Raw genomic sequence first — 70,251 nt, 5'->3', positions numbered from 1 at the left:
TTGTTTCCCTTCTCCCGGTTTTGGACAGAAGAGAGCTGAATCTTGTGATCCTTTTGGAGCATAGGTTCTTTACTCAAAAATGAGGTTCTTTACTCAAAGCTCTGGGCCTAACTCTGGAATATGTGAAAGCGGAAACATGGCTAGAGACACACTGTTCAGTGGGGGTGTGGGAAGAGATGGAATGAGGGAAAGAGAGGGAAAGAGGGTGTGAGGATTAAGAGAGAGAGAGATAAAGAAAGAGAGAGAGAGAGAGAGAGATAAAGAAAGAGAGAGAGAGAGAGAGAGAGAGAGAGAAAGGTAAGGAAGGAACAGAGTGAGAAAGAGGGAAGGGGGAGAGAGAAAGGGAGGGAGAGAGAGATGGAAAAAGGAAGAAACTGATGTGTTTTCTACTAGACCCAGATCTCCTTAATACACTCAGCAGAAGTATGCTGACAAAGGGGGAAAAATACATTTACGCAATTTAATGTCCCAGACTGTTTTCTGTTTTCACACCCCCCTCTTTCCACCAGAAAACATTCTGGATGGAGAGGGACTGTAGATTATTCACATTCATCTGTAATGCCATGTTTATGTCAAGATGAGATGATAAACTAACGAATCATACAAGCATAATTGCCAGCTCAGTGTCTGTGTTACAGAAGCGGTGTCGTTGAATGTTAATAGCGTGCTGAGTTTACTGTCTCTGTGCATGTCACAACTTTGTTAGCCTACGCAATAAATTGTAGATTCAGTAGAGCTAGCCTACGCTTTAAATGCCTTGTAGTTTCAGAAGAGCTAGCCTACACTACAAATGCCTTGTAGTTTCAGAAGAGCTAGCCTACACTACAAATGCCTTGTAGTTTAAGTAGAGAAGATTTAATTTAGTTATCATTTGGAGAAAAGCAATAATAGTCATGATTAAGAGAAAGAGGGATACCTCAACAGCTGTCCAACTGAATGTATTCAACTGAAATGTGTCTTCCGCATTTAACCCCTCTGATTCAGAGAGGTGCTGCCTTAGTTGACATCCACAGCGCCCAGGGAACAGTGGGTTAACTGCCTTTGTCAGGAGCAGAATGACAGATTTCTAATTCATCAGTTCATCTATTCAATCCAGCAACCTTCGGGTTACTGGCCCAACGCTCTAACCACTAGGCTACCTGCCACCCCCTTCAATGTCTGCTGACACTTCAAACCCCACATGTAGCTTAATTACGTTATTGCAGACTTATTTTAAACACTGCATAGCTACATCATAATAGACATAAGTGATTTAGAAAATGAAAGTAAAGTGTTGACAAATGTCTATCTGGGACGTCATGCAATCTGGTTGTAGTCAACCAACAATGGCTACAGAATGTCAAAATGTTTTTATTTAAGTGTGGTGCCATTGTAAAGGAGTTTTGGGCAATATTATACAATTATAAATCACGAAACGAGTAGATGGCACTGGAAATATATAAACACACATGGGATCCCAGTGCTACTTCCTTATGGTGATACACTGACCTCAGCATGGGGTGGTTAGTGTGTGTGTGTGTTTGTGTGTGTGTGTGTGTGTGTGTGTGTGTGTGTGTGTGTGTGTGTGTGTGTGTGTGTGTGTGTGTGTGTGCGTGTTTGTGTTTGTGTGTGTGTGTGTGTGTGTGTGTGTGTTTGTGTGTGTGTGTGTGTGTGTGTGTGTGTGTGTGTTTGTGTGTGTGTGTGTGTGTGTGTGGTTTAGGGAACGGCAGTTCCATTTCCAGTAAAGGTAAACTCATAAACTCTACAAAAAAAGAAACGTCCTCTCACTGTCAACTGAGTTTATTTTCAGAAAACTTAACATTAAATATTTGTATGAACATAACAAGATTCAACAACTGAGACATAAACTGAACAAGTTCCACAGACATTTAAAAAATTGTCCCTGAACAAAGAGGGCGGGTTCAAAATCAAAAGTAACAGTCAGAATCTTGTGTGGCCACCAGCTGCATTAAGTACTGCAATGCATTTCCTCCTCATGGACTGCACCAGATTTGCCAGTTCTTGTTGTGAGATGTTACCCCACTCTTCCACCAAGGCACCTGCAAGTTTCCAGACATTTCTGGGGAGAATGGCCCTACCCCTCACCCCCTAGCCCTCACCCTCCAACAGGTCCCAGACGTGCTCAATGGGATTGAGATCCGGGCTCTTCACTGGCCATGGCAGAACACTGACATTTCTGTCTTGCAGGAAATCACGCACAGAACGAGCAGTATGGCTGGTGGCATTGTCATGATGGAGGGTCATGTCAGGATGAGCCTCCAAGAAGGGTACCACATGCGGGAGGAGGATGTCTTCCCTGTAACGCACAGCGTTGAGATTGCCTGCAATGACACCAGCTCGGTATATGACGCTGTGACACACCGCCCCAGACCATGACGGACCCTCCACCTCCAAATCAATTCCTGCTCCAAAGTACAATCCTCGGTATAACGCTCATTCCTTCGACGATAAACGCAAATCCGAGCATCACCCCTGGTGAGACTAAACCGCGACTCATCAGTGAAGAGCACGTTTTGCCAGTCCTGTCTGGTCCAGTGACGGTGGGTTTGTGCCCATAGGCAACGTTGTTGCCGGTGATGTCTGGTGAGGACCTGTCTTACAACAGGCCTACAAGCCCTCAGTCCAGCCTCTCTCAGCCTATTGTGGACAGTCTGAGCACTGATGGAGGGATGGTGTGTACCTGGTGTAGAACCTTTTTCAACACCAAAGGTTTCTATCGGGGAACCAAAAATGGTTCTCCTATGGGGACAAAGCCTTTTTTTCTAGAAGTGTGACATTCTTTGTATCCCCTTAGGTTAGAGGCCTTGTGTATATCTTAACCTGTACTGCCCCCTCAATGTTGAAATACTCTGCTTTGTCCAATATGTCAGCCTACAAGTAGTACATGTCAAACAGTGGAGCTCACTCTAATACCGATAACTTATGGGGAGATATAAAACATGTTCTACACGCATTCTAGCCGCCAGAAACATTTATATTTTCAACTCCTTTCAAGTGTAACCTTACCCCAGTTTCATTTCTGCTTTGCATTGCAAAAATATTTGCATTTTTTTCCCTCACCCATAAATTTATTTCTTCCACTTTTTTTGCAGCAAAGGCTGAAATGGCTACCAGATGTGGATGCAATCTGTTCCTGTTACCATGGTAATGCAGGCTACTGAATAAGACATCCAGGTTATAGGGCTGTTAGCTTGGCTGACTCACTGCAGCTCTAGTTTTTAAGGCCTAGTTGCTGTTTCTATAGACCTGGTACAATAAACACTCTTAGAAAAGGTGCTATCTAGAACCTAAAACGGTTATTCGGCTGTCCCCATAGGATAACCCCTTTTGGTTCCAGGTAGAACTCTTTTGGTTCCATGTTTAACCCTTTTGGGTCCAGTTAGAACCGTTTCCACAGAATATTCTACATGGAATCAAAAAGGGCTCTAATCAGAACCAAAAAGTGTAATCCTATGATGACAGCTGAAGAACCCTTTTGGAATTCTTTTTTCTAAGAGTAATATGGGCCAAGATCCAAGTTCTGTTTAGACGGGCAGTCAACTTGTGGTTGTAGTTCCCACGTATTTTATTCGCCCCCAAACGTTTAAACTGCCAAACCTAGAAGATATTCTGCATGGTTCTTTTGTTTTTCTTAATGCTGTTGCTGACAATTTGCACAAGAAGCTTTGATCATCTGAATAAAGAGAGAACAAATATTTTCATATTTCTCTAAACAATGTTTCACTTTGGATGGAATCGCAACTCAGTCCAAAACCACAACAATTTAAACAGGAATGTTTCAGTACGTAGAAAAAAAGTCATTGTCTAATTTCAACTAAAGAATGGTATTTTAACTGGCTGAGTTACAAGAAAAGACGTAGAACACTATCTGCACACTTACTAGTACAAAAACATTGTGGTTGAAAGTTAGATTGCGCATGTCATTCTCAAAGCCACTGACAACATGCCAATATGCCTTCTCATTCCTTTCTGTCTCATAGGGCATGTTGAGGGAGAGCAACTGTGTGACAGATGTTGCAATTCTAGGCTGAGAACCTCCACCATCTGCAAGTTACACGACAGTAAGTTCTACTCAGGGCCATGTATTTACATGTAACTTCATGGCTCTGTTTCTACTGACAGTAAGTTCGATAGCATTCTAACATTCAGTAAGTTCTACAACATTCTAACATTCAGTAATTTCTATAGCATTCTAACATTCATTAAGTTCTACAACATTCTAACATTCAGTAAGTTCTATAGCATTCTAACATTCAGTAAGTTCTACAACATTCTAACATTCAGTCAGTTCTACAACATTTTAACATTCAGTCAGTTCTACAACATTCTAACATTCAGTCAGTTCTACAACATTCTAACATTCAGTAATTTCGACAACATTTTAACATTCATTAAGTTCTATAACATTTTAAAGTTCAGTAAGTTCTAGATTACATTTTATTCTGTCAATTCTATAAACATTCCAATGTTCTGTAAGTTGGTTTATAGAAGCAGGTACCCACGTGCCATCTCCTCATTGGTTATACCCACGTGGGTGATTGAAAGACGAACTGTTTTGCCGGTCGTTGTGGTAATACTATGAAAGTTTAGATGCCGATCACCTACATAAGTTCAAAGATGAAAAAGCCTGGAAGGAGGAGAGATGACTAGAAACGATTCGGTTGGCCGTTTTATGTGTGGATTAATTGTCGGAGTAAAGGACATTTGCATTTCAGGTAAAGTAACAACTCAATGTTTATATCCCAGGACAAATTAGCTAGCAAGTGCAAGCTAACTAGCTAAATTGCCATACATGTTTAATGCTTTTCGACCTGTCCCCAAATTAATGTAATTGGTTCAGAGTTTGTTTTGATAATTTAACCTGCGTGTTGTGATCGCGTTTGGTGTAGGGTGGCAAAATTAATTCATGCACGATGGCGCACGTGCGCAGACGGTTTGGGTTCTGTGTTACTGTCACACCCTGATCTGTTTCACATGTCTTGTGCTTGTCTCCACCCCCCACCAGGTGTCTCCCATTTGTTCCCATTATCCCATGTGTATTTATACCGGTGGTTTCTGTTTGTCTGTTGCCAGTTCGTCTTGTCAGGCCTACCAGCATGTTTTTCCATACTCCTGTTTGTCTAGTCCTCCCGGTTCCGACCTTTTCTGTCTGCCCTGAGCCCACTTGCCATACCATTTTGCCTGCCCTGACCTCGAGCCTGCCTGCTGTCCTGCACCCATCTGACTCTGACCTGGTTTACAAACTTCTGCCTGTCCTTGACCTGCCCCTTGTCTATTAATAAATATCAGAGACTCTAACCACCTGCCTCCTGTGTCTGCATTTGGGTCTTGTCCTGTGTTGATCTACTAATGTTCAGTAAGTTCTATAACATTCTAACACTAAGTTCTAGATAACATTCTACACTGTCAGTTCTATAACATTCTACTCGGTCAGTTCTATAACATTCTACACTGTCAGTTCTATAACATTCTACTCAGTCAGTTCTATAACATTCTACACTGTCAGTTCTATAACATTCTACTCGGTCAGTTCTATAACATTCTACACTGTCAGTTTTATAACATTCTACTCAGTCAGTTCTATAGCAGTCTACACTGTCAGTTCTATAACATTCTACTCAGTCAGTTCTATAACATTCTACTCTGTCAGTTCTATAACATCCTACTCGGTCAGTTCTATAACATCCTACTCGGTCAGTTCTATAACATTCTACTAGGTCAGTTCTATAACATTCTACTCAGTCAGTTCTATAACATTCTACACTGTCAGTTCTATAACATTCTACTAGGTCAGTTCTATAACATTCTACTAGGTCAGTTCTATAGCAGTCTACACTGTCAGTTCTATAACATTCTACTCAGTCAGTTCTATAACATTCTACTCTGTCAGTTCTATAACATCCTACTCGGTCAGTTCTATAACATTCTAACACTAAGTAAGTTCTAGATAACATTCTACTCGGTCAGTTCTATAACATTCTACTCGGTCAGTTCTATAACATTCTACTCTGTCAGTTCTATAACATCCTACTCGGTCAGTTCTATAACATTCTAACACTAAGTAAGTTCTAGATAACATTCTACTCGGTCAGTTCTATAACATTCTACTCGGTCAGTTCTATAACATTCTACTCGGTCAGTTCTATACCATTCTACTCGGTCAGTTCTATAACATTCTACTAGGTCAGTTCTATAACATTTTACACGGTCAGTTCTATAACATTCTCATCTCAGTTCTATAACATTCTACTCGGTCAGTTCTATAACATTCTACTCGGTCAGTTCTATAACATTCTACGCTGTGAGTTCAATAACATCCTACTCGGTCAGTTCTATAACGTTCCACTCTCAGTTCTATAACATTCTACTCGGTCAGTTCTATAACACACTACTCGGTCAGTTCTATAACATTCTACGCTGTGAGTTCAATAACATCCTACTCAGTCAGTTTGATAACATTCTTCTTTGTCAGTTCTATAATGTTCTACTCTATCAGTTCTGTAACGTTCTATTCTGTCAGTTCTGTAACACTCTACTGTGCCAGTTCTATAGCATTCTACACTGTCAGTTTAACATTCTACACTGCCAGTTCTACAACATTCGACTCGGTCAGTTCTATAACATTCTACTCGGTCAGTTCTATAACGTTCTACTCTCAGTTCTATAACATTCTACTCGGTCAGTTCTATAACATTCTACTCGGTCAGTTCTATAATGTTCTACTCTGTCAGTTCTGTAACATTCTATTCTGTCAGTTCTGTAACATTCTACTGTGCCAGTTCTATAGCAGTCTACACTGTCAGTTCTATAACATTATACACTGTCAGTTCTATAACATTCTCGTCTCAGTTCTTTAACATTCTACTCGGTCAGTTCTATAACATTCTACTCGGTCAGTTCTATAACATTCTACTCGGTCAGTTCTATAGCATTCTACTCGGTCAGTTCTATAACATTCTACTCTGTCAGTTCTATAACATTCTACTAGGTCAGTTCTATAACATTCTAAACTGTCAGTTCTATAACATTCTACTCGGTCAGTTCTATAACATTCTACTAGGTCAGTTCTATAGCATTCTACTCAGTAAGTTCTATAACAGTTTAGTCTCAGTTCTATAACGTTCTACTCCTTCAGTTCCATAAGTAAATACTTTAGTACTTTAGTTTTCTTGCCACATGGACAGGTACAGTGAAATGCCTTTCTTATAAGCTCTTTTCCCAACAGTGCAGTAATCAATGTCAACATATAGTACTCTAAAATAAAGTATAACAAAAACACACATCGAAATAAGAAAAACATGACCAAGTATGGCATCAATATACAGGGTCAATTCCAATAACATATTTACAATGTGCAGGGATACTGGAGTTGTAGGGGTAGATATGTATAGAGTTAACGTGACTAGGCATGAGGAGTAGCATCGGGAGTAGTAGTATATACACTACAAGTATGTGGACACATGCTTGATCATTCCAAAATCATGGGCATTAATATAGAGTTGGTCCCCCCTTTGCTGCTTTAACAGCCTCCACTCTTCTACGAAGGCTTTCAACTAGATGTTGGAACATTGCTGCGGGGACATGCTTCCATTCAGCTATAAGAGAATTAGTGAGATTGGGTATGCTTAGGGTCCTTGTCCTGCTGGAAGATGAAGCTCCGTTCAGTCTCAAGTCTCTGGAAGACAAACAGGTTTCCCTCAAGAATTTCCCTGTATTTAGTGCCATCCACCATTCCTTCAATTCTGACCAGTTTCCCAAACATCCCTACAACGTGATGCTGCCACTACCATGCTTCACTGTGGGGATGGTGTACTTGGGGTGATGAGAGGTGTTGGGTTTGTGTCAGACATAGAGTTTTCCTTGATGGCCAAAAAGCTCAATTTTAGTCTCATCTGACCAGAGTACCTTCTTCCATATGTTTGGGAGTCTCCCACATGCCTTTTGGTGAACACCAAATGTGTTTGCTTATTGGTTTCTTTAAGCAATGGCTTTTTTTCCGGACACTCTTCCGTAAAGCCCAGCTCTGTGAAGTGTATGGCTTAAAGTGGTCCTATGGACAGATACTCCAATCTCTGCTGTGGAGCTTTGCATTTCCTTCAGGGTTATCCTTGGTCTCTTTGTTGCCTCTCTGATTAATGCCCTTTATGCCCTCCTTGCTTGGTCTGTGAGTTTTGGTGGGCGGCCCTCTCTTGGCAGGTTTGTTGTGGTGCCCTATTTTTTCCATTTTATTAATAATGAATTTAATTGTGCTCCGTGGGATGTTGAAAGTTTCAGTTTTTTTTTATAACTCAACCCTGATCGTTACTTCTCCACAACTTTATCCCTGAGCTGTTTGGAGAGCTCCTTGGTCTTCATTGTGCTGCTTGCTTGGTGGTGCCCCTTGCTTAGAGGTGTTGCAGACTCTGGGGCCTTTCAGAACAAGTATATATATATATATATATACTGAGATATACACTGCTCAAAAAAATAAAAGGGAACACTTAAACAACACAATGTAACTCCAAGTCAATCACACTTCTGTAAAATCAAACTGTCCACTTAGGAAGCAACACTGATTGACAATAAATTGCACATGCTGTTGTGCAAATGGAATAGACAACAGGTGGAAATGATAGGCAATTAGGAAGACACCCCCAATAAAGGAGTGGTTCTGCAGGTGGTGACCACAGACCACTTGTCAGTTCCTATGCTTCCTGGCTGATGTTTTGGTCACTTTTGAATGCTGCCGGTGCTTTCACTCTAGTGGTAGCATGAGACAGAGTCCACAACCCACACAAGTGGCTCAGGTACTGCAGCTCATCCAGGATGGAACATCAATGCGAGCTGTGGCAAGAAGGTTTGCTGTGTCTGTCAGCGTAGTGTCCAGAGCATGGAGGCGCTACCAGGAGACGGGCCAGTACATCAGGAGACGTGGAGGAGGCCGTAGGAGGGCAACAACCTAGCAGCAGGACCGCTACCTCCGCCTTTGTGCAAGGAGGAGTAGGAGGAGTACTGCCAGAGCCCTGCAAAATGACCTCCAGCAGGCCACAAATGTGCATGTGTTTGCTCAAACGGTCAGAAACAGACTCCATGAGGGTGGTATGAGGGCCCGACGTCCACAGATGGGGGTTGTGCTTACAGCCTAACACCGTGCAGGACGTTTGGCATTTGCCAGAGAACACCAAGATTGGCAAATTCGCCACTGGCGCCCTGTGCTCTTCACAGATGAAAGCAGGTTCACATGTGACAGACGTGACAGAGTCTGGAGACGCCGTGGAGAAAGTTCTGCTGCCTGCAACATCCTCCAGCATGACCGGTTTGGCAGTGGGTCAGTCATGGTGTGGGGTGGCATTTCTTTGGGGGGCCGCACAGCCCTCCATGTGCTCGCCAGAGGTAGCCAGACTGCCATTAGGTACAGAGATGAGATCCTCAGACCCCTTGTGAGACCATATGCTGGTGCGGTTGGCCCTGGGTTCCTCCTAAAGCAAGATAATGCTAGACCTCATGTGGCTGGAGTGTGTCAGCAGTTCCTGCAAGAGGAAGGCATTGATGCTATGGACTGGCCCGCCCGTTCCCCAGACCTGAATCCAATTGAGCACATCTGGGACATCATGTCTCGCTCCATCCACCAACCATTTGAGTGTGACTCCCGAATCCAGACCTCCATGGGTTGATAAATTTGATTTCCATTGATAATTTTTGTGTTATTTTGTTGTCAGCACATTCAACTATGTAAAGAAAAAAGTATTTAATAAGAATATTTAATTCATTCAGATCTAGGATGTATTTTAGTGTTCCCTTTATTTTTTTGAGCAGTGTATATACTGAGATCATGTGACACTTAAATTGCACACAGGTGGACTTCATTTAAGTAACTTCTGAAGGTAATTGGTTGCACTAGATCTTATTTAGGGGCTTCATAGCAAATGGGGTGATAACAAACGCACACACAACTTTTCATTTTTTTTAACATATTTTGAAACAAGTAATTTTTTAGAATTTCACTTCACCAATTTGGAACATTTTGTGTATGTCCATTACATGAAATCCAAATAAAAATCCTTTTAAATTACAGGTTGTAATGCAACAAAATAATCAAAACGCAGTTTGATGAATACTTTTGCAAGGCACTGTACACCAAACTCCTTAATATACAGTTGAAGTCAGAAGTTTACATACACTTAGACATTAAAACTCGTTTTTCAACCACTCCACAACTTTCTTGTTAACAAACTATAGTTTTGGCAAGTTGGTTAGAACACCAACAAAATAGGAAAAACACCAAGGGGGATGAATAATTTAGCAAGGCACTGTATTTAACATATATGATTATTTGTGAGTGTGTGTAGTCAGTATGAATGTGTGTGCGTCTTATGTGTGTGTGTGAGCAAATTAAGTGTTTGTGTGTGTGTGTTTGAGTTTCTTTGTGAGTGACTGAGTGTGCATAGAGTAAGTACAAAAAATATGGGTGGCTGGGCCTTCCTTTCACACCACCTGACATATTGTAGAGGTCTTGGATGGCAGGGCGCTCAGCTCTGATGTACTGGACTGTCCGCATCACCCTCTGTAGCACCATTCCATTGAGGGCGATGAAGTTGCCATACCAAGCAGTAATGCAGCCAGTCAAGCTGCTGTCAATGGTGAAGCTGTAGAACTATTTGAGGAAAATCTTTTCAACTCCTGAGGGGGAGGATACGCTGTCGTGCCTTCTTCATGACTGTGTGCTTGTGAGTGGAGGTGTAACAGTATAATTTTTAGACCGTCCCCTCGCCCATACCCGGGCGCGAACCAGGGACCTTCTGCACACATCAACAACTGACACCCACGAAGCATCGTTACCCATCGCTCCACAAAAACCACGGCCCTTGCAGAGCAAGGGGAACCACTACTTCAAGGTCTCAGAGCAAGTGACGTCACCGATTAAAACGCTATTTAGCGCGCACCGCTAACTAAGCTAGCCGTTTCACATCCGTTACAGAGGGACAGTTGAGAGTTAACTCTTTGGGATGTGGTGAGTTAGTATGACAGACTTTAGCCCTGTTTATACCTGGTTCTAACATGCAGCCTTTGTCCTGATCTTGTCCACATTCTTATTGTGCCCCATTTTTAGAGGATTAAAAGACAAATTGTGATCAGATCTTATAAGTGTAAACAGACAAGATCAGACTAGGTTAAGATTAGGATAAGATCAGGATGAAGGACGCATGTTAGTGGCAGGTATAAACAGGGTTTGTATGTGGTAGGTAGTGGAGGGAGGGCCTATTCTAGAAAGGTCATTACATTAAAAAAACATTGTAGAAAATCCATGTGTCAGTCAAGACAAATTAAACTGCTGTTTTTTTTCGGTTCCGTCTGGGGTATGAATGGATCAGACTCTCTCTTTGTAGTCACAGTGTGGTCTGAAGCTGCGGTCGACCTCTGTGTCATGTCTTGACCGTGCCCTAGTTCGCAGTCTAGCTGAGCTTGGGGGGGGGGGGGGCTTTGTTTAGTCTGTTACTCACACACACCAGTTAAAAAACATGTAAGTGGAGCAACATGTCAGGCCCAAGCAAACGGCCCAGTCTTCTGGATTCAATTACACGACCGCATGATCCATCCATACACTCCTCTACACAGCCTTCTGCCTCGGTCCCAGCAAAATCCCTCTCACCTCCAAAAGAATACAAATATGCAACGTGTGATTCATTAACTCTAGGCCCTAAACACAGAGTTCCCACTGTTATCCCCATGAAAGAGGCTCTTGTCCCCCCCTCAGGAGGAGCGCAGCAGTGGGCCTAATGGCTATTTTGGCTCTTTAATGATCCAGTGTGAAAAAGCCTCTGGATCCTCTTCGTCTTCAGGAGAGCGGTGGCCAGGAGTCACCGGAAACTGTAAAATATCCTTTATTGCTGCAGGGATGGATGGTTTCTAGATGGGGGAAGGAGCTATATGGCTGGTTCTGAAATCAATACATCAGGGCAGCTGTGAGATGTTTGTGTCATGGGAATGGAAAGTGATACTCTTTTCACACACAAAAGGTTGACTGAGGTATATGTTCACAGATTAATGTGAGAGAGGTGAGAATTTCCACATAGCCACTACATGTATCGCTTTTATTTCAAAGTAAAAGTAAAGACAAACAACTGAAAATCTAATCAGACAAACAGAATGACGAGTTACAACCGTATCGCTGATAATGTTTCTGCAGCGTTTTGAGGCCCTGCTTACAAATATGTACTGTAGCCTGTGAAAGCAGGCAGAGGCCAGTCAGTCAGATATAAAAATATTTGTTTCCTGCTTGCTTAAAATGGCACTTTATAATCACACAACTTGTATGGTTTCAGTTACATGTACTTAATAACAGTGGTGACACAGTAATACATGTCCTGTACAATACTTTGAAGTTTTGATATTTTATATTTCCTAAGGACAAAAGGATTAAGAAAAGTCGATAAGATAAAGAGAGAAGGATATAGGTTTCCATATAATTTCACTCTGCTTCATAAAGTTTAGTGTTAAACTAACAACATCCACAGAGAAAGGGGAAATGACAAGCCAAGGAAGTACTCATACCGTGGCTGCAGAGAACCTGACACAAAGAAATCAAATGTAACATGAAAGCCAGTTCATTGACACATACAGAGTAAAGTAGCAAAACAATTTATATAAGCACAGCTTACAGACATATACAATTATACTTTCACATGTAGAAAAAAATAACTGATAAAAGAGGAGACTGGCTGTATCGTTGAAACCCACATTTAAAAAAAATGGAAACAAGCAATAACAAATGTGTAGGAATCGTAGGCACTCAAATAGCTTTTCAAACTGTGAAAGTGAAATGTAAGTTTGAATCCACAGCATAAACCACTGTCACTCATGTACTATAGTATGCACATGTCATTTTATTTGAATATGTTTTATTCATATCCCATACGCTCTAGTTCTGTGAGCTTCCTCTTGCAATGTAGTTACTATCATATGCATAAAAACACACAACTATATTACTGTAGCTATCCCCCTAGAGTCTATTGACACACCGGTGCATCAATCTAATTACCACGATAAAACAAATCCCCATCAAAATCCTTCAGTTTAAGCTAAAGAAATCCGTTCTTGCATGGGCTGCGTCTCAGCCCACCACATCCGCCTATGACGGCCTTCCTCTTCTGTGGTGGAAGGTGGCTACAGGTGGCTACAGTGGTGTTTGTCAGACCATGAGACATCCCGAAAATCGGACTTCTCATGAAAACTGCTGTAGAGTCCACTCTATGGATATATGCGACTCCCACGAACACGATGGGGGTCTCTGTTTTGCTCTACGACCCCCACGGGACTCATCTGAATGTAACCGGTACCAGTTTTTTTAAAAATGAATGGAAATATGGAGGTAGTTGTGTGACTACCCAAAAAAAGGGGTTAAATATGTGTAAAAAATATATATTTTATATATTTCCTGAGCTTTCTTACATCTCAAAGATATAGGACAGACACTATAAAACCTTATTCAATTTTTTCCATTTATGAATGTGTTATTGAATGCGTTTCTATGGGATTTGGTACTAAAGGCCAAATTCTATATTTTATCAAATACAAATACCTAAAATTTTAAATCAAATAGCTAAATGAGCTAAATGGTATGACCATTAAAACAATTAGATGTCAACTTATCCTATTGCAGCTGGTTGCCTTCCAATTGTACATTCTACTCGTGAGCTGAATTTGAACAAGCTTGTTGAGTAAATGTACAAATGTACATTTGCTCAAAACCACACCCATCATCATATTTCCCATGTCTTAGACTGATTACAGTAAGACACAATGCATTCCTTTGGGTCTAGGATAGGGTGATAATTAGATAATTAGCTTCAATTAAATATATGTTTTTTTTACCTTTATTTAACTAGGCAAGTCAGTGGGTTAACTGCCTTGTTCAGGGGCAGAACAACAGATTTTTCCCTTGTTATCTCTGGGATTTGATCCAGCAACCTTTCGGCTACTGGCCCCATGCTCTAACTACTAGGCTACCTGCCGCCCCAATTAGCTGGCTTTGATAAACTAATTTACCACACTTCAAGTTGGGACAAAGTAAACTTGGCATAAAACCAATATAACATGTCTAGACTAAAGTCATGCAATAGTGAATTAAACCACAGGAAGTTACTGACTTGAAGTATCAAATCGTTTGTGTTGTATTTCTTCTGCTACGTAATATTTCCCAGTAACAATGAATGGTACCATCAGACATCAGTGGTGTAATCTCTTGGCAAAATAGCAGAAAAGTCATGCACAACAACGTTGCATGTGAAATGATAAATAATCGTAATTTTTCTGAAAGTATTAAATTATCTTGAGGTGTAAGACAAGGATGTTCTTTATTGCTTTTCTATTTATTATCGCAATTGAAATACGTGCCATAGCGAGTGTTCCACTATACCATGCCTTTATAAATCAGAGAAGATGTGGCTACTTAGGGCCTTCCACTGAATAATAATGCACTAATGTATCTGAGCAGAAGAAAAGGGAGGTATCAGTTCACAACCAAAAGTTGTTTGTCTGACCAGACTGACTCCATCCATGATCACTGCCTTTTTATAGGGAAACTTCCACAATGCCTTCAACCTTAATAGACAACATTGTGATAAGACCAGATGACTAATCCATCATTACATTTTTAAAATGTTTTATTTAGCAAGTCAGTTAAGAACAAATTCTTATTTACAATGACGGCCTACACCGGACAAACCCGGACGAAGCTGGGCCAATTGTGCACCGCCCTATGGGACTGCCAATTACGGCCAGTTGTGATACAACCTGTAGTCACGCCTCTTGCACTGTAGCCATTGTTTCATGCCCTTTATGAAACATTATGCAAGGATGTTCTTTATTACTTCTTGATACGGAGCGTTGCTTACCCGTATGTGGGCGAGATTGAAGGAAGGATTTGGAAAGAACCTAAAAGTATGGCATTTACACGCTATTCGATAAGCACAAGGAAAAAATTGCTTAGCATTTTTTTTGCTGGTTTTACTTCTAAAAAGAGAGCATATCCAAAAGTTACTCTTATTTTATGTGGAAAATGTATTACACTGCTCTGAAAACTTACCAAACTATTCCTGAGATATTTACTTATTAGAAACGATTTGAATAGAAACGATTTGAATATCAAACTCACAAAAATTATAACACAATAAAATGTGTTAATTGTGATGGAAATTGTAATAGAGCCATTTTGAACCAGATTTGTTTTTTTTTATGAAGACGACACCCCCACACGTGATGATATTGAAAAATTGCAGAATGTCCTCTCAAAAGGGACAACAGGACCTAACACAGTGTATGGCCTTAGAGATACAGACCACAAACGAATAACAATTAGAGAGGACATAAAATAATTGCAGTCTCACGAGGCCATAGCTCTGTTAGGAGAAGAATGACAACGTAATGCTTCCTTAACAGTTCGCTTGACTTCAAAAAGCTAATTTGTTTTTCAACAAACCATGACTGACAAAATTGTGAAAGAATGTACTCTCTGAAGACACTAAAAAATTAAAATGGTTTGTATTCGCTATTACGCAACATATAACAACAAAAAAGGACAACAAAAAGAGGCCAACAACCCCGGTATGGAGTGTAGTGGCTAATTTAAATCAAACTGAAAACTATTGTACTTGTATTCTCAGTACCATGGTTCAACTTAGCCTTACTCCACCTCACATTGCATAAATTTGATTGCATCACACAGAATAGAGGAAAAATGTTTTTAAATTATAATGATACAATGATGAGATTCTTACATGAATACTTAGTTGTGAGCATTGGAGAAACATGGAGGAAATTAAATATGAATGCTTGCCACTGTCAGCATCCAGTTATGTTTGGCGTTGTAGTGGAAAACGGATACATCGCAGGTTTATGAAAAGAGTCCATGAATTTACTTTCAACATCAGTCAACGTATTACTAGTATGGTATACAGTTCAATAGATTACAAACCCACTCCAATGAGAAGAACCACAGTTTAAAAACAAGTTCCACTTACTTTCCGCTGATTCTGGACACACAGCACACACACGCGCAAAAATAATACATTCCTTTGATGAACAACCACCAAGTCCTTTTGCATGTCTCCTTTGGAAGAAAAGTCATTAATTCACCATTGTCACCATTGTCCTGTCTGTGAGAAACCATTTTTAAAAACTGTCTATTTGACGATCTGCGGTGGCATAATCGCTGTCTTTGTCGGTGTCTTAGTTTCCAGAGTAGTATCCAAAGTCCCGTCCTTGCCTTTCTTTCGGGGAGGCTTTTTGATGGGGGTCTTCTTTAGCGTGGGGTCACCCGCACCACCAAAACCCTCTACCACTCTAGAGCCGTTCAAGTCCTGCTTCTCCGGGCTCTTGGGGGCGACCTCGGGGGTAGCTGGGTCCTCAACACCCACCATCTTCTGGAGGCTGGTGGTAGTAGGCAGCAGAGGCTTGTTGGAGCCCTGGTGGCCTGGTGTGGGAGCGGTGGTCCGTTTGGCCTTTTGCGGAGGGGTGGGCTTTTCCCGGTCTCCTCGGCCCCGGAGGATCGGGGTGGACAGGCCGTTAGTCTTTACCAGGCCTGTGCCCTCGTTCCGGGTGATGCTCTGAGTCTTCTCCTTGAGCTGTGCGGCCAGGAGTGTGGCGGCCTCTGAGTTCATGTGTGGGTGGATCACTTTGGGGCTCTTGGGCGCCTCCTTGGGGATCTCCACAGTGGCTGCCTTCTTATCGGAGTTGTGGAAGTTGCCGATCTTCTTGAGAGCGTTTTGCACCACCCCATTGATGTGCTCCATGTGGTTCATGTTCTCTCTGGACCTCCCCACCCAGTGGGCCTTGTGTTTGCTAGGGGAGCCATTGACCACCGTCCCTTTTTCCTCTCGGTTGCTCTTCTCCTTGGAATTCTCCTTCAGCCTCTGTTCGCTCTTGGCTGGGCTGTTGCTGGAGCTCCTGGTTGTCTTCACCTTGGGAAATGTTAGCCCCTTGTCCCCCTGGTTCGGCTTCTCCACCTGGAGAGTGGTACCCCCGTTGTTCCCATGGATCCACGACACCTTGGGTTTGGTGGAGGGGTCCGGCGGGCGTGGTTTGGTCCTGGTCTTTCCCCCCGGGGACGGTGGTTTCCTTTTACCCTTGACCTCGATGGTGACCATGCTGTCGCCCCCATCTTCTTCCTCCTTGGAATTCTTGGAGAGGTGTGCAATGCGGGCATAAAGAGCCCCAATGGCTGACTCAGAACTGCTGGTGGAGCCCTCGCTGTCTGAGGACTTGAGGGGTGCTTCACTCCAATCCTGGGGTTTGTAGGTGGTGGCGCTGGTGTCTTTTAGGGAGGTATACCCACCTGTATCATCCTCACTGTGGAAGGCTGCTGCTGGCATCTCAGCCAGAGGGGGACTGCCCTTCACCTTATTCTCATTCAGCGACTCTATAGGACAGGAAGAGAGAACATGGATGAGAGTCAGGTTTAGATTGGATGGTAATGGTGGTCAGGAAATACAGTATGACTGCATCATCAGGGATAAAGGATGTAGATGTGAGGCATGTTTACAGTATTTAGAATGTGTGGTCATTATAAATACAGAATTAGAACATGCTGTATCATACAGTATCTCTTCTTACTGCCATTTGAAAATAATATCAAGCGATATTGAGACCTCCAAGAATTATTAAAGATATTCTACGGTACTTTTGTGCTCCCGAAAACATCACATATGTGCAGATAAGTGTGCCACACCAATTTCTCTCTCTCTCTCTCTCTCTCTCTCTCTCTCTCTCTCTCTCTCTCTCTCTCTCTCTCTCTCTCTCTCTCTCTCTCTCTCTCTCTCTCTCTCTCTCTCTCTCTCTCTCTCTCTCTCTCTCTCTCTCTCTCTCTCTCTCTCTCTCTCTCTCTCTCTCTCTCTCTCTCTCTCTCTCTCTCTCTCTCTCTCCACCTTGCAACCTCATTGGAAAACACTGAACAGGTTTCTTGCTAGCTGTTATTCAAATGGCAAGGGGTGGAACCTCATTGGCTGGAACTCAAATTGCTATGGGTCAAAGCTTGCAGTACTCAAAATTGCGAGCACAGCTTCCAGAAAACAGTCACTTTCAAGCTAGGGATTCATAGCTAATTGAGGTAAGACAGTAATTCTGCTCATAGGATGTATGTATGAATTACACATTGACACATTCAGCCCAAAGCGGGAGGTTTAAATACTTACTTGGTCGCCAAAGTACCGGAGTACCGGTCTTTAACTAAAATTGTTTCTGGGAAATCTAACTTCCCAAACAATACAAAAAACTGGTGGGCATGGATATTTTCCAACAAACTGCAAGGAGTGAGTCATGAATTGCACATGTGCCATTTTCTAAATTTACCATTACATTTCCTGTTCATGCTTTTGCAGCCACACTGTAAAAAGCAAATATAACCAATTGCTTGAGCATTATTGAGCATTATTCTGTCAGGAAAATAAATTGAGCTTAATGTATGAACGTTTGTTCAGTCAACAAATTTGCTCACATGTATAAATGTATAAGAACTATAAGAATAAAAAAAAAAAACATATGTTTCCCTTTGGAAGGTTACACTGTACTTCGGTTCAGCTATGCTCAAATGTTGAGCAAACTCACAATCCTATTGCAGCTGGTTGCCTTACAATTGTACATTAAACCAACACATACTACCTGAGGTGAGCTGAATTTAAACAAGCTTGTTGAGTAAATTTACAAATGTATGTTTGCTGAAACCACGCCCATCATCATATTTTACAGCATTCTCTATTGTAGGTAATAATTTGAACTTTATTTTTTATTATAAAAAAATGACACATGGGGGAAGGAACTGGGCTCAATGGCACACGATAAGGAGAACTTACTTTCCTATTCATCTAATTAGCTTTCCAGAGGTGTGTGACTCACAGCACCCTTGTGACAAACAAATCCCACTCCAAGAGAGTGTTAGTACGTGTGAGTGTGCATGCATCCGTCCGTGCCTACATGTGTTTATTTGTGAAATTGCCGTGTCAAATCAAATCACAGTGTTTGTTTTTCTGTCCTGATCACTTCATGGGGTTTCACATTGTTTAGACGGGGCCACCTTCACTGTGTGTGTGTGCATGCGTCCGTGTTTGTGAGGGTGTGTTTGCTTGTGCGTGCGTAATTACTCACCTTCATGGGGAACACAGTACACAGGGCCATCATCACTGGGTTCCTCTTCGAAGGAATCAAACGACTCCTGGGAGGACCAGGAGGAGGGGCTGGGCAGCTCGGCTACAGAGGGGGGCTCGATGAAGCTGCAGTTGAATGTGTTCTCAGGGTGGTGGGCTACTGGAGGGGTTAGGACACAGAGAAACAGGGTCAGAGAAGGAGGGGGAAGGGAATGGGACTACCTAACAAGAACAACAGATGGAGATGTGGGGTTTGTTGGGGTTGTAATGAAAGATAAAGGATGGCTTGAGACAAAGTTATGTTTGAAAAGATATAAAACTATTGTGTGATGACGGGAATGATCAAGTCTTTGATTTGTGGGTGTGCATTGCACATTTTAATATCTGGTCTATCTATTTTTTGAGCAAAAGCATTTACTGAGAAATTAGCTAGCGAATGCTATTTTTCCTAAATGTAGGTTCTCCCTCCCTCCCTCCATGTTGGTGTATTCTGCTGACCCTTCAGTCTGAGGACAGCTGTGATCTGTTTGTGACGCCTGTGGTTGCTCTTCTCCTTTCCCCATCTGGCAGTGGACTAACTGACTGTGTGTGACTGGGCGTTAACTGGACACTGACCACATCAGATTCGTCTACCCGATGACACATGAGCCCATCCATTTGTTCTCCGCTGACGCTAAGCTAACCCTAAACCATGTTTCGGCTGAAAGATCCCCACTAACTACTCTGAGTCTCTATGTATTGGATTTGATTTATTTGACAGTTTGAAACACAATTCCGCCACACAAGCAGATTTACTGCATGTAAAATCATCGAGGAAGAACCAATAAAGTTTTACAACATATTTCCATTTTGGTCCTTATTGTGGTATAAGATATGGTTGTGGCATGGACGTCGTCTTCCAAACTGTAAAACAACTGACTTCTAGTAACAACAACATGGCCAGGTGTAGTACAGCTACAACTAAATGACTAGCAGGAGATGTGTCAACACAAGGGCAGCAGAATTCTATTACTCTCACAACGCTAGTGAAATCAGGGGACTTTATTGGTGGGAATTTCCACTGACAGCTGAGCTTATTATAAGGATATCCAGCAGACTGCACAGTCTAGGAATGAATACCTCGGATATTGTTCCTGGAAAAATTGCAATACTACTGTACAATGGTGAGTGGATGATCATATTAAAGGAACTTGACTTGATGTAGATTACATTGGTTGGATTGTAGTAGCAATGGCAGTAAGTTTGAAACAATAAACTGTAAACAATACCCACCCAGATATTTATCCAGGAAAATAACTTCATAGCTGCTTTTCTTCAAGACAAAAAAATATACATACATACATACATACATACATACATCTGACTGTCTTTATGAGTGGTTTGCACTTTCTCTATTGTAGCAGCCCTTCTGTGATAGACTAAAGAGAACAGACAATACCGATGCAATGTGGGTAGCAGAGTGGCCCTAAACTCACTCAAACTCATAACCAAATGCTGTACTAGACTATAGCAGACAGACAGTACTGGTGCAGTGGCCATTTGGTATAGCATAGGACGAGGGGAGGCAACTAGGTGGTCGGGGGGTCGGAACATAATTATAATTTGTACATTGCATATTGACCACAACTAAGCCCAAAAAGAGGTTGCATTTAAAAATAAATCATTTCCTACCCTGGTTACATTGAGACACGATCAAATATATCTCTTTTTTTATTTTATTATCGGGAATACTTTTCTAAATTATTATTTTTTAAATCTGAATTCCTGGTGATTTTACAGTCTTCTTATTTATTTATTTTTTTTACAAAAACTAAAATCATAGTTTTACTAAAAACTTTGGTGGGCGTCGCCTGTTGCCGGCCCCTGGTATACACTCTTAGAAAAAAGGGTTCCAAAAGGGTTTTTCGGCTGTCCCCATAGGATAACGTATGAACCGATAAGTAGAACCCTTTTTGGTTCCGAGTAGAATCCTCTGTAGAAATAATACACTGTTCTTCAAAGAGTTCTCCTATGGGGACAGCAGTAGAACCGTTTTAGGCTATTTTTAACTATATTTTTCTATGAGTCTAGGGTCTATTGTAAAGTAACTAGGCATCCGTTATCTTAACGCAACAGTAAACAAACAACTGCTGTCCTTGGATGTTCACACCAGACTAAATGTCCAGAGCCGCATTCATTCTTGAGAGAGAGACAGGACGCCACTGAAAGCCCAAAGGACTGCCTACACAGAGGCCAACATTGGACAACCGTACCGCAGCTGCACAGTCCTATAATAGCTGCCTGTCAGGCCAACAGCACTGGAGCAGGTGGTCCCACTCTACATCACTTTTCACAGGGAAGCATTCGGACATGTAACTGCATCCCAAATGGCACCCTATCCCCTATAAAGTACACTATTTTTGACCAGAGCCCACACACAGAGTGCCACGGAATGGGAATGGGGGAAGCCAGCCGAGGTTCAGATAGCTAGCTATAGTATAGGGCATGGAATGACAAAGTCTAAGCAGTTTGGAGGTTTAATAAGTAGAGGAGTGGGATGGGGGAACGTTTACATATTGAGAAGCAGAGGAGCGGAGGAGCTATGCAAAAGACAGAGCAAACATTTTCTTCCTCGTCCTCCTCCCTCTGTTTCTCTTTCCTTTTATCTTGGGATGGGTGAGAGTTTGTGTCTGAAGGAGCTAAATTACCTATGCAAAAACAGCACACATGATTTCTTCCTATTTCTCCCCTGTTCCTCTTTCCTTTTCCACATCTGTTGTAGTGTGTTGACCCCAGTGTGGATAAATCATAGGTCTGACACAGGTTGGGGTAAATTTGGCCACTTCCTGTTTTGAGTCCAGTGGGCCTCCTGCGGAATGTTGCAGGGACTGAAGGAGCCCCTGGGAGGGTAGAGTTTCAAAACGCTGGCAGGCAGGCCACGCTTCTGTAGGCAGGCAACGAGGAAAGCAGAGCAGAGTGGCCTGGCTCTGGGGAGGGAGGGAGAGGCTGACCAGTTTATCCCCCTTATGAACAAGAGGATAATCTATAAGCTTCAGTGGGAGAATGACTGTAAAATGAATTGGGTTGTCGTTTAATAGCTGTGTGTTGTCATGTATTCTTGAATGTGAGGGAGGAAACTTAAGAGATAATTGGTTTTGGCTTGGACCAAAAACTCTATTCTACTCTCTGAAATTCCCAAAGTGGTAGTTTGTTCTAGTTGATTGCAACCCAGGCATGGCATATGCTTTGTATATACAAGAATGAAAGGGCTTGTTTGTTTGAAAGGAGGTCGGACGCTCTGACTTTTAACAAATGCAATTTCTAAAGCCTCGGGCCGATTGTTTATAAGTTACAGTAAACTTTGAGGGTGTTTAAAAAAAATACTGTTAATGTGCCATGACACAAGACAAGTCTCTGACAAAGACAACACTGTTCCAGTGTGTGTTTCTATGCAGGCGTGATGAAGACAGCTGTTAGCTGAACTAGTCCGCTGAAGAAGAGAAGAAGCGCATGCTACTCATTGTGAAAGAGAGGAGAAGTGAAACAAGGTCACCACTGTTTAACTCCTTCATCACCACTGGTGTTTCAAAGGCCTTTAAAAGGTGTAATTTACTCTGTAGAGTGACTACAATGATGTCCACACATAGGGCACTTCTCCAGCCCTTCAAAATATACTATACTCAGACCATCCACGCATTCAAAGGCAGATGTCCATGATTCAATTGATCTCCTACATAGCAGAGCCAATGCATCCTGGCCAACGCCAATTCAGAACATGGACTGTCTTAATATTCCAGAAGGCATCTGGGTAGAAAGGGAAGAGTTATTCAGTATGTAAGCCATGTGTAATGTCCTTAAAGCTGACCTGAGATGGGTCCTGACAGACAGACAATCCAAACCTCCCTCCCTCCACACACACACACAGACAGACAGACAGACAGGAGCTACTCTCCACATTACTAATAACACAGCAGCCTTTGATAAGGTATCACTCAACACCAATCAGACGTACCGGAGCACCACACCACTACACTGACCCTTTCTGTCTCAGCCTTCATCCCACTAGAAGAGGAGCTCAGGAGAGAGGAAGTGAGGGGTTGTAATAATATGAACACTTGGTATTTAAGAGGTGCCAAGAATAATAAGGCCCGCAACCATTGCATTCCTCTCAGATGAAACCCCAAACCCATTTGGCAGCTGCAGTACACTTTTCAACCCTATTTATTGTCTGAAAACCACTCAACATAGTCACAGAGACAGGTCACAGAGCAAAGGGAAAATTAAAATGCTCTCTCTCTCTTTTGCTGAAGAGATCGAGGTTTGTAATGACTAGAGACACAGAAACTATTAGGTCATCAAGAGACATGAACTAAGGAGGTATAAGGACAGCAACAGTGGCTCTGTTCGTGTCCAAAATGGCACTTCTTTTCACCAGAGCCCTTAAGAAATAGGGTGCCATTTGGGACACAAAAGCAGCCTCTGTCTTGGCATGATGAAGGCCTATCAGGGAGGAGGGATTAGGGCTTACCGACTACTTTAGGCAGCTTCTGCCGTCTCAGTGGGATCCGGGGGAGTTTGGTGCTGATTCGGCTGAATCGTCCACACAGGATCCGCCTGGCTTTTTTACTGTTGGTAGAGTTGTCTTGGTCAGGACTGAGGGAAAGAGGGAGGGTGACGCCATGGAAAACATACTAAATTACTAAACCATACAAACCGATTCAAATGTGGGTGAGGTTCATCTACATTGACACGCTTGCAGTACGAGCTACATGCCATGGGCCACTTGAAGAAAAAGACCACACACTGACCCATTTTGGATTTGGCAACATAAGATATACTGTGCAGGATCTTTAAACTCGGTTGGAACCTATAAAAAGGACCCACAGTCTTTCCTGATCAGGTATCACGACCAGAAAAAAACTCATGGCCCTAACTATACTGTATGTACTGTAATACTGTATATCAAAAAACCCATAACCCTAACTATACTGTATATACTGTAATACTATATATCAAAAAACTCATGGCCCTAACTATACTGTATATACTGTAATACTATATATATATAATTGCTGTCATAATAAAAATATTGTAATTCCATTTGTGCCTTTTTCCCCCGACATTGACGATACAAGATAAAAGGGTAAAAACTCTAAAGGATGTAGCCCTCTGCTATTTTAACAAGGAATGGCCCTCCATCCCATCATGCGGCCTCACCCTACACCAGGCCTGTGTCTGTCACTCACTTCTGGTGGTGTTTATTTCTGAAGAGGCAGCAGCAGCAGAGGAGTGAGAGGAGGACAATGAGCAGAAAGAAGACCAGGGTTCCCGCAGCGATCACACCCATCCGCTGGTTAGGCTCTGAAACAGCAGACAGACAGACACAAGCAGGGGTTTATGGGTGTGACACACCGGTACAGATTGCCAGTGCCAACCAGAGCCATCTGTATATATCTGGTGCTGAACTCCAAGAACCAAGACTCTGGAGCTGAAACTCAAGCGTCTGTACCATGATGTGGGCATTGAAGAGATATCCAATAGAGTTAAGTAATAGATGTTAAATTCAGCCATGCATGCAACAGCCCTCCTCTCTAAAAATCACCAGTCTCTTTATCCATCTCCTGTTGTGGATCCACTTAACTGACTTCTAGAAGCATCCACTGAACCCTATCCTTCACTCACTCTATTACCCCTCTGCTACGATTCCCTTTACTCCCATAATTCCTTCATGATTTAGAAGCACTCTCCCTTTCTAGGCTGGTTACACATACAACTCAGTGTCTCCCGACCCCTCCAGTCTCAGCCTCCAGTATTTCTGCTGCAGTAGTTTATGTGTCGGGCGGCTAGGGTCAGTCTGTTATATCTGGAGTATTTCTCCTGTCTTATCAGGTGTCCTGTGTGAATTTAAGTATGCTCTCTCTAATTCTCTCTTGGAGGACCTGAGCCCTAGGACCATGCCTCAGGACTACCTCGCCCGATGACTCCTTGCTGTTCCCAGTCCACCTGGCCGTGCTGCTGCTCCAGTTTCAACTGTTCTGCCTGCGGCTATGGAACCCTGACCTGTTCACCGGACGTGCTACCTGTCCCAGACCTGCTGTTTTCAACTCTCTAGAGACAGCAGGAGCGGTAGAGATACTCTGAATGATCGGCTATGAAAAGCCAACTGACATTTACCCATGAGGTGCTGACCTGTTGCACCCTCTACAACCACAGGGATTATTATTATTTGACCATGCTGGTCATCTATGAACATTTGAAAATCTTGGCCATGTTCTGCTATAATCTCCACCAGGCACAGCCAGAAGAGGACTGGCCACCCCTCATAGCCTGGGTCCCCTATAGGTTTCTTCCTAGGTTCTGGCCTTTCTAGGGAGTTTTTCCTAGCCACCATGCTTCTACACCTGCATTGCTTGCTGTTTGGGGTTTTAGGCTGGGTTTCTGTACAGCACTTTGTGACATCAGCTGATGTAAGAAGGTCTTTATAAATACATTTGATTGGCACGCATCTCTAGGCCTATGGAGCCCTGATCAAAAGTGGTGCTCTGTAAAAGGAGAGCAATTTCAGACGCAGCCTTAAATCACCACAGACACACTGCAGCCAGATGGCACCGTCACTAACCTAGCAGTTAGATAAATACTGGTGGCCCCTGGCCCTCTATGCCCCTCTGCTGTCATAGAGGCTATGGAAGAATGGTTGTGTGTCCTTGGTGTGGCATGTTCACAGCTGGATAAAGGAAGGGACTGGCCTGGCACAGCTGAATGGCCTGACCCAGTGACATCCTCGCCGCTTCCCAACATGCCCATTTGCCGAAACCTCTGGTGACCTCGTTTCCTCTCCTCCCGCTATCCCATCTCTTTTCCTCCTCCAGTTCTCTCTCTCTCGCTTACGCGCTATTCAATCTTTATCACTCTCTTTGCTTTATTCTCTCTACCATCCTCCCTCACTCGCTCTCCATTTCTCTCCCTCTATCATCCTCCCACTCTCTCTCCCATCCTCCCTCACTCTTTCTCTCTCTCTCTCTCTGTACCATCTTCCCTAACTCTCTCCCTCTTTCTCTCTCTACCATCATCCCTCACTCGCCCTCTTTCTCTCCCATCCTCCCTCACTCTCCCTCTCCCATCCTCCCTCACTATGTATCTTTTAACTCTCGCTCTCCCTTTCTTTCCCCTTACTTTCCTTCTCTCTCACCTTCCTCCGTCTCTCCCTCCTACCACCCCCCCACCCCCTGACTCTCTCTCTCCGGCTGGATAGGAACAAGGCCAACAAACACAGTCGTAACAAAGGACACCAGGCATTCTGGAAAGGCCATCAGGCCTCCTTCATGTTAACTCTACTACAGTAACCTGAATAAATGTGTGTTAGTGCTTGCTGTCACCGTCCAACTCACAGACAGAAATGTGCTGTTAGCAACTGGCTATTTAGACATTTGGGACCTTCATGTAGATTGCACACATTTTATATGATCTCTATGGTCGCGTGTAGGCAGGGGTGAGCTTTCTTTACATCCTACATTCCTTAAAAAAAATCTACTATATGTTTTTTAACACTAGAAGCACCAGGTTTTTTTTAACACTAGAAGCACCAGGGGTTTTTAACACTAGAAGGACCAGGGTTTTTTAACACTAGAAGGACCAGGGTTTTTTAACACTAGAAGGACCAGGGTTTTTTAACACTAGAAGGACCAGGGTTTTTTAACACTAGAAGGACCAGGGTTTTTTAACACTAGAAGGACCAGGGTTTTTTAACACTAGAAGGACCAGAGTTTTTTAACACTAGAAGCACCAGGGTTTGACGCCCTTAGTACTCCGCTAAGAACACCTTTTTTACATCTTAATATTCAGTCTTGCGGCGTGGCTGCCTTCAAAAACAACAACCTAACGTTCTCCCAGATCTGGAAAAGTGAATGAGGAAATAGAGAGCGGTTTCCTTACGTAGGTTGCAGGCCCCAGACACTGGGTTACAGTTGTTGTCGTGACAGGTGCAGGTCTGGACACAGTTCACTCCATACTGACCCATCTGACACGTCATGTTGCAGCTAGAAGACAGACAGATACAACATCTTAGTGACTGAGACAGGTGCATTGAAATTGACAGGGAATAAACTAGTAATGTACTACAATGACTATATGAAGCTCCCTCTGCACTGACTAACTACTTCTACTGGCGCTGACTGAATAATGCTTTCATGTATAGGATCTTAATTTGATCACTCTTTTGTTGCTGAGAATTTTCCTGGAATGCAGATTCACAGAAAACCCACACAAACAAGGTTATATTAAAAATGTAATGTAGCCTACTTTTTGCCAAATAATAGCCTAACCACCGATCAAGCGACATTATGGACTAAACGTTCAAATCCTGTGCTGCAGGATTATTTTACTGTGACAAAAGGGGTCAAATTAAGATCCTACATCTGTACGTACAAAAATGAGTTTTTCCCAACCACTAGTGACCTGGGCACTAGAAATATGTTAGGGTCTAAAGGGTTTCCTGGTTCGGCCAGGTAATCAGGAAACCTCTAGGCGTGAAGCATGAGTGAGTACAAAAAAAAAAAAGTTGAACATTCTGTCTGAGTATTGTAGACATGAGGGGAGGCGTAAACAGGATGCTTTGATGCGAGAGTCATTCTCATGACTTACTATGTCCCGTAAAATCCTGGGTCACACAGGCACTCTCCGGTGGCAACGTGACAGACGCCGTTAAAACAGTGGCTGCAGTCATTCTCACAGTTATCCCCATAAGTCCCGTTGGGACAACGCACCTCACACCTAGAGGACAGGACAGGATGGGACACAACAAGAAGCAATATTGATTATAGTCATTGTAATGATAAAAAATAACAAAGAAAATAATGAGTCTCAGAGCCATAAGCGATGCATGCAAGCACAAGTTCAAACCTCTGATGTAGTGACTATAAGACAGAACCTACGTAAATCACATACTGAAAAGTACTGTGTACACTCAGAACATTAGCACAGCACGAGCGCATTGGTTAGTACAAGTTCAAATCTTAGAAATTATTCTTTCAAGTGCTTGAAATGGAAATGCAAAAAGTATGTGAATGATATGTTGGCATGAGAACAAGTGGACAACATGACTGCACTAAACAATAAAGATAATGTGTTTTTCCACATCATCTGTCGACATGAAATGTTATTTGAAATTCTACAAAGTTAAATCCCCATTAGGGCAATAAATATTTAGTCTCCTACTAAACAACTACAATGAACCCTAATGGAATGTGAACATGTGTGTCTGTGTGTGTTTGTCTGTGTGTGTGTGTGTGTGTTTGTCTCTGAGTGTGTTTGTCTGTGTGTGTGTGTGTGTGTTTGTCTCTCTGTGTGTGTGTGTGTGTTTGTCTCTGTGTGTGTGTTTGTCTCTGTGTGTGTTTGTTTGCACACACACACACACACACACACACACACACACACACACACGTTTGTGTACCCCTGTCCGTGGTTCCAAGTGTATACAAGAGGCCTCTCACCTGTCCCCGATCCAACCGGGGTTGCAGTGGGAGCACTTTCCGTCGATGCGGTTGCAGAAGTGGCCGTCTTTACACGGAGGACACACATCCAGGCAGTTCTCTCCGAAGAAGCCTGACAGGCACATCTGGTCACACTTGGTCCCGTTCCAGCCCCTCTCACAGGTTACACACCTGCCCTCAGTTATCTTACAGGGCTGCTGCCCCTTACAGTGCCCACACCTGGGGGGGGAGAGAGAGAGAGACATTAGAACACCTGGGGGGGGGGGGGGGGGGGGGGGAGAGAGGGGGACATTAGAACACCTGGGGGAAGAGAGGGGGACATTAGAACACCTGGAAGGGGGGGAGACATTAGAACACCTGGGGGGGGGGGGGGGGAGAGGGGGACATTAGAACACCTGGGGGGAGAGAGGCCGAAAGAGGGGGAGGCATTAGAATAGAAGTGGAAACATTGGTTGTGTGAAAAATGGCACCGTATTCCTTAAGTAGTGCAGAGAGAAAGTATTGCACTATATGGAAATAGGGAGCTGTTTGGATGAAGCAGAGTCTCATCACAATTTGGGAGCAGCATGACTACTCGATGACATTTGTCAGTGTTGGTAATATCTCATAGTTTTAGTGCTGTCAAAACAATGCCTTATGTGTAAGACAACACTTGATGATTTGCTACATTTGGGACCCGTATACATATTCAATGTGTGTAGTACAGATGTAGGATCTTAATTTGATCACCCTGATGCAGAACTTTTAATGTATTTGAGGTTTTAAAAAGGCTTCTGAACTTTGTAATTTCCACTTTTACATTTTATACCTGATTTTCCCTTAAGAAAAATGTATCAACTCCTCCAAAATTGTCCATTAATTATAATCCACATAATAATTCACATGTCCTGTTGCAGCAAACTGGCTCAAATTAAGATTCTACACATGTACCTATCCTTAGAATATCAATAACACTGAGGTTAGAGAGGTGTGGGAAAGTTGCTACATTGCGGTTGTACAGTCGTGGCCAAAAATATTGGCACCTTTGTACTTTAGTAAAATAATGCACCATTTCTTCCAGAAAACCATTGAAATTAAAACATATTTTGGTATCCACATACTGTATGTATGCGCTTGGTGTGCAGTTGAACAAAACAACAACAAACAAAAAAATCTGAATAATATAGTAAGCTTATTCCACAAAGAAATCCTAAAATATCCCGGACAATATTATTTGAACCTTCTAGAAGTAGTTTGAAATAATTAAATTTCAAGCATGTGATTCTCCTTTACTTTGGAAATGAGCTCACCTGTGGTGAGTTGCAGGTGCCTGCAATATATAAATCATTAAAATAGGAGGTCAGACACAAGATTGTAGCTAAGCATGGACAATCCGAAGGCTACAAATCCACCTCCAGAGACCTTGAAGTTACTTTTCCACTGTACGTATCTAGAAGTTTAAGGCCCATGCCGCTGTAGCCAACCTCCCTGGACGTGGCCACAAGAGAAAACTTGATGGAAGATTGCAGTGAAGGATTGTTTGAATGGTGGAGAAAGCACCTCGGTCAACTGTCCCACAGATTCAAGCTGACGCTCAGACACAAGGTAGGACAGTTTCAACGCACACCATCGTTGCCAACTCAATGAAAGGGGGTTATATGGTAGGGGACCCAGGAGGACCCCACTGCTGTGAGAAAGACATAAGAAAGCCTGAATTCAATTTTCCAAAACACACCTGAACATGCCCAAATCCTTCTGGGAGAATGTCCTATGGACAGATGAGACCAAATTAGAGCTTTATGGTAAAGCACACCATCTCTCTGTTTACAGAAAATAAAAACGAAGCAATACAAAAAAGAACACCTTCCCTACAGTCAAACATGGAGGTTCAGTGATGATTTGGGGTTGCTTTGCTGACTCATGTTCATGTCATCATGGAAATACCAAGGCATTTTTGAGCGCAATGTCGGACCCTGTGTCAAGAAAGCTGGGTCTCCGTCGAAGGAAGGTCATGGTTCTTCCAGCAGGACAAGACCCCAAACACACTTAAAACAGCACTCAGGAATGATTCAAGACAAACGCTGGACTGTTCTGAAGTGGCCAGCAATGAGTCCAGATCTAAATCCCATTGAAAACTTGTGGAGAGATCTGAAAACAGCAGTTAGGAGAAAGCACCCTTCTAATTTGGGAAAGCTGGAGCAGTTTGCACAAGAAGAGTGGGCCAAACTGCCAGTACAGAGGTGCAGGAAGCTCATCAATGGCTGTAGGAAGCACTTGATTGCAGTTATTTTTACCAAAGGCTGTGCTACCAGATATTAAGTCTAGAAATTTGCCATTTCTGTTTATTTTCTGATTTAAATGGATATATTAAGTTCTGAATCAAAACAAAGGTTCTGTAATATTAACAGTGAAATAAAGAATTGTGGAGACCAAATACTTGTCAATTTCGTGGTGTCCAATTGGTAGTTACAGCCTTGTTTCATCACTGCAACTCCCGTACGGACTCGGGAGAGGCAAAGGTCGAGAGCCGTGCGTCATCCGAAACACAACCCAACCAAGCCGCACTGCTTCTTGACACAATGCCCACGTAACCCGGAAGCCAGCTACACCAATGTGTCGGAGGAAACACCGTACACCTGGCGACCATGTCAGCATGCACTACGCCCGGTCCGCCACAGGAGTCGCTAGTGTGTGATGGGACAAGGACATCCCTGCCGGCCAAACCCTCACCTAACCCGGACGACCTGGGCCAATTATGCGCCGCCCCATGGGTCTCCCAGTTGCGGCCGGCTGCGACAGAGCCTGGACTCGAACCCAGAATCTCTAGTGGCACAGCTAGCACTGCGATGCAGTCCAATTTCAACTTATTTTTAGGGAAAATTGTGAGTTACCTGAAAAAAGGGTGCCAATATTTTTGGTCACGACTGCATAACACCAGTTCTGCAGACCCTGAACAAGGTTATCCACTTCAATTGAATGGCTTCAGCATATTGGATGATTATTATGAGATAATGTGAACACAAATTCCCCAGTATTTCCCTATTAAACTGTTGCTCTGACCTAACATGTTGAAGATACAGTGCCTTGCGAAAGTATTCGGCCCCATTGAACTTTGAACCTTTTGCCACATTTCAGGCTTCAAACATAAAGATATAAAACTGTATTTTTTTTGTGAAGAATCAACAACAAGTGGGACACAATCATGAAGTGGAACGACATTTATTGGATATTTCTAACTTTTTTAACAAATCAAAAACTGAAAAATTGGGCGTGCAAAATTATATCTTTATGTTTGAAGCCTGAAATATGGCAAAAGGTCGCAAAGTTCAAGGGGGCCGAATACTTTCGCAAGGCACTGTATGTTAGGAGTTATCAGCTGGAGCTTATGTCAATTCATATTTTCAAAAAACACTGTATAATATAGATAGAATATAATTTGGATTTGAACGTTAAGATCCTTAGCAAAAATAAAGAGAAACTTGTGCTTTAGGATCATTGGCTTTTTATGTTTCACATCTGTTACATTTTCCTTCAAAATGTATGTTCCCTATTCTGTTGGAATAATACTCCCTCTCCAGTGAACTCAAATGTTTCCCTCCAGTGTTTTGGTTCCTCACCTGTTCTTGCAGTTCTGTCCATAGAATCCAGCGGGACACGGTTCCCTGCAGAACTTCCCTCGGTACCCCGGCGTACAGGTACACGAGCCGTCCGCCTGGTTGCACTTCCCATGGATACACTGACAATACCTCTCGCACCGTTGGCCCCAATGTCTCTCCTGGCACTGGCACCGACTCGTAAACTGCTCGCATGGTGAGTTATTGCAGTTACACTGGATGGCACAGTTCCTCCCCGACCAACCTAGACTACAGTTACACCTTCCTGTGTTTTGGTCACAAACAGAGTTGAGACTGCAGTAGCAGTTGTTAGCGCACTGAGGGCCCCAGAAGCCAGGGTGGCATGTGCACGAGCCCGTGTCCTGGTCACACTTGCCCTTCTGGCAGAGGCAGGGCTTCTCGCAGTTGGGCCCCCAGCGGTTGGGGTTGCACGTGCACTTGCCCGTCATGTCGTCACAGTGGCCGTTGGGGAAGCACTGGCACTTGCCCTTGCAGTCGGGGCCCCAGAATTGGGTTGGGCACTCTGGGGCAGAAGGATAGAGACCTTTTCAGATGATCACTGGAACTTCACAAGTCAAGGAATATAATGTAGAATGGCTTCAACATGTCCCTTCTGTTGGTTTAGGACAGCATATTCAACACCATTTATTCAGAGCTGACAGTTCAGTTTCATTTCAACTACTAACTGTAACATAATGGTTCCCTTGACAATGAAAGTACAAGTCAAGGCCATGAAAGTGATTTGAATATATACGTTTCAAATATAGTATCACAAAAGCAAGTTGCTTACTTGTATCACAACTGGCTCCGAAATATCCATGGCGACAGCGACATTCATTGGGCCTGACACACACCTCATTCTCCTTACAGGTAAAGTTCCCTACACAAAGAGCTGGTGGGAGGAGGTGAATATTGAATTATTATTAGCAATATCCACAACATGAAAACCTACCATGTTGTAATACTTTGTTGTGATGTTACTGATACATTACAAATGTGAATATGAAGAGGTATGGAAATACTGTGTTTTGATGTTGATATGTATACATACGTGTCAAACATTCATTGCCTAGCTGCCCCCACCCGCTGCAGCATACCAAGCCTGGTGACCTGAAACAGAGGGGAAGAAAATGGAGCGTGTCAGAGAGGAAGAAGATAAGACAGGAAACACTCAGTGTAGCACAACAACATGCCACAGCCCTGAACCGCCACCATCACCACTTCCAATACCATCTCCAACACCACTACCACCACTGATACCAACACCACAACTACTACCACCACCACTACCCCCACCACCACAACTGCTACCATCACTACCACCACCACCACCACCACCGATACCACCACCACAACTATCACCACCATTAAAATCCCCACCACCACCCCCATTACCAACACCAGCATCAACTACCATCCCCCTACCAATACTACCACCACTGATACCATCACCACTATCACCACCACCAACAACACTACTACCACCATCACTACCATCACCACCATCACTACCATCACTACCATCACTACTACTACCACCATCACTACTACTACCACCATCACTACTACTACCACCACCATCACTACTACTACCATCACTACTACTACCATCACTACTACTACCATCACTACTACTACCATCACTACTACTACCACCACCTCAAAATAGTATTTGTTTTCATTTAAAAACTTTCAGTGTTTCATTGAGCCTGTAGTGTCAGATGGACAGGGTTTTGCACTAATCTATTGGTTCCATTGCGCCAGGCAAGCTACAGCTAAAATATCTTAAAGAAAACAAATACTGTTTTAAGATGACCCCACGTCTAGCCAGAAAGTAGTGGGGAGTGTGAGTTTAGAGAGGCATGGCGGTCTAGTTGGTGGCAGCAACACCGTGCACTGCACTGATCTGATCTCTCCTTTTGCTTCCACACCACTGACCTCCCAGAGGACCCATCCACACTTTTCCTTCCTCTGAAGGGTTGGGGATGGCATTCTGCCTTCAGTCAGACACAGGGAGTGCACGCATACACACACTCACCAATAGAGAGACACACACTTTTTTTACTCTAAAACTACGCCAGCTTATCTCCTCTGTTATGTCTCAAAGCTACTCCTGTGACACGGAGGTAGGCTGAGTTTGAGAGATTCTTTACAATTCTGGATTTAAAGGTATGCAAACATGGCTCAAAAGCTGTGCAGTTTACTTTAATGCCATGAACCTTTGTAAACTATGAACCAGGTCCACTCTCAGTGAGGTGTTTCCAAGGTGGTCAATGGTATCTGTGTAATGTAGATAAATCACATTTTTTTGTTCATGTACGGGGTTGAACCCATCTGACCTTCGACACACAGTTCAATCCATCACAGCTCTGGAGAAGACCGATTTTTTTATTTGTGTGAAAGATGTGGTTTTGAAATAAAGTAGGCCCCACATTTGTATTTTTGTAACTCCTATATTTGTTATTTGCCACTTCGAAGGGCGTCTAGTACTGAACTCCTCATTCAACATTATATTCGTTTATTGAGACTGACAAAATCAAAATTCCCACTTTTTTATGGGTTTGCTTTGCATTTCTCACTTTCCCATGGTAATTTATGATGCACTGAATACCGACAAACAATGTTGTGTGAACAGACATTGTTGATGTTGTCAATGGCCCATTTACAGTCAGCGAACTGATTTAGAAACATCCAGCTACAGTAGAGCTGATTTACCTACGCACAGCTACAGTAGAGCTGATTTACCTACGCACAGCTACAGTAGAGCTGATTCACCTACGCACAGCTACAGTAGAGCTGATTTACCTACGCACAGCTACAGTAGAGCTGATTTACCTACGCACAGCTACAGTAGAGCTGATTCACCTACGCACAGCTACAGTAGAGCTGATTTACCTACGCACAGCTACAGTAGAGCTGATTCACCTACGCACAGCTACAGTAGAGCTGATTTACCTAAGCACAGCTACAGTAGAGCTGATTTACCTACGCACAGCTACAGTAGAGCTGATTTAGCAACGCCCAGCTATAGTAGAGCTGATTTACCTATGCACAGCTACAGTAGAGCTGATTTACCTACGCACAGCTACAGTAGAGCTGATTCACCTACGCACAGCTACAGTAGAGCTGATTTACCTACGCACAGCTACAGTAGAGCTGATTTAGCAACGCCCAGCTACAGTAGAGCTGATTTAGCAAACGCCCAGCTAAAGTAGAGCTTATTTATTAACTCCCAGCTACAGTTGAGCTGATTTAGCAACACCCAGCTACAGTAGAGCTGATTTACCAACGCCCAGCTACAGTAGAGCTGATTTACCAACGCCCAGCTACAGTAGAGCTGATTTAGCAAACGCCCAGCTACAGTAGAGCTGATTTAGTCACACCCAGTTACAGTAGAGCTGATTTAGCAACGCCCAGCTACAGTAGAGCTGATTAAGCAAACGTCCAGCAACAGTAGAGCTGATTAAGAAACGCCCAGCTACAGTAGAGCTGATTTAGTCACACCCATCTACGGTTGAGCCGATTTAGCAACGCCCAGTTGCAGTAGAGCGGATTTAGTCACACCCAGTTACAGCAGAGCTGATTTAGTCACACCCAGTTACAGTAGAGCTGGTTTAGTCACACCCTGTTACAGTAGAGCTGATTTAGTCACACCCAGTTACAGTAGAGCTGATTAAGCAAACGCCCAGCTACAGAAGAGTGGATTTAGTAACACCCATCTACAGTAGAGTTGATTTAGTCACACCCAGCTACAGTAGAGCTGATTTAGCAACACCCAGCTACAGTAGAGCTGATTTAGCAAACTCCCAGCTACAGTAGAGCTGGTTTAGTCACACCCAGTTACAGTAGAGCTGATTTAGCAACGCCCAGCTACAGTAGAGCTGGTTTAGTCACACCCAGATACAGTAGAGCTGATTTAGTCACGCCCAGTTACAGTAGAGCTGATTTAGCAACGCCCAGCTACAGTAGAGTTGGTTTAGTCACACCCAATTACAGTAGAGCTGATTTAGCAAACTCCCAGCTACAGTAGAGCTGGTTTAGTCACACCCAGCTACAGTAGAGCTGATTTAGTCATGCCCAGTTACAGTAGAGCTGATTTAGTCACGCCCAGTTACAGTAGAGCTGATTTAGCAACACCCAGTTACAGTAGAGCTTATTTAGCAACGCCCAGCTACAGTAGAGCTGATTAAGCAAACGCCCAGCAACAGAAGAGCTGATTTAGTAACACCCAGTTACAGTAAAGATGATTTAGTCACACACATCTACAGTAGAGATGATTTAGTAACACCCAGCTACAGTAGAGCTCATTTAGCAACACGCAGCTACAGTAGAGCTGATTTAACAACGCCCAGCTACAGTTGAGCTGATTTAGCAACACCCAGCTACAGTAGAGCTGATTTAGCAACACCCAGCTACAGTAGAGCTGATTAACCAATGCCCAGCTACAGTAGAGCTGATTTAGCAAACTCCCAGCTACAGTAGAGCTGATTTAGCAAACTCCCAGCTACAGTAGAGCTGATTTAGTCACACCCAGTTACAGTAGAGCTGATTAAGCAAACGCCCAGCTACAGAAGAGTGGATTTAGTAACACCCATCTACAGTAGAGCTGATTTACCAACACCCAGCTACAGTAGAGCTGATTTACCAACGCCCAGCTACAGTAGAGCTAATATAGAAACTTGAGGACACACATAAGAAATGCTGGGCAGCAATGACAAATTAAAAACAACTTCCCTCAATTCATCCTGTGACTGAACCCAGTAAAAATATAAAACAAAAGGCACAAATGAAAGAAAATGATAGGGATGGTGCACTGCCATTAAGCAAGCACTCAAGCTTGTAAAAAAAAAAACTAAGGATATGATTGTGATTGAGATTTGGGCCAATGTCAAATGTGTATGTGGTGAGGATGAAGAATGGAGAGTTTACTGTACCCTAACCAAAAACACTCCATGGGGATGCTAAAAGTCAAAGTATTGACCATCAAACCAACTATATAGACCTGGGCAACAACTACGACAATAAAGAAACATGTTTTATACAGACTACATGAGGTACTGTAAATGCTCACCATTAGCTATTGGAGTTGTATTGTCAGGAGACATTCTAACAGGAAAGGTAAGGATAGAAGCAGGCTGGGCCCTGGGGTCTCCTTTCTAATGTCAGTGTGTTGAAGGGCAGAACACAGACGGGCTATGACTTCTACTTTGGATCCCATACACTCTTCTCTTGCACCTGACCCTCCTTTGACATGCTTGCATAGTAAAGGTGCTTACTGGAGAGTAAGAAATGAATGCTTCAGCTAATAGATTGTGTGCGTGCGTGCACAGCAATGACACACACACACACACACACACACACACACACACACACACACACACACACACACACTTCATGGGTGTTCAGAATCGAATGAAAACATTGGAAGACTGAGCTGTTTACGTTCAGTCTATAACTTTCCTTTGTCTCTGGCAGCTGAAGCCATAACATTTTGTGTGGTTATTTTCAGTCATTTAGCTTAATGTTTCCAGCTCCAGTCCTTGAGTACCTCCAACAGAAAACGTTTTTGTTGTAGCCCCGGACAAACTCCCATGATTCAACTCATTCAGGGCTTGATGATTTGTTGACAAGTTGAATCAGATTGCTTGTTCGGGCTACAACAACAAAAATCTGTGCTGTTGGGGTACTCAAGGACTGGAGTTGGGAAACACTGAACTATCAGATGCCACGACTTCAGGCCAGTGTCACTCAATATATAGCGCCCCCTATAAGAAAATATGGAACATTATCTACGGTTCCAGATGCATATCGCATCTGGATGGGATGGTTGTTCAGATGGACTCCTTCTTGTGTAAGGAGACGTTGTACATATGAAAATAAATACGACCAACTAGTACGCAATATCAAAGATGTAAAATGTTAGTGGAGGGAAAGACAACGTCAAAAAAAGTATTTTGCAATGTGAGCAATCAATAAATAAAAGCACAATGCATCAAGAAGTAGGTTAGCTGCACGATATGGAGAGCGATAGAGGCAGGCAACTCCTTTTTTACTCGACAGTACCGTTATTCTACTTACCCTGGTAGTTTGCATACATTCCTGCCTTTGGGATTGAGTTCTTGGCTGAAACTCGAAAAAAATGAACAAACCACCACAACAACTGCAAAAAAAATATTCAATTCCATTTTACAAGAAACAGCATCCTTCTAGACGCATCTTACACTCTGCGTTCCTCCTCTCCAGAAAACAACACTTTATCCTACTATTGTGTTACCCAGGGTTTCGTTATGTATAATCCACAGCGGTAAAATGTGTTTATTTGTTATTGTGGGAACTTCAGAAACGTTATCCAAGTATGGTATAATACAGGTTCCAGTTGAGGAGAAAATGTTTACCACTGCGCAATCTACGCCAACGACGTACCCAAGAGTCGAAAGAAAGTGTAGCGACACCAAACCACGCAGAGTACTGTTCCAAATAAGTTATAAAACCCAAAGATGTGCACGCAATTCGATCTCCTCGAATGATGACTTTCGTTCATTGCAGATTTGTAACAGAACTATTCGTTATTCCATACATTTTCAAAAGACTAAGCAAGCAGGAAACAGGTATCAGGAAAGTAGCGGAAGCCAACAACAGGCATCCTCCTTCGACAATATAAACAGGCGTTTATTGCCACCAACCATAATTTGGCCACAAATCTTGTTTTGTGCCCAGCGGAATAACTAAACTAGCAGCAAACGAGTAGAAAACTAAATCTTTCAACAGGCCGAGTCAAAATGTCAACATTTCTTTAAATCAAAGATTAATAAAGTTTTATTCCTTTATTGTCTTCTCTTTCTTGGGCTCTCACGTGTGTCGGGAAAATTCCCGATTTAGCCTAGTCTAGCCTTCGCAGTCGTTACACAGGGTCAAGTGGATTTACTTTTCGTGCGCCACAGTTGATTTCTTGTTCTGAGAAAAGAAACCATAAGCAACTAAAGAAAGTGGGTGTGCCACAAGTGCCACAAATAGACAATATTATGATATAGGCCTATGTCTGGTTCTTTAATGTCCACATTTCCTCAAAATATAAGAAAATACTTTAATAATAATAATAATTTTGTCTAAAAAAGTGGTTTTATTTATAGTAAAATAATTGGAATAATTTAATTTAGGCAATGAGGTACCCAAACTGTATTTATTTATTCAAATGTTTGTAACATTAATGTTAATCCCAATCAATCATTATTCAAGGACAACTTCATTGGATCGAAATTTAACAGAAAGAAAAAGCTCTTGGCAGCACCCTTCCTACAGTTAACTTCCGCAAGGCAATGCCGCCCCCGTCTGTTTCATTGAATGAACTGACAAAATAACCGCATGACCTAACTATGGATTATTACCATTTCACCATAGTTTTCAGTACTTTACTGTGCGATTAATACAATAGTTATTTTCATCAACTTGTTACATTAATCTGGAAAATAAAAACGACGATTTCCTGTTTGATGGGATATTTATTGGGACAGGTGTTTTCAATTTTCGAGCTGGAATCCACCTGAAAGTCTTTACCAAGGAGGAATACACACGTGTTTTACGTCGAAACTGTATCCGACCTTGCACCGGCAGGCGCCGATATAAACATCTGAAGACAAAGTAGGACGTGAGCACACAGTTGGACTCCACGGAAAAGCAGAAATGCTTCCCCCACGCCGAAGACCTCTATTGATTTTGAGCATACACAGGAAGCATACAAGAGTAAAGACAATTTAGAACTGTTCAGAAGTTTGGTGGTTTTCACACTATGCTCTTATGACGTTTTGATTGATAAGGAGGTTTGGTAGGCCTATACTAATCAAGCCTTTTTTGTTTTCCTCCCCCTGTTGTAAAGCTCAAACTGGCTAAGTGCATATAAATCAAAATTAGAGGGGCGACAGGTAGCCTAGTGGTTATAGTGTTGGACAAGTAACCAAAAGTTTGCCAGATCAAAACCCTGAGCTGACAAGGTAAAAATATGTCGTTCTGCCCCTGAACAAGGCACTTTGTCATTGAAAATAAGAAATTTTGCTTAACGATTTCTCTTGCCTATTTAAATAAAAAATAGGCACATCATGCTATCTTCTCTGTTTACATCAAAGGTTTCCTTCTGATATGTCTGTCCTGTGATGCTGACTTTAATTAAACTGAACAAAAATATAATGTTGCATTTCTGCAATACTAAGTTACTGTTTATGTAAGGAAATCAGTCAGAAATAAATTAGGCCCTTCAAGCCCCTGATTCAGAAGAACAGGGCTCCATCCTGGACCACAGTGCTATTTTACCTTTATTTAACTAGGCCAAGAACAAATTCTTATTTTCAATGACAGCCTGTTCAGAGGCAGCACAACCTTGTCAGCTCAGGGATTTGAACTTGCACCCCTCCAGTTACTAGTCCAACACTCTAACCACTAGGCTACCCTTCCGCCCCATGCAAAGGAGGACCTCACACAGGAGGCAGTGACTGAAGAGATTTGCTTATTACTTTAAATGCTCTTCCTAACCTATTTCATAGACCAAAAAACAGAATGTTGCTAGAACTTCAGGTTTTACTATATGTTCTGGTGGGGTCCCAGCAGCCATCGTTAGTAGAACAACATCACATGTTAATGTTGGCTTATAAGAAAACAGATGCGTGTGTGTGTCCCTTTATCAGAATGAAAATAGGGGATTGTTTTGTGTATGAATTCGAAGTACTATATACTTCTGAGAGCACACAGACATCTTGTTAAGCAAACCAGTTTTTATTTTTCACACATCAAAAATGTTTCCGCAAACAAAGGTTATTTCCTTATTCTGAATGAAAGGCATGCAGATCTAACCAGGGTGAATGACCACAGTATGATTTTCCCCTCGTTTGAAGCCAGGGACAGGCTATAATTTGATATCCCTCTCAGGATGTAAACACTAGTCTGTCCAGACCCCATTGGTCGGTTGGGTCAAGGCCCTCCTCGCCTGATTGGCTGTCCTCTCGGAACTCTCACTCTTCAGGAATTCTGTCACATGAGGCAAGCTGCAGCAGCACAAGAGAGTCAGTAGAGACAGTCGGATCCCTGATCTGATATAAACCTGTATGACAGGCCAGGAAGAACTTACACAACCGTTCTCTCTGAGGAGAGCTAGGCTTCATATGGGTTAGATCATGCAGCTATGTAGTCACACTGAGTTATGCTAAGTTTTTCTTTTGAACTCACCTTCATTAGCCCCTCTTTGGAGGATAACTTTAACTTTGAGATTACACGCCTAAAAAATAAGTAAATTGGTCTGAATTGCATCCAGTGCGAGAGAGCGAGTGAGAAATAGAGAGAGGGAGAGTGTGAGCGAGAGAGAGAGTGAGAAAGAGAGAGAGGGAGAGTGTGAGCGAGAGAGAGAGAGCAATAGGGACATAATGCCAAAGGACTGAGTGTTTCTCTGTGTCTGTCTCTCTCTGAAAGAGGTCACTCTGGTCAGGTACATTTCAGAATCAGCAAGCGATCAGCTCTGTTGACTCAGATCAATGGCTGCCTGAGATCTTGTTTAATATGCAAAAACAGATGTAAGACAGTATGGCTTTTACTCACTCCCTGCCCTGTTTGAAAAATCTCCTAACTCTACCATGAAAATACTATTAGGACAGGACACCCCAGTCACTTCTGCTGTTTAGTTTTCGGCTTAGTCTGGACTTTGTCTGCCATCAGAAGACAGTCAGACCTTTGTATTGGTAAAAAACAGACTTGCAAGGCATAAGCCAGGAAGAGTTAGCTTGTCCACTTTGATGCAAGACCACTTTCTGATACAATTGTGCTTGGGACTTATCAAAGACACTTGCACCAGGCAGCATCTCAGCAGCATGTGAGTGAGAGACAGTATGAACAAGAGGGGAATGGAATGGAATATAAAATAATAGAATAGAATCGTTCCCGAGAAGATTTTTTATTTTTTTCACAACAAGCTCATACATTTACACACAAATAACCAACCAACAACCCACCCCCTAGATATTTACATTTCCATCTCATGTATGATGAATGTATTCCACTTACAGTCCAGACATGCCATCATACCATCTACCCCGTTACCAAACTTTCTTACGTCCAAATACCCCAACAATATCTCACGGACTGACACGGTATTCGACCATGGTCCAAATGGGAGATAAACTTAATTAAGAGTTTGACGGTTAAGTTTAGGCATTGATTCCGATTGGTTAAGGGTTAAGGTTTGGGAATAAAATAAATAGAAGAAAAGAGTGCCTAGCACTGGGATTGAACCTGCAATCCTTGGAGCCGGAGCTCATGGCTTACGTCCATCCCCATCCACAATGCCCACTTGATGGTAATAGTGCTCACCATTGCCCCTAGTGGCCCGGTATTGAAGGCATCTCCCAACATTATGTGGACCAGGATGAATGTCGAATACTGCACTGGATCTGGTGTGACCAGGCTGAATAGCCATCAAACTTGCTGGCCCCTGTGTGGTCACATGAGTCAGATCTCATTTCTGTGATCTGTAATGGTATGGACATAGGTCCAGCTGTATAGTGTGTCTGAGTGCCCTTCGTGAAGGTCCAATTTAAACATGGGCAGGGACAGCACAAGCAGTCTATCTGGGCCACCTGTGGTGAGATGTGTCCTATATCCACCGGCTGGTGCCTCAAGGGCAATACAGTTCATGGAATTGTGGTTATTTAAACAAATGGAATGGGATTTGATGTGCCAGGCTCATGTTCACCAAGGAATTTAATGTCAATGTTTGTGTGTGTGGACTGTGGCGAGCTCCAACATAATGAACACTATAATACTGTTCACATCCATAACGAGTGAATCATTCAGCTTTCTTTTTCTATCCTTTTTTGTTGACAGATCACGTGTCCCCTCAGAGAAAGAAAGCTTAAGCAAGTCCGTCTGTTGGGGTGTTAGGCTTACATTTGAGGGAACTAACTACATTGCCTTGCAAAAGTATTCATCCCCCTTGGCGTTTTTCTTATTTTGTTGCATTACAACCTGTATTTGAAATAGATTTTTATTTGGATTTCATGTAATGGGCATGAAAAAAATTACTTTTTTGGTAAAACAGAAAAGTGGTGCATGCATATGTATTCACCCCCTTTGCTATGAAGCCCCTAAATAAGATCTGGTGCAACCAATTACCTTCAGAAGTCACAGAATTAGTTAAATAAAGTCCACCTGTGTGCTATCTAAGTGTCACGTAATCTTTCACATGATCTCAGTATACAGTAGCTGTTCCTTTTGTCCAGGTGGGAAAGGGCGGTGTGGAATGCAATAGAGACCATGTGAAGACTTACAGAAAACGTTTGACCTCTGTCATTGCCAACAAAGGGTATATAACAAAGTATTGAGATTAACTTTTATTATTGACCAAATACTTATTTTCCACCATAATTTGCAAATAAATTCATTAAATTCATTTTCTCTCATTTTGTCTGTCATAGTTGAAGTGTACCTATGATGAAAATGACAGGCCTCTTTCATCTTTTTAAGTGGGAGAACTTGCACAATTGGTGGCTGACTAAATACTTTTTTGCCCCACTGTATATACACATGTTCTGAAAGGCCCCAGAGTCTGCAACACCACTAGGCAAGGGGCACCACCAAGCAAACGGCACCATGAAGACCAAGGAGCTCTCCAAACATGTCAGGGACAAAGTTGTGGAGAAGTACAGATCAGGGTTGGGTTGTAAAAAAATATCAGGAACTTTCAACATCCCACGGAGCACCATTAAATCCATTATTAAAAAATGTAAAGAATATGGCACCACAACAAACCTGCCACGAACGGGCCGCACTCCAAATCTCATGGACCAGGCAAGGAGGGCATTAATCAGAGAGGCAACAAAGAGACCAAAGATAACCCTGAAGGAGCTGCAAAGATCCACAGCGGAGATGGGAGTATCTGTCCATAGGACCACTTTAAGCCGTACACTCCACAGAGCTGGGCTTTACGGAAGAGTGGCCAGAAAAAATCAATTTCTTATTAATTAAAAAAAAAAATAAGCAAACACGTTTGGTGTTCACCGAAAGGCATGTGGGAGACTCCCCAAACATATGGAAGAAGGTACTCTGGTCAGATAAGACTAAAATTGAGATTTTTGGCCACCAAGGAAAGTGCTATGTCTGGCGCAAACCCAACTCCTCTCATCACCCCGAGAATACCATCCCCACAGTGAGCATGGTGGTGGCAGCATCATGCTGTGGGGATGTTTTTCACCGGCAGGGACTGGGAAACTGGTCAGAATTGAAGGAATGGTGGATGGTGCTAAATACAAGGAAATTCTTGAGGGAAACCTGTTTCAGTCTTCCAGAGATTTGAGACTTGGACGGAGGTTTACCTTCCAGCAGGACAATGACCCTAAGCATACTGCTAAAGCAACACTCAGGTGGTTTAGGGGGAAACATTTTAAAGGTACTGGAATGGCCAGACCTCAATCCAATTGAGAATCTGTGGTTTGACTTGCTGTACACAAGGCTGGAGGCGGGACTGAGACAGGTAATGGTGGACTGAACTAAGTTATGTAGAGCACTTTAAGATAAAAACGTAATATTAAATATCGTCAAGTTAGACTAAATATTAGCACTACACAATCTGGGTGGGTGATAACTTTCAATCTGGATAATAACACAAAACAAATCTTAAGACTAGAGACATTTATCGACAAATATTACGAAAACAAGCAACACCCAAACATGACGGAGAGTAAGACAGGTGAACCGATTTCTAAACAAAAACGTGACTGTTCTACAGACACAGACGATTTAATATTTTCATCACCACTGGTGAAGGTCGAAACCGATCTGTTAAAATCAATAAATGACAAACTGGGTATACTTGAATTAGTCAGTAAGGATATAAAAGAGTTGAAGGCAAGCCTCGAGATGAGTGATGAAAAAGCTGCGACACTGGAGAAGGAAACACACCAGCTAAAAGGGACACTCAATAAGATTGAAACCGAAGTGAATTAACTTAAAAAGGAGAACACTGTTCTGAGAGAAGCCTTACTTGACATGCAGACTAGATCCATGAGAGAGAATCTGGTACTTACAGGTATCCAAGAGAAAGAAGGAGAAGTTCCTGAATCTCTAGTTAGAGAGTTCTTCCTTACAACGCTTCAGATTCCATGCGAAGCTATCGACAAAATCCAACTGGAACATGTACACGGCTTCGGACAGAGAGGGCAAAGGTATGAACGCCCAATCGTTGCCAAATTTGCTTCCTTTAAAGATAAATAATGACTAAAATCCTGGGTAAAAGACTTGCTGGGACCAAAATTGGCATGAATGATCAGTTCCCGAAGGAAATTGCAGAACGGCGTAAAGTTCTGTGTCCAATTTCAAAGAAAATAGATTTAAAAGGGAAACGAGTAGCTCTCGTCGTTGATAACTATATATTGATAACCCGTTGTTCAGAGACACAAAGACTACTCCATGGTTATTTTAGAAATTACAAAGTTCTCATAGACGAGGAAAATATTGAAACACAATTTTCGCCCGGTTATGGATTGTAACAATACAATAAAAAAATATATATTTTCTATATATCTTCAAATATAACCAATTGGAAATCACAAGCACTAATCCAACATGGTGAAGATGTGGTGTGTGTTTATTTTTTATTTTATTTGTTATGTTTGGGAAAGTGTGGCGTTGAGTGAGAAATTAAATGGTTGCAATGTATTGCTGTGAGCGGGGGTGTGAGAGAGCTTTCAATGTTGTTCAGATGATGGATAGACTTTTTATAATGAATTATACGTCTTATTTATTTATTGTCCTATCATGGTGGAACAGTTTTAAAAATAATTATACATTTAATTTATTTATTGTCCTATAATGGGGTACAAAATGTTTTAAATAAATTATTTCTAATTTCTTTATTTATGATCCTATATTGATGGAACAGTCCACAACCCTATGCCCTAGACACCCACCTGAATGACCCAGACACTAAGGAGAAGTCCCTAACTGTTTTATGGGCCTGCTGTAAGCGGTATGTATGCAGCCAAAATGATGGTCAGAGACCAAGAGCAGCACTGCATCTTCAAGATTCTGAGCCTGCTTGGCAGGGTTGGTCCTGCAAAGCCAAAGCCCCCTAAAGGGAGAGCATACTATTCAAGGAAATTCTCAAAGCTGCTAATGGGAACACTTGCTGCGGTAACCCATGGGGAGGGGGTCACACTCGGACATTCAGAGAGGGCGGTATATTATTGTGGCCCTGGTGACACAAAATCAAAATTCAAAATTCTGTCTGCATGGAGATGCTTGGGAATATGGTCAATACGGGGGACCGTGTTGTGGGTGTTTCAGGGAAAAGGTGTACATTTGACCTCCATCATCTAGGACGTGACAATGGTTAATAAAATCTCTCAATTTCTGCCCATTTGTTTTGCACGGTCTTGCAGGCCTTCTCATACAGCTACAACTGTAAATGCATTTGTAAATCAAGACCTTTCTTGAGTTGGGCTCTGGGATGGTGCAACTGTTGAGAATGTGAGCCTATGGTTGTGTGGGAGGAAAGGGTTGAGTGCGTATGGAGTAAAAGATGTTAGGGACAATAGAGGATGATTCACAACAATTGTTTGCTAAAATAATAATGGCTTGTAATGATGTATTTTTTTGCCTATTAATTGCCTACATTACTAAAAATATTAATAGCTAATTTTGGAAAATTAGAAATAGGATTCTTATATACATTATTTTTTTTCGATGGCTAAATATAATACAAATCGAGGTGAGGGCAATGGAAATGCATTTGGCAGTTGATCTACTTCTGTTCTGTAAATGGCACTGTGTGCTCTTTTCGAAGGATGAATCCCAGTCATTTCAAGGCTATGGGATATGGGAGGTCGGGGGTGGTCTGCTGGGCATTGGGATGACAACCCAACTCGGGATGAGGAGGGCTTTTAGGGGGTGGAATAGTGGGAACCAATTGGAGGTGTTTACTTAATAGCAATGCAATATCATGGTACAGCTATATAGACACTCAATCATCATGTTACTTTTTAATGGTACGTTTACAAACATATATTTTGATAAATATAATTGAAAGTTGTGTCTCATTATGGTAAGTGGTGAAATAAGTATAGCCAGTTACAATTGTAATGGCCTAGCAGATAATAAGAAAAGGCGATCAGTATTTACCTGGCTAAAAGAGAAGTAATATTATACCTATTGTTTACAGGAAACCCGTTCAACAATTTTAGATGTAGTTTTGTTGAAAAAGGACCGGGGGGGGGGGGGGGGGGGGATATATTTATCCCATGGGCAAAGAAATTCAAAAGGTGTGATGGTTTTAATTAACAGTCATTTTGATCCAAATGTGCAAATTGTCCAAACAGATCATCAAGGTAGATGGATTATTTTGAATATGCTTTTGGACAATTAACAGATATGGCCTATACGGTCCAAATAATGATGATCTAAGCTTCTTTGAAAATATATATGAGAATCTATCAAGTCTACAAGCAACACTAGACCCTATTATTATGGTGGGAGATTTTAATACGGTCTTAAATACCTCTATAGACCGGAAAGGAAATCACACTACAAACTATCACCCTCAGGCACTTAAGGAAATCAAGAATGTCATGGATATATTGGAATTAGTTGATATATGGAGGCTTAAATAACCTTACCTAGTGAGATATACATGGTGGAGGCTTAATCAAGCTATTCGTCTTAACTACTTTCTTATGCCATTATCTCTGGCACCAAAAGTTAAAAAATTGTTGATAGGGGACAGAATGCGATCAGATCATCACATAATTGGCATATATAATTATCTTACAGAATTTCCACGTGGGCGAGGATATTGGAAATGTAATCAAAGCCTACTAGATTAGAAATAGTTTAGAACTAGGACAGAAGAATTTATAACTGACTTTTTCAGACATAACATAGGTACAGCAGATTCCCTTATTGTATGGGACACTTTTAAGTGTGCCTTTAGAGGCCATGCAATTCAGTACTCATCTATAAAACAAAAGCAATTTAGATCAAAAGAGTCACTATTAACAAAGGAAATTGAAAGACTAACAGTACAGTTAGATAGCAATAAAAACGGTACTATAGAGGCACAGAATAAGTTAGAGGAAAAACAAAAAGAAATGGAGGAACTTATTCAAGAAAGATCCAGTGGAATATATCATAAAAATAATGCAAACTGGGTGGAATATGGGGAGTAATGCAACAAACTCTTTTTCAATCTTAAATATAGAAATGATACCAAAAAATGTTATAAAACGTTTTACAAATGATGGAGTCATGCATGATTCACCGAATGATATTTTGAAAGAGGAAGTAAAGTACTTTAAGAATATGTTTTCATTCCAGTCTCCTCCATCTCCACTAACTGAAACCAATTGTATGGATTTTTTTCCTAATAATAATGTAATATTAACATCTGTACAGAAAGACTCATGTGAAGGTCAAATTACAGAGGAGGAACTTCTTGAGGCAATTGGGGCCTTTAAGGCTGAGAAAACTCCAGGGCTGGATGGCATACCAGTGGAAGTATACCCAAACATTTTTTGATATACTCAGAGGACCATTAGCATATTTTAACCACTCCTATATAAATGGTAGATTATCAGACACGCAACAAGAAGGTCTGATATCATTATTCCTGAAACAGGAAAACAGGAAAACAGGAAAACAGGAACTGGTATATAAAGATCCAGTCCATTAAAAAAATTGGAGACCGCTTACACTTCTGTGTTGCGATGCAAAAATTCTAGCAAAATGCTTGGCGCATAGAATTAAGAAAGTATTGTAAGATATTATTCATCCTAATCAGACAGGTTTTTTACATGGAGATAATCTAAGACAAGCACTGGAAACAATAAAATGCTATGAAATATTGGGGACACCAGGCCTGGTTTTCATAGCTGATTTTGAAAAGGCTTTTGATAAAGTATGACTAGAGTTTATATACAGTGGGGCAAAAAAAGTATTTAGTCAGCCACCAATTGTGCAAGTTCTCCCATTTAAAAATATGAGAGAGGCCTGTAATTTTCATCATAGGTACACTTCAACAATGACAGACAAAAATAGAAAAAAAATCCAGAAAATCACATTGTAGGATTTTTAATGAATTTATTTGCAAATGATGGTGGAAAATAAGTATTTGGTTGCCTACAAACAAGCAAGATTTCTGGCTCTCACAGACCTGTAACTTCTTCTTTAAGAGGCTCCTCTGTCCTCCACTCATTACCTGTATTAATGGCACCTGTTTGAACTTGTTATCAGTATGAAAGACACCTGTCCACAACCTCAAACAATCACACTCCAAACTCCACTATGGCCAAGACCAAAGAGCTGTCAAAGGACACCAGAAACAAAATTGTAGATCTGCACCAGGCTGGGAAGATTGAATCTGCAATAGGTAAGCAGCTTGGTTTGAAGAAATCAACTGTGGGAGCAATTATTAGGAAATGGAAGACATACAAGACCACTGATAATCTCCCTCGATCTGGGGCTCCACGTAAGATCTCACTCCGTGGGGTCAAAATGATCACAAGAATGGTGAGCAAAAACCCCAGAACCACACGAGGGGACCTAGTGAATGACCTGCAGAGAGCTGGGACCAAAGTAACAAAGCCTACCATCAGTAACACACTACGCCGCCAGGGACTCAAATCCTGCAGTGCCAGACATGTCCCCCTGCTTAAGCCAGTACATGTCCAGGCCCGTCTGAAGTTTGCTAGAGAGCATTTGTATGATCCAGAAGAAGATTGGGAGAATGTCATATGATCAGATGAAACCAAAATATAACTTTTTGGTGAAAACTCAACTCCTCGTGTTTGGAGGACAAAGAATGCTGAGTTGCATCCAAAGAACACCATACCTACTGTGAAGCATGGGGGTGGAAACATCATGCTTTGGGGATGTTTTTCTGCAAAGGGACCAGGACGTCTGATCCGTGTAAATGAAAGAATGAATGGGGCCATGTATCGTGAGATTTTGAGTGAAAACCTCCTTCCATCAGCAAGGGCATTGAAGATGAAACGAGTCTTTCAGCATGACAATGATCCCAAACACACCGCCCGGGCAACGAAGGAGTGGCTTCGTAAGAAGCATTTCAAGGTCCTGGAGTGACCTAGCCAGTCTCCAGATCTCAACCCCATAGAACATCTTTGGAGGGAGTTGAAAGTCTGTGTTGCCCAGCAACAGCCTCAAAACATCACTGCTCTAGAGGAGATCTGCATGGAGGAATAGGCCAAAATACCAGCAACAGTGTGTGAAAACCTTGTGAAGACTTACAGAAAACATTTGACCTCTGTCATTGCCAACAAAGGGTATATAACAAAGTATTGAGATAAACTTTTGTTATTGACCAAATACTTATTTTCCACCATAATTTGCAAATAAATTCATTAAAAATACAACAATGTGATTTTCTGGATTTTTTTTCTCATTTTGTCTGTCCTAGTTGAAGTGTACCTATGATTAAATCATATTTTTAAGTGGGAGAACTTGTACAATTGATGGCTGACTAAATACTTTTTTGCCCCACTGTATATAAATCCCTAAAATATTTCAATTTTGGGGAATGTCTTAAAAAATGGGTTAAAATTATGTATAGGAACCGTAGGTGTAAAATAGTAAATAATGGCTACATCTCAGAAAGTTTAAAACTATCTAGAGGAGTAAAACAAGGCCCCATTCATCGGCATATCTATTCATTATTGCCATCGAAATGTTAGCTATTAAAATTAGATAAAATAATAATATTAAGTGATTAGAAATCCGTGGTTTAAAAACTAAGGTGTCATTGAACGCTGATGATTCATGTTTTCTTTTAAAACCACAATTACAATCTCTTCATGGCCTCATAGAGGATCTAGTTGTTTTTGCTATCCTAACTGGATTAAAACCAAATTATGATATGTGTACTATATTACGTATTGGATCACAAAAAAAAATGCAAATTTTACATTACCATGTAGTTTACCAATTAAATGGTCTGACGGAGATGTGGACATACTCGGTATACAAAGTTAGCAAAAATAGATCAGATATTGCTACCATGGAAAGGAAAATACCTGTCTATTTGTAGAAAAATCACCCTGATTAACTCTTCAGTCATATCACAGTTTACCTGTTTGCTTATGGTTTTGCCTACACCTAGTGACCTGCTTTTTAAATGATATGAACAAAAAATATTCAATTTTATTTGGAAAGGCAAGCCAGACAAAATTAAGAGGGCCAATTTTTATAATGAATATGAATTCGAAGGGCAGAAATGATTAAATATTAAAGCATTAGACCTCTCACTAAAGGCATCAGTCATGCAAAAGTTATGCGTAAATCCAAACTGGTTCTCTAGTAAATTCCCCTTTATTCAGATTACATTACAATCTGCAAAATATCGTTATTTTTTAAACAAGCCTTAGAAAGGTGGTGGCAATTTCAGTTTAATCCACCTGAAAGACAGAACAAATAATATAACAAATATTGTGGTTAAACTCAAAAATACTAATTGATTAAAAAAAACATATTTTTCAATGAAATTTAATAAATAAATAGGACTGGCGGAGATTACTACTTCCGGCGCCGACAGAGATGGCTGCCTCGCTTCGCTTTCCTAGGAAACTATGCAGTTTTTTTGTTTTTTTATGTGTTATTTCTTACATTGGTACCCCAGGTCATCTTAGGTTTCATTACATACAGTCGAGAAGAACTACTGAATATAAGAGCAGCGTCAACTCACCATCAGTACGACCAAGAATATCACTTTCGTGAAGCGGATCCTGTGTTCTGCCTTTCACCCAGGACAACGGAATGGATCCCAGCCGGCAACCCAAAAAAACGACTTCGTAAAAGAGGGAAACGAAGCGGTCTTCTGGTCAGACTCCGGAGACGGGCACATCGCGCACCACTCCCTAGCATATTTCTTGCCAATGTCCAGTCTCTTGACAACAAGGTTGATGAAATCCGAGCAAGGGTAGCATTCCAGAGTAACGTTCTTTGCTTCACGGAAACATGGCTCACTGGAGAGACGCTAACGGAGTCGGTGCAGCCAGCTGGTTACTCCATGCATCGCGTCGACAGAAACAAACATCTTTCTGGTAAGAAGAGGGGCGGGGGCGTATGCTTTATGGTTAATGAGACGTGGTGTGGTCACAACAACATACAGGAACTCAAGTCCTTCTGTTCACCTGATTTAGAATTCCTCACAATCAAATGTCGACCGCATTATCTACCAAGGGAATTCTCTTCGATTATAATCACAGCCGTATATATTCCCCCCCAAGCAGACACATCGATGGACCTGAACAAACTTTATTTGACTCTATGTAAACTGGAAACCACATATCCCGAGGCTGCATTCAGTGTAGCTGGGGATTTTAACAAGGCTAATCTGAAAACAAGACTCCCAAAATTGTATCAGCATATCGATTGCGCAACCAGGGCTGGTAAAACCTTGGGTCATTGCTATTCTAACTTCCGCGATGCATATAAGGCCCTACCCCGCCCTCCTTTCGGAAAAGCTGACTACGACTCCATTTTGTTTCTACCAACCTACAGACAGAAGCTAAAACAAGAAGCTCCCACGCTGAGGTCTGTTCAACGCTGGTCCGACCAATCTGATCCTACGCTCCAAGACTGCTTCCATCACGTGGACTGGGATATGTTTCGTATTGCGTCAAACAATAACATTGACGAATACCCTGATTCGGTGAGCGAGTTCATTAAAACGCGCGTTGAAGATGTCATTCCCATAGCAACGATTAAAACATTCCCAAACCAGAAACCGTGGATTGATGGCAGCATTCGCGTGAAACTGAAAGCGCGAACCACTGCTTTTAATCAGGGCAAGGTGACCGGAAACATGACCGAATACAAACAGTGCAGCTATTCCCTCGCAAGGCAATCAAACAAGCTAAGCGTCAGTATAGAGACAAAGTAGAATCACAATTCAACAGCTCAGACACAAGAGGTATGTGGAAGGGTCTACAGTCAATCACGGATTACAAAAAGAAAACCAGCCCAGTCACGGACCAGGATGTCTTGCTACCCGGCAGACTAAACTACTTTTTTGCCCGCTTTGAGGACAATACAGTGCCACTGACACGGCCCGCAACCAAAACATGCGGACTCTCCTTCACTGCAGCCGAGGTGAGTAAAACATTTAAACGTGTTAACCCTCGCAAGGCTGCAGGCCCAGACGGCATCCCCAGCCGTGCCCTCAGAGCATGCGCAGACCAGCTGGCTGGTGTGTTTACGGACATATTCAATCAATCCCTATCCCAGTCTGCTGTTCCCACATGCTTCAAGAGGGCCACCATTGTTCCTGTTCCCAAGAAAGCTAAGGTAACTGAGCTAAACGACTACCGCCCCGTAGCACTCACTTCCGTCATCATGAAGTGCTTTGAGAGACTAGTCAAGGTCCATATCACCTCCACCCTACCTGACACCCTAGACCCACTCCAATTTGCTTACCGCCCAAATAGGTCCACAGACGATGCAATCTCAACCACACTGCACACTGCCCTAACCCATCTGGACAAGAGGAATACCTATGTGAGAATGCTGTTCATCGTCAACAAAACTAAGGAGATGATTGTGGACTTCAGGAAACAGCAGAGGGAACACCCCCCTATCCACATCGATGGAACAGTAGTGGAGAGGGTAGTAAGTTTTAAGTTAATCGGCGTACACATCACAGACAAACTGAATTGGTCCACCCACACAGACAGCATCGTGAAGAAGGCGCAGCATCGTGAATTTGGCTTGTCACCAAAAGCACTCACAAACTTCTTCAGATGCACAATCGAGAGCATCCTGTCAGGCTGTATCACCCACCGCCTGGTATGTCAACTGCTCCGCCCACAACCGTAAGGCTCTCCAGAGGGTAGTGAGGTCTGCACAACGCATCACCGGGGGCAAACTACCTGCCCTCCAGGACACCTACACCACCCGATGTCACAGGAAGGCCATAAAGATCATCAAGGACAACAACCACCCGAGCCACTGCCTGTTCACCCCGCTATCATCCAGAAGGCGAGGTCAGTACAGGTGCATCAAAGCTGGGACCGAGAGCCTGAAAAACAGCTTCTATCTCAAGGCCATCAGACTGTTAAACAGCCACCACTAACATTGAGTGGCTGCTGCCAACACACTGACTCAACTCCAGCCACTTTAATGATGGGAATTGATGTAAAATATATCACTAGCCACTTTAAACAATGCTACTTAATATAATGTTTACATACCCTACATTATTTATCTCATATGTATACGTATATACTGTACTCTATATCATCTACTGCATCTTTATGTAATACATGTATCACTAGCCACTTTAAACTATGCCACTTTGTTTACATACTCATCTCATATGTATATACTGTACTCGATACCATCTACTGCATCTTGCCTATGCCGCTCTGTACCATCACTCATTCATATATCTTTATGTACATATTCTTTATCCCTTTACACTTGTGTGTATAAGGTAGTAGTTTTGGAATTGTTAGCTAGATTACTCGTTGGTTATTACTGCATTGTCGGAACTAGAAGCACAAGCATTTCGCTACACTCGCATTAACATCTGCTAACCATGTGTATGTGACAAATACAATTTGATTTGATTTGATGTCACACATACAGCTAACACAGACATATGGCAATGTCTGCTCTACCCAAAATTACAACCAATTAATTGCAGCATTACCACAAAAATGGAAGAGGCAAGTAGGAGGGGAAAAAAGTAAAGAACTTGTATGTCGGCCCTGTATTAAAGAACATAAATGGTTAAAGAAAAGTGTGATAAATAAAAACATACCAATTTAATTTAAGGACCAAAAAACTGACAGCTGTGCCATATAAATTGCAAAATAGTTGGGAAGAGATTTTCAATGTACCTATTCCATGGCACATGGTTTATGAATTGACACGCAAAACAACGCCGGATTCAAAACTTCAAATTTTTTCAATGTAAAATACTATTACTATTACTACTTTTTTCTATTACTAAATTCTTGCAACCAATAAAATGTTAAATATATGGAGGATACAATCTTCCCAGCTCTGCAGATTCTGCTGTGAGGAGGCAGAGTCATTAGATAATTTATTTTGGTATTGTCCATATGTAGCTCGTTTTTGGTCACAGGACCAGGAATTGCTGAAGAATTGCAACATTTGCCTAGAACTAACGCTGCAGATAGCAATACTGGGTGATTATTGCAACCATTATTGCAACCAAAATTCTAGATCACCTGTACTCCACACACAGAGATTCGTACAGGGCTCTCCCTCGCCCTCCATTTGGTAAATCCGACCACAACTCTATCCTCCTGATTCCTGCTTACAAGCAAAAATTAAAGCAGTAAGCATCAGTGACTCGGTCTCTAAAAAATGGTCTGATGAAGCAGATGCTAAACTACAGGACTGTTTTCCTATCACAGACTGAAACATGTTCCGGGATTCTTCCGATGACATTGAGGAATAAACCACATCAGTCACTGGCTTTATCAATAAGTGCATTGAGGACGTCGTCCTCGCAGTGACTGTAAGTACATACCCCAACCAGAAGCCATGGATTACAGGCAACATTCGCACTGAGCTAAAGGGTAGAGCTGCCGCTTTCAAGGTGCGGGACTCTAACCTGGAAGCTTACAAGAAATCCGCTATGCCCAGCGACAAACCATCAAATAGGCAAAGCGTCAATAGAGGACGAAGATTGAATCATACTACACCGGCTCCGATGCTTGTTGGATGTGGCAGGGCTGGCAAACTATTACAGACTACAAAGGGAAGCACAGCCGCGAGCTTCCCAGTGACACGAGCCTACCAGACGAGCAAAATCACTTCTATGCTCGCTTCGAGGCAAGCAACACTGAGGCATGCATGAGAGCATCAGCTGTTCCGGACGACTGTGTGATCACGCTCTCCATAGCCGACGTGAGTAAGGCCTTTAAGCAGGTCAACATTCACAAGGCTATGGGGCCAGATGGATTACCAGGACGTGTTCTCTGGGCATGTGCTGACCAACTGGCAGGTGTTGTTCACTGTTCACTGACATTTTCAACATGCCCCTGATTGAGTCAGTAATACCAACATGCTTCAAGCAGACCACCATAGTCTCTGTGCCCGAGAACAAAATGGAAACCTGCCTAAATGACTACAGACCCATGGAACTCACGTCCGTAGCCATGAAGTGCTTTGAAAGTCTGGTAATGGCTCACATCAGCACCATTATCCCAGAAACCCTAGACACACTCCAATTTGCATACCGCCCTAACAGATCCACAGATGCTGCAATCTCTATTGCATTCCACACTGCCCTGCCCCACCTGGACAAAAGGACCACCTATGTGAGAATGCTATTCATTGACTACAGCTCAGCGTTCAACACCATAGTACCCTCAAAGCTCATCACTAAAAAAAGAAACCTGGGACTAAACACCTCCCTCTGCAACTGGATCCTGGACATTCTGACAGGCCGACCCCAGGTGGTGAGGGTAGGTAGCAACACATCTGCCACGCTAATCCTCACCACTGGAGCTCCCCAGGGGTGCATGCTCAGTCCCCTCCTGTACTCCCTGTTCATCCACGACTGCATGGCCAGGCACAACTTCAACACTGCTGACGACACAACAGTGGTAGGCCTGATCACCGACAACGACGAGACAGCCTATAGGGAGGAGGTCAGAGACCTGGCCGGGTGGTGCCAGAATAACAACCTATCGCTCAATGTAACCAAGACTAAGGAGATGATTGTGGACTACAGGAAAAGGAGCACCGAGCACGTCCCCATTCTCATCGACGGGGCTGTAGTGGAGCAGGTTGAGAGCTTAAAATTCCTTGGTGTCCACATCAACAACAAACTAGAATGGTCCGAACACACCAAGACAGTCGTGAAGAGGGCGCGACAAAGCCAATTCCCCCTCAGGAAACTAAAAAGATTTGGCATGGGTCCTGAGATCCTCAAAAGGTTCTACAGCTGCAACATCAAGAGCATCCTCACCGGTTGCATCACTGCCTGGAACGACATTTGCTCGGCCTCCGACCACAAGGCACTTCAGAGGGTAGTGCGTACGGCCCAGTACATCACTAGGGAAAAGCTTCCTGCCGTCCAGGACCTCTACACCAGGCGGTGTCAGAGGAAGGCCCTGAAAATTGTCAAAGACCCCAGCCACCCCAGTCATAGACTGTTCTCTCTACTATCGCATGGCAAGCGGTACCGGAGTGCCAAGTCTAGGACAAAAAGGCTTCTCAACAGTTTTTACACCCAAGCCATAAGACTCCTGAACAGGTAAGCAAATGGTTACCCGGACTATTTGCATTTAATAATGGGAAATTATGGGAAATGATGTAAATATATCACTAGCCACTTTAAACAATGCTACCTTATATAATGTCACTTACCCTACATTATTCATCTCATATGCATACGTACAGTGCCTTGCGAAAGTATTCGGCCCCCTTGAACTTTGCGACCTTTTGCCACATTTCAGGCTTCAAACATAAAGATATAAAACTGTATTTTTTTGTGAAGAATCAACAACAAGTGGGACACAATCATGAAGTGGAACGACATTTATAGAATATTTCAAACTTTTTTAACAAATCAAAAACTGAAAAATTGGGCGTGCAAAATTATTCAGCCCCCTTAAGTTAATACTTTGTAGCGCCACCTTTTGCTGCGATTACAGCTGTAAGTCGCTTGGGGTATGTCTCTATCAGTTTTGCACATCGAGAAACTAAACATTTTTCCCATTCCTCCTTGCAAAACAGCTCGAGCTCAGTGAGGTTGGATGGAGAGCATTTGTGAACAGCAGTTTTCAGTTCTTTCCACAGATTCTCGATTGGATTCAGGTCTGGACTTTGACTTGGCCATTCTAACACCTGGATATGTTTATTTTTGAACCATTCCATTGTAGATTTTGCTTTATGTTTTGGATCATTGTCTTGTTGGAAGACAAATCTCCGTCCCAGTCTCAGGTCTTTTGCAGAATCCATCAGGTTTTCTTCCAGAATGGTCCTGTATTTGGCTCCATCCATCTTCCCATCAATTTTAACCATCTTCCCTGTCCCTGCTGAAGAAAAGCAGGCCCAAACCATGATGCTGCCACCACCATGTTTGACAGTGGGGATGGTGTGTTCAGCTGTGTTGCTTTTACGCCAAACCTAACGTTTTGCATTGTTGCCAAAAAGTTCAATTTTGGTTTCATCTGACCAGAGCACCTTCTTCCACATGTTTGGTGTGTCTCCCAGGTGGCTTGTGGCAAACTTTAAACAACACTTTTTATGGATATCTTTAAGAAATGGCTTTCTTCTTGCCACTCTTCCATAAAGGCCAGATTTGTGCAATATACAACTGATTGTTGTCCTATGGACAGAGTCTCCCACCTCAGCTGTAGATCTCTGCAGTTCATCCAGAGTGATCATGGGCCTCTTGGCTGCATCTCTGATCAGTCTTATCCTTGTATGAGCTGAAAGTTTAGAGGGACGGCCAGGTCTTGGTAGATTTGCAGTGGTCTGATACTCCTTCCATTTCAATATTATCGCTTGCACAGTGCTCCTTGGGATGTTTAAAGCTTGGGAAATCTTTTTGTATCCAAATCCGGCTTTAAACTTCTTCACAACAGTATCTCGGACCTGCCTGGTGTGTTCCTTGTTCTTCATGATGCTCTCTGCGCTTTTAACGGACCTCTGAGACTATCACAGTGCAGGTGCATTTATACGGAGACTTGATTACACACAGGTGGATTGTATTTATCATCATTAGTCATTTAGGTCAACATTGGATCATTCAGAGATCCTCACTGAACTTCTGGAGAGAGTTTGCTGCACTGAAAGTAAAGGGGCTGAATAATTTTGCACGCCCAATTTTTCAGTTTCTGATTTGTTAAAAAAGTTTGAAATATCCAATAAATGTTGTTCCACTTCATGATTGTGTCCCACTTGTTGTTGATTCTTCACAAAAAAATACAGTTTTATATCTTTCTGTTTGAAGCCTGAAATGTGGCAAAAGGTTGCAAAGTTCAAGGGGGCCGAATACTTTCCCAAGGCACTGTATATAGGTTCAGAAATTTTGTGAAATAGCATAGTTACAAATAGAAAACCAACTGGATGGACATCAGAAGTCGAAGAAGGACTAAAAACAAACAAAATGTAACTATTGTAAAATAGATTGTGTCTGTAAAATGTGTATAAGATTTATAAACTGAAGGTAGAAGCCTAAGTGTTTATTAGTTTACTCCAATTGGGGGAAGGGTGGTAGAGTTTGCGGGGAATAATAAAGGTATATTCTTAAAAAAGTATGTATGTCTATATAGGTATGTGTATGTATATATTTGTATATGTATGCATACGTGTATGTATATGGCTATATATATTTACCCCCCAAAATATTTTGGGGATTGGAAATTATGCAGACAATTACATTGATGGAAGCAACAATCTTTCCGCAATATAAAAAGTTATTGGTGACAGGGGGCAGTATTTTCACGTCCGGATGAAATGCATGCCCAAATTCAACTGCCTGCTACTCATATTACTCATAATTCAACTGCCTGCTACTCATGGATAGAAAACACTCTGGAGTTTCTAAAACTGTTTGAATCATGTCTGTGAGTATAACAGAACTTATTTAGCAGGCGAAACCGCGAGGACAAACCATTCCGATTTTTTTTTAGGTCTCTCTCCTTTCAATGAGGTTTCATTGGGAATCCAGATTTTTAAGGGACCTTCTTGCAGTTCCTACCACTTCCACTGGATGTCAACAGTCTTTAGAAATTGGTTGAGGTTATTCCTTTGTGTAATGAAGAAGTACGGCCATCTTGAACGAGGGTCACTTGAAGTGTACTGTTAGATAGAGGCGCGTGACCAGAAAGCTAGCTACAGTTTGTTTTCCTCCTGTATTGAACACAGATCATCCAGTCTTCAATTGTATTGATTATTTATGTTACAAAATACCTAAAGTTGTATTACAAAAGTAGTTTGAAATGTTTTGGCAAAGTTTACAGGTAACTTTGAGATATTTTGTAGTCACAAAACACTTGTAGTCGCAAGTTGGAACCGGTGTTTTCCTGGATCAAACGCGCCAAATAAATGGACATTTTGGATATATATCGCCGGAATTCATCGAACAAAAGGACAATTTGTGATGTTTATGGGACATATTGGAGTGCCAACAAAAGCTTCTCAAAGGTAAGGCATGAATTATATTTTTATTTCTGTGTTTTGTGTCGCGCCTGCAGGGTTGAAATATGCTTCTCTCTCTTTGTTTACTGGGGTGCTATCCTCAGAAAATAGCATATTTTGCTTTCGCCTAAAAGCCTTTTTGTAATCTGACATGTTGGCTGGATTCACAACAAGTGTAGCTTTAATTTGCTATCTTGCATGTGTGATTTATTGAAAGTCAGATTTTTAGAGTAATTTATTTGAATTTGGCGTTCTGCATTTTCCCTGGCTTTTGGCCAGGTGGGACACGTCCCACATATCCCAGAGAGGTTTTAAGCTGATCCACCCCTTTAAAAAAGATTGCAGAACACATCCAACTTGAAGGAGCTGCAGCAGTTTTTCCTTGAAGAATTGGCAAAAATCACAGTGGGTAGATGTGCCAAGTTTATAGAGACATACCCCAAGAGACTTGCAGCTGTAATTGCTGCAAAAGGTGGCTCTACAAAGTATTGACTTAGGGGGGTGAATAGTTATGCATGCTCAAGTTTTCAGTTTTTTTTTGTCTTATTTCTTGTTTGTTTCATTAGAACAAATATTTTGCATAACCTAAGTGGTAGGCATGTTGTGTAAATCAAATGATACAAACCCCCCAAATCTATTTTAATTCCAGGTTGTAAAGTGACAAAATAGGAAAAATGCCAAGGGTGGTAAAAACTTTCGCAAGCCACTGTACACACTATCGGTCAAAAGTTTGGACACGCCTACTCAGTCAAGGGTTTTTCTTTATTTTTATTATTTTCTACATTGTAGAATAATAGTGAAGACATCAAAACTATGAAATAATACATTTGGAATCATGTAGTAACCAAAAGTGTTTAACAAATCAAAATACATTTTATATTTGAGATTATTCAAATTATCTCACAAAGACACGGTGGTTGGAACCAGTTTGGACTCTATTGGTCTAATGTCCATTGCTTATGTTTCTTGGCCCAAGCAAGTCTCTTCTTCTTATTGGTGTCCATTAGTAGTGATTTCTTTGCAGCAATTTGACCATGAAGGCCTGATTCACGCAGTCTCATCTGAACAGTTGATGTTGAGATGTGTCTGTTACTTGAACTCTGTGAAGCATTTATATAGGGCTGCAATTTCTGAGGCTGGTAACTCTAATGAACATATCCTCTGCAGCAGAGGTAACTCTGGGTCTTGCATTCCTTTGGCGGTCCTCATGAGAGCCAATTTCATCATGGCGCTTGATGATTTTTGCAACTGCACTTGAAGAAATTAAATGTCTTAAAGTAATGATGGAATGTAATTTCTCTTTGTTTATTTGAGCTGTTCTTGCCATAACATGGACTTGGTCTTTTACCAAATAGGGCTATCTTCTGTGTACCCCCTACCTTATCACAACACAACTGATTGGCTCAAACGCATTAAGAAGGACAGAAATTCTACAAATTAACTTTTAAGAAGGCACGCCTGGTAAATGAAATGCATTCCAGGTGACTAACTCATGAAGCTGGTTGAGAGAATGCCAAGAGTGTGCAAAGCTGTCATCAAGGCAGAGGGTTGCTATTTGAAGAATCTCAAATATAACATATATTTTGATTTGTTTAACACTTTTTTGGTTACTACATGATTCCATATGTGTTGTTTCATAGTTTTGATGTCTTCACTATTATTTTACGATGTAGAAAATAGCAAAAATGAAGAAGAACCCTTGAATGAGTCAATGTTCTAAAACCTTTGACCGGTAGTGTATGATGCAATTGGTTGCAATATAGGGAGGGATGCTGGTGTGTTTGTTGCCCCCTCCCCTCCCCCGTAGGCGATGACCGCTGAGAAAACAAGTACAAGGCTCACCGACAGTTCGCGGACCGCCAAGGGGGAGTGGCCGAAGCCAAGACGTATTTCGAAGCAGACGAGGCTAAATGTGATCAAAACATGGAGACCTTCCTCAAGTGTATCAAAGCATCTGGTATGCCTGCAGAAATACACAATACAGAGAGGAAGACTGGGTGGTTGTGGGGTTAGAGAGTCTTTTTTATATTCAGTTACAGTTCAGTTACAGTACTTTTTCTGTGCAGTATAATAGTAATTATCATGTACTTTTTTATAGTTTCTTGGGATTATGATAGTCTCACTCACAACTTCAAGACCATAATTATTACAATACTTAGGAAAATACTCCTTTACGTAACCTTATGTACCTTATGTTTATTTAATATAACCTGTTCTTGGGGGTGGGTGGGAGGGGAGGGGTGCAAATAGTCTGGGTAGCCATTTGAATATCTGTTCAGGAGTCTTATGGCTGTTTAGAAGCCTCTTGGACCAAGACTTGGCGCTCCGGTACTGCTTGCCGTGCGGTAGCAGAGAGAACAGTCTATGACTAGGGAGACTGAGTCTTTGACAATTTTTAGGGCCTTCTTCTGACATCGCCTGGTATAGAGGTCCTGGATGGCAGGAAGCTTGGCCCGGGTGATGAACAGGACTACTCTCTGCAGTGCCTTGCGGTCGGAGGCCGAGCAGTTGCCATACCAGGCAGTGATGCAACCTGTCGAGATGCTCTCGATGGTGCAGCTGTAAAACCTTTTGAGGATCTGAGGACTCTAGCCAAATCAAGTCTCCTGAGGGGGAATAGGTTTGTACACCCTTTTGCCTCAATTCGTCAGGGCATGGGCTCTACAAGGTGTCGAAAGCTTGAAACAGAGATGCTGGCCCATGTTGCCTCCAATACTTCCCATAGTTGTATGAAGTTGGCTGGATGTCCTTTGGGTGGTGGACCATTCTTAATACACACGGGAAACTGTTGTGCGTGAAAAACCCAGCAGCGTTGCAGTTCTTGACACACTGAAACCGGTGCGCCTGGCACCTACTACCACAACCTGTTCAAAGGCGCTTAAATATTTTTTTCTTGCCCATTCACCTTCTGAACAGCACACATACACAATCCACGTCTCAATTGTGTCGAGGCTTAAAAATCCTTCTTTAACCTTTCTCCTCCCATTCATCTACTCTGATTGAAATGGATTTAACAGGAGACTTCAATAAGGAATCATAGCTTTCACATTAATTCACCTGGTCAATCTATGTCATGGAAAGAACACTGAGTGAAATGTTTATATTTGTAATACATTTTGGATTGATATTACTGTGGCTTACACACTAAGCACATTTGACCTGTCTTGGTGGGAGCTCAATGGATGGCTTCTCTGGTATCAAGATGACTGCACTGGACCGACCTCAGTTCCTGGTAGGTTGGGTTAGGAAGGGATCAGAATATCAACTTATAATAGTTGATTGGATTTACTGTATATAAAGCTTTTTCAAGATTATCAAAGTGCTTTACGTATTAAGGGGGAAACTCACCTTATCCACCACCACATGTTGCACCCACTAAGCTGAGGGGTTTGACTCTCTTGTAAAGTGCTGTAGTGCTTGTTATTACTCTCTACTTCTCTCTCTATAGCTCCGGTTCTCTGAGGTTCTGATGAAATAGAGGTGTTTTCTTCAGCTTCCTTGTAGCACAGCAGGGGAAGGAGGGCATGGAGGCATCAGAGAGAAGGTTAGAGCTGGATCTTCTACAGGTATATACAACATACACTGTAGCATAATATAATCATATATAATCATGTTCACTTGGATGGTCCAATCATGTTCACTTGATGCTCCAGTTACTCAACTAGTCTAAAGAAGGCCAGTTTTGTTGCTTCTTTAATTAGTACAACAGTTTCAGCTGTGCTAACATAATTGCAAAATGGTTTTCTAATGATTAATTAGCCTTTTAAAATTATAAACTTGGATTAGCTAACACAACGTGCCATTGGAACACAGGAGTGATGGTTTCTGATAATGGGCCTCTGTATTACTATGTAGATATTCCATAAATCAACCGTTGCTAGCTATAATAGTCATTTACAACATTAACAATGTCTACACTGTATTTCTGATGAATTTTATGCTATTTTAATGGACAAAAAAGAACAAGGACATTTCTAAGTGACCCCAAACTTTTGAACATGCATTAGACAGACAAGTGTAGGTTGTGAGATGCTACTGAAATTATGCAGGTGAGGAGACATGACATGTGATATGTCATTTTTTTTTATTTAACTAAGCAAGTCAGTTAAGAACAAATTCTAAATTACAGCCTAGGAACAATATGTTAACTACCTTGTTCAGGGTAAGAAAGACAGAGTTTTACCTTGTCAGCTTGGAGATTTGATCTAGCAATCTTTTGGTTATTGGGCCAACACTCTAACTACTAGGCTCCCTGCCACCCCATTAAAAAAGGCTGAGAGAATTATACCTACGGAGGAGTGGCTTCTATGAAGGAACTTTGAATGTTTTTGAACTTCAAAGTTTTCTCAACTGGGGTGGCAGGGTAGCCTAGTGGTTAAAGCATTGGACTAGTAACCAAGTGGTTGCAAGTTCAAATCCCTGAGTTGTTCCTAGGCCATCATTGAAAATAAGAATATGTTCTTAACTGACTCACCTGGTAAAAAAATAAACTAATGTTGAACCAGAGCTAGCCCCTTGATCATGACTCTCAGTTCCATTACATAATAATAATAATGGAACTGAGACATTACATAATAAACCAGAGGTAGCTTGCTGGTTAACAAACTTGTGTGTGCAGAGTGGCACCAGAATTAAAATAAAAAACATCTATTTTGTAGTTAATAAATCCAATGTGAAACATTTACTAGCTTTGAAAAAGTGAATCCATTCTCTTCCTAATTTCTGAATCATGCTTGTAGCTGCAGTAGACTGTACTTCAGAGGGGGAGGAGAGTTTACACACACACTGGCAGGCAGACACTGGAATACGTTTCTGAGTGACAGTCAGGGATTTGCATAGACTGATTTCTAGTATTCAATACTGTCGTAAATATCACTTCATACTTTATATGTTCCTTGCTAAAGGCTGTCTCTCTCTCGCTCTCTGCCCCTCCAGAACCATTGACATGCTGGATTCAAACAGCCGTTGTCTCAACCTTAGAGGTAAGCAATGCAAGCCAATGGAAATACTGTAGGAGATAAGCCTAGACAGACACAATATGGATTTGTATCACACTCAAGTCATTCTGAAAACACTGCCAAACCCTGCGGTACGTTTCAATTGACTTGTTCAATTGTTTGCACTATTAAATTGGTAAGATTGACATTTTTGAGTTGATCCCAGGATTTAGAAAATAATGGGTGCTTGAAAGGAGTTGCATCAATTGGAAAGTGTCTCGGTGGGCCTCAGATAAAGTCTTTCTTGTCCTCTCTGGCTGTGTGACACACTATCTCCAGTGCCAGACTTAGCAAGATTTAATGGTTGAGAAGGCCCTGTCTCCTGTGTTTGCTGAGACAGCGTGATTCACTGTGCCACAGACAGGTAAACATATTCTGTTTGCTTAGACAGGTCAGCTGGAACCGCTGCTCAGTGAGTTCACTGAGGAGGGGGGAGAAACAGATTAACAGAATGCTGCAGAGGTTGACCTGGCCAAGGTAAACACGTTAAAGGGCTATGTAAAGTCATTGGCCGAAATCAGTCTTGCCTGCTACTTACTAAAACTACATACTATGTACTAATCATACTACATACTTTATTATTAAGAACACACTGTTTAGTAAACACTAATGCAGTATGGCAACTATTATCAACATACTAGGCTCATCCTACTGAGAACGCGCCATTTAATGCAGAATTCCATTGATTCCCACCATTGTTAATTTTGGTACAGTGCATTACCTTCTTTGATTACCTTCTGTTGTCAAACAACAATTCCCTTCCTCAATAGTGTGCAGTGAATTTTACTACGTGAAAAGTCAAAATGAGTATGACATGCTGGCATCTAAAGCATACTACATGTAATATACTAAAAAACGTTCTATTTGCGCATATCCAAAATGCCTGCTATGGACACAGCCATAGCTATGCAATGCTATGCTATGCTATGTAATGTAATGTAATGTAATCACACTACTGCTTTCTAAAAGTTATGTTTCCTTTGATTCTTGAGAAAAGCATGTAGCTTATGTGTCTGTATTGAAGTAGAACTAATCGTTGTTGACTAGAACCTGGTTCCTCTGTGTTGCAGCATGCAGAGGAGCACAGTGTTCGTCTGAAACCTCCCATCTTCATCACCTTCCAGTGTTACCTCAAGGTTAGAGACCCTGTAGTCACGCGTTGCCTTCCTTCCAGTATTACCTCAAGGTTAGAGACCCCGTAGTCACGCGTTGCGTTCCTTCCAGTGTTACCTCAAGGTTAGAGACCCTGTAGTCACGCGTTGCCTTCCTTCCAGTGTTACCTCAAGGTTAGTGAACCTGTAGTCACGAGTTGCCTTCCTTCCAGTGTTACCTCAAGGTTAGAGACCCTGTAGTCACTCGTTGCCTTCCTTCCAGTGTTACCTCAAGGTTAGAGACCCTGTAGTCACGAGTTGCCTTCCTTCCAGTATTACCTCAAGGTTAGAGACCCTGTAGTCACGCGTTGCCTTCCTTCCAGTATTACCTCAAGGTTAGAGACCCTGTAGTCACGAGTTGCCTTCCTTCCAGTGTTACCTCAAGGTTAGTGAACCTGTAGTCACACATTGCCATATGAGGCCTATAATAACGTGACCATGGATGTTGAGTTGTCATCCTCTCCTCTCTCTTCCATTGTAGGAGGCCTATAATAACATGACCATAGATGTTGAGTTGTCATCCTCTCCTCTCTCTTCCATTGTAGGAGGCCTATAATAACATGACCATAGATGTTGAGTTGTAGAGAAGGGAGGGCTTGTGCATGGAGCCTACATGTAGCAGGGGGAAGAGATTGGATATGAGGACCCTGTTGACCCTGACTGTGGGACCACTAAAATGATGTACCACAAGTAAAGGATGAATCTATTCATACTAACAGACACTGAATACTTAAAAACATACTTAACACATAGTTATAGTTTAAAAAAAGTTTTAATAGTGTTGAATAACTAAACTGTATCTCTGATCTGACCACCAGTACAGCACTTACAGCTCTGATCTGACAAAAAGTACTGCACTTACAGCTCTGATCTGACCAAAGGTACTGCACTTTCAGCTCTGATCTGACCAAAGGTACTGCACTTTCAGCTCTGATCTGACCAAAGGTACTGCACTTATAGCTCTGATCTGACCAAAAGTACTGCACTTATAGCTCTGATCTGACCAAAAGTACTGCACTTACAGCTCTGATCTGACCAAAGGTACTGCACTTATAGCTCTGATCTGACCAAAGGTACTGCACTTATAGCTCTGATCTGACCAAAGGTACTGCACTTATAGCTCTGATCTGACCAAAAGTACTGCACTTATAGCTCTGATCTGACCAAAAGTACTGCACTTATAGCTCTGATCTGACCAAAAGTACTGCACTTATAGCTCTGATCTGACCAAAAGTACTGCACTTATAGCTCTGATCTGACCAACAGTACTGCACTTATAGCTCTGATCTGACCAAAGGTACTGCACTTATAGCTCTGATCTGACCAAAGGTACTGCACTTATAGCTCTGATCTGACCAAAAGTACTGCACTTATAGCTCTGATCTGACCAAAAGTACTGCACTTATAGGATGTAGGGTGACATTTCAGACACTGCTTGGTCACAGCTGTGTAACAACGTGTCAGGGACAGTACTACTTGTACTACAAGGTGTCTAGACTACATTCTGGATGATATTGGACTGACAGAAATGCCAATGTCAAGTTGGCTTCACACAATGAGGACACGGTGAAGCACACCATCAGGAGGCAAATCTCCATAATCTAATCTACTGCCAAGGCCTGGCATAGATCACAGACACAATGAGGAGGATGGCTCCCTACCCTGACTGCTCTGAGGAGGATGGCTCCATACCTTGACTGCTCTGAGGAGGATGGCTCCATACCCTGACTGCTCTGAGGAGGATGGCTCCCTACCCTGACTGCTCTGAGGAGGATGGCTCCATACCTTGACTGCTCTGAGGGGGATGGCTCCCTACCCTGACTGCTCTGAGGAGGATGGCTCCATACCTTGACTGCTCTGAGGAGGATGGCTCCATACCCTGACTGCTCTGAGGAGGATGGCTCCCTACCCTGACTGCTCTGAGGAGGATGGCTCCCTACCCTGACTGCTCTGAGGAGGATGGCTCCCTACCCTGACTGCTCTGAAGAGGATGGCTCCCTACACTGACTGCTCTGAGGAGGATGGCTCCCTACCCTGACTGCTCTGAGGAGGATGGCTCCCTACCCTGACTGCTCTGAAGAGGATGGCTCCCTACACTGACTGCTCTGAGGAGGATGGCTCCCTACCCTGACTGCTCTACACTGACTGCTCTGAGGAGGATGGCTCCCTTCCCTGACTGCTCTGAAGAGGATGGCTCCCTACACTGACTGCTCTGAGGAGGATGGCTCCCTACCCTGACTGCTCTACACTGACTGCTCTGAGGAGGATGGCTCCCTACCCTGACTGCTCTGAGGAGGATGGCTCCCTACCCTGACTGCTCTGAGGAGGATGGCTCCCTACCCTGACTGCTCTACACTGACTGCTCTGAGGAGGATGGCTCCCTACCCTGACTGCTCTGAGGAGGATGGCTCCCTACCCTGACTGCTCTGAGGAGGATGGCTCCCTACACTGACTGCTCTGAGGAGGATGGCTCCCTACACTGACTGCTCTACACTGACTGCTCACACATGGATATTACATTTCTATAAAAATATTGATTTTCTCAAACTATAAGTGCTTTTAACCTATTTTTACTTTTCTTGTTTGTGTACATTGACACGCAGGAGGAATACGTTGGGCCTGTTTCCATATTGCCAAGACTTGCATTATTCATTGCTCATTAAAGGATTAAACATATTTATATGTGGTGTTTTCTTTCTGAACAATAACACATCACAAAATGACAAACAGGGTATTTTTTAAATTATTTTGAATTGCATTTTTGGAATTCTTCTCACAGACACAAGTTTGTCAATCAAACAGATCAGGGGTGTTCAACTCCACATGGTATGCAGGCTTTTGTTCCAACGCATCACAGAAAGCACATTTTGTCCATAACTTTCCACTTCTGAACTCGTCAATATTTCTTTGATTGTCCCCCACGATGAAATCGGAGAGGGGACTGGATCTGTCTCCATCCGTACGTTCGTTCTGTCATGCGTTAGTCACACACAATATCTGAGACAGCACTGTGACGATTTTGACGAAACCTGGGGGAATGATGCGTCTTGCCATAGAGATCTGGCATCTACAAAATTACTCTGATTTGCCCAAGGCGGGAGCTATAGTAATTAACTGAAATTTGTAAGTTACATGCAATATCTCAATTGGCCCAAAGGGGGCACTGCATCATTTAGGGGGGACGACATGTTTATTGTTGCCTTCTTCTTTTTGTTCTAGCTAGTGAAATCCCTGTTACTACTGTATCGTATAGCTTTGTGTTACTCTACAAAATGTCCCTGTGACCTTTGTGTCTGTTCTCTATTATCCTACCCGTCTCCTCCCTCCAGGCCAGGCAGGTTTCTCTGTGTATAAGTGTGCTCGCTATGGGCCTGTGAACGTAGTGATCCCATACCCGTGCCGTCTAGCCGAGGACAACAGGGGCTTCATGAAGGGTTCCCAGAGGGAGAGAGAGCTGCTGTGGATAAAGCTGAAACGCAGGTTGGCCTTTGGACAGGTCTTCTACAGGCATCAACCTGAGCCGGCACTATGAAATCACAGCTTGCTAACTGTCTCTCGCTCCGTCTCGGTCTAAGCCTCTTCCACTGTTTATCTCACCCTCTTCCCCTTAGCTATCTTTCTCCCTCCCTCTGTCTCTCTCTTCGTCTCTCTCCCACTCCTTTTAATTTTCTCTCTGTAAGCGTTCCTCTTTGTGTCCTCTCAGCAACCTCAGAGCCCCGCATACATCAGACAGGCATCTTTACTATTCCAAAAGGACTCCCTAA

General features: G+C 42.3%; 1 protein-coding gene across 4 annotated transcripts; it reads right to left on the bottom strand.

Moving 5' to 3' along the window:
* Positions 1–12,057: 12,057 nt before the first annotated feature.
* LOC110536373 (scavenger receptor class F member 2) lies at positions 12,058–39,154 on the bottom strand. 4 transcript variants are annotated; one of them, XM_036936290.2, is made up of 11 exons: positions 38,254–39,154; positions 33,227–33,285; positions 32,966–33,067; positions 32,179–32,698; positions 28,583–28,801; positions 27,735–27,863; positions 27,027–27,130; positions 24,341–24,455; positions 23,623–23,747; positions 19,117–19,275; positions 12,058–17,395 (listed from the first exon to the last, which is right to left on the bottom strand). In XM_036936290.2, exons 1-11 carry the CDS (start codon positions 38,358–38,360, stop codon positions 16,161–16,163), a joined length of 2,874 nt encoding a protein of 957 aa, XP_036792185.2. In that variant the 5' UTR covers positions 38,361–39,154; the 3' UTR covers positions 12,058–16,160. The 4 variants fall into 4 exon arrangements, with proteins under 4 accessions (XP_036792185.2, XP_036792186.2, XP_036792187.2 ...); XM_036936291.2 differs by having other exon boundaries at positions 19,117–19,272; XM_036936292.2 differs by having other exon boundaries at positions 23,623–23,720.
* Positions 39,155–70,251: the final 31,097 nt, after the last annotated feature.

Source organism: Oncorhynchus mykiss, chromosome 11, assembly GCF_057628025.1.
Source record: "Oncorhynchus mykiss isolate SJ-2025 chromosome 11, ASM5762802v1, whole genome shotgun sequence".
Lineage (NCBI taxonomy): Eukaryota > Metazoa > Chordata > Actinopteri > Salmoniformes > Salmonidae > Oncorhynchus > Oncorhynchus mykiss.
This window is presented reverse-complemented; position numbering and strand designations above follow the sequence as displayed.

Bases quoted from the DNA above. Each gene is read 5' to 3' on its own strand.
- LOC110536373 (XM_036936290.2), bottom strand. From the start codon at position 38,360: ATGGAATTGAATATTTTTTTTGCAGTTGTTGTGGTGGTTTGTTCATTT. The intron at 33,286-38,253 runs GTAAGTAGAATA...CCTCTGTTTCAG, and splicing joins AATGTATGCAAACTACCAGG to GTCACCAGGCTTGGTATGCT. The intron at 19,276-23,622 runs GTAAGCCCTAAT...TAACCCCTCCAG, and splicing joins GAAGCTGCCTAAAGTAGTCG to TAGCCCACCACCCTGAGAAC.